General features: G+C 48.6%; 1 protein-coding gene across 1 annotated transcript; it reads right to left on the bottom strand.

Annotated features, from left to right (window-relative positions):
* Nucleotides 1–2,210: 2,210 nt before the first annotated feature.
* IQSEC3 (IQ motif and Sec7 domain ArfGEF 3) lies at nt 2,211–31,179 on the bottom strand. Its single transcript, XM_077807511.1, has 12 exons — nt 30,424–31,179; nt 30,092–30,351; nt 25,414–25,575; nt 11,898–12,020; nt 10,612–10,778; nt 9,406–9,545; nt 8,405–8,530; nt 6,711–6,810; nt 3,858–4,019; nt 3,055–3,147; nt 2,369–2,412; nt 2,211–2,285 (listed from the first exon to the last, which is right to left on the bottom strand). Exons 1-12 carry the CDS (start codon nt 31,177–31,179, stop codon nt 2,211–2,213), a joined length of 2,208 nt encoding a protein of 735 aa, XP_077663637.1.
* Between the last annotated feature and the right edge of the window lie 40,373 nt (nt 31,180–71,552).

Below are 71,552 nucleotides of genomic sequence, written 5' to 3' on the forward strand. Positions count from 1 at the left end.
AGCCTCTCCTGTGGCATGTTAGGACGCGTGCTGGCCTGCGTTCCACTCTCGGGCCCCAGGATGGAGTTGTGCTGGTACGTTTGAAGCCTGTTGTGAATTGACACCTAGTTTAGAAACAGTCAAAGAAGCATTAAATGTTACAAGACATTTTCCCAGCTGCTACTACTGGCTGCCCTGAGCCCCACAATCTCTCATGCGCATCAACCATAACCCACCCAAAGCATGATCCCCAGCCACAGCTCCCTCTCCCCGCACAATAGCTATCTCCCCTCCCATGCCCGAGCTAGAACTAAGGTGCCCTCTTGTTGCCATCCCATTAAAGGCAGGAGCAGCCTTTCCAAATGCAATGCAGACGTTGATTATCCGAACCTCCCGGGGCATGTGAATGAGTTCTGATAGTGGCGGTATCTGAGAATTCTCATTGTAATGAATTGCCCTTGGAGGCTGTGCCCTGGCTCCAGGCAGCAGGGCAGGTGGGTTGGTGAGCCGGGTTTCAGATAATCAAGGTTGTACAGTTCTGCAAAGTGACACTGGCTGAGGCTCAGAGCGAGACTCGCGCCCGCCCCAGCTCCCTGAGCAGGAAGGTGCACAACATGATTTGCTAAGCTGTTTACAAAGGAAAAAAAGCAGAAATCTGACATATTCCAGCAAACTGCAGCTCCCGCCGATCCGTTTGATGGTTTGTAAGTGAAAGGAAATGAGTTAAAAGAAATTACCCATCTAGCTGGTACAATGATAAAAGAAAGGCATGATGAAATGGCAGCAGATTAGATAATCTCAGAGAAAATGGAGATGCTCTTCTGCTGATGCGAATTACTGGGTGATCAGAAGGAAGAGGGGAAAGGAAGAGAGGCTTCAGGGGTCTCCATGGACCTGAAGAGAGTCCCCCACGTATGGGCACCCACTGATTCCAGAGTGAAAATGGGGAGGAAGCTCAAATGTAATGGAACTCCCCGGGAAACAGGGGTCGGTAGGGCAAGAGCCAGCTCCCAGAAGTGGGTGGCTGCAGGACAATGAAGCGAGTGGGGCTCTCCTGGGAAGACTGGCTGATGGCAGAGTTCTCCCTGCCCATGGGTGTCTGCCAGGTGGTGGAGATCCCCGGGCCGGGGGAGGGAGGCTGGCTGGCCCCAGGGAGGAAGGCAGGATGGACTGGGGGGCAGGGAGGACACAAGACTCCCTCAGGGGGACTGGGTGATAGCACAGCTCCCCCTGCCAATGGATGACTCCCCCTGGGGGGATGGGTGGTGGCTGGGCTTTCCCGGGGCACTGACTGGCTGTGAGGAAGGGAAGCTGCCTCCAGAACTGGGTCACTCTGAGGGGAACAGAAGTCTGACATGGGAAAAAGTATCTGCAGGTTGCTGGTGCTTCCCCACAAGAGTAAGTGCATGGGGGACAGTGGCAGAATGTACATCTGCCGGCAGATGGCACGACCCACTGGGAACTGGTGCCTATGAGGAATGGAGCTCTCCGGGGAAGCTGCAGGGTAACTGAGCTTCCCTCAGGAATGGGTATCTTTGAGGTGATGGAGCCTCCGCTAGGAAAGAGTGGCTGCAGGGCCTGAAGTGCTCGCAGCACCCCAACTCACTGAGGCAATAAGCTGCAGGCAAACATCAGTCCCAGTGGAAACTGGAAGCTGAGGACTGAAAGCACCTATGTCAGGAAATGGGTGTCTGCAGGGAAATGCAGCTTCCTCTTCCCCCAAAGGGGACTGAGAGCCGCAGAGGGATGGAGTGCACTATGGCAAGAGGCATCTGCCGGGGGATAGAACTGCCTTGAGAAAGGCCAGGTTGAGGGCAGCTAAGACACTCAGGGGAGATCTCCTCGGTGCTACAGCTATGCTGGGAGAACGGGCAGCTGGGAGGCAATGGGGCTCTCTGCGTAGGAAAGAGTATCTGCTAGGAACCGGCGGTCCCTGCCGAAATGTGTGCAAACCGGACAGTGGAGCTCCCTGCATAGGAAAGTGAATCTCTGGGGCAAGGTTTGCAGGGAAGGTTACTGCGGGTAAGTTCGCACTGGTGGCTGCATGGCGTTAGCAATGTCAGTGGCCTGTCCAGGCAAGTTTTTAGCTGGGTTCTCAGTTTTCCCTTAGGTAGCAGCGCGGGTTAGTCTATGGCATTCGGGAGCTTGGTCCATGAGGGATGTTGCAGTTATAAAGACGGATTGAAAATGCTTTGAAGTTTAGTTTGGATTTGAAAGTTGTATTACCCGTCCTAGCAGTAACTTTTAATTGTATCTCTGGAAATTGGTAAAATTGTCAGTCTGGCTGGGGAGGCATTGATTAAAACCTGAGAAAAGAAACAACAGAGAATGTGAGAAGAGCTGAAGTGAGAGAGAATTACTTACCTCAGCTGCTCTGTGCTCTACTTACCTCCACTGTGCTATCTGAGACCTTCTCCCCCAATTCCTTCTTGCCTTTGAAATAAAACAGACCTATCAGTGAGGAAACCTATGTCTCATGACATCAGAAGGAGCATGGCTTGAGGCTGTGGCAGCTCACAGGACTGGTGAGGTGCTGTGGAGCCTCTAGGTTCAACTCCAGCTCAGACTGATGGCAACTGACTGTTGTTATCATGTGATAATCACTTGGTGGGATAGATGAAATGAGCTGCTGACCCCAGCTCAGTTTCTTGTGGACTCGTGCCCAAATCATCACTGTGTCTGGCCTTAATTGGCAGCCGTGGCAGAGAAGCCAAGCCAGGAATGAACATAAAGCCTGTGCTACCTAGACATGGCAGGTTGGTAGGAGGGTGTGAAAATAGCTTATAGTGCAATTGCCCATTCTTGGGATAAAGAAAGGACTTTGGTCTGTCGCTTTTCCCTCCAAGGGTTCGCTGTGGCTATTTTGCAGTTGGGGTGGCCCTCAAAGAGGCTTTTAAAGAATTTTCTGAGGTACCTGCTGAGCACTTATGCGCACCTCACTTCCACTATTTGCTGAGGGCCCAGCCCTTGCTCACAATGCTGAGCACTAGCGCCCACTGAAGTCAACGTGAATACTTGGGTGAGCGTCTGAGTAACAGCTGCACAGTCAGCCCCCAAAGGAGAGTGACCGCTAACCTGTCGGAGATGCTTGCTTGGACTGTGGTTCCATCTGAGCCCCGTTGGTCTTTAACGTAAGAGTCTTTGCCCCCTGCTGCTTCTCCAGCTCCCCTGAGAGTCAGAAGGATAACAGTGAATGGGGAGAGACAGGGACAAGAGTGAAAGTGAGACAAAGAAACAGAAGAGAAAGTCAGCCAGAAGAGAAGACGTACAAACAAGAAGGGAGAGACCGAGAGGCAAAGGAAGACAGGAGAGAAATAGGAATTAGAGATGCTGTGTATGCACATGCCAGTAAAGCCCCATGGAGGGCTAGACTCTGACACCCACATTCCCAGGGAGTAGCACCTTACTCCACGAGTGATACAGTTGACTCCAATGGGAATACTCATCCATTCAGAGATATTAAGGCCAGCAGGAACCCTCCTGATCTAGCCTGACCTGAAGAGCACAGGCCATAGAATTTCACCCAGCAAAACACAGATGGAGGTGCAGTGACTGGTCCAAGGTTACCAGCAAGCTGTGAACAGAACCCAGGTCTCCTAACTCCCAGTCCGGTACCCAGTCTACTGGGCCATGCTGCCTCTCATGGAGTAAAATTATGCAGCGCGATGAAGGTTATCAGAACCTGCTGCTTATACCAGTTCATATATACAGAATCTTCCCAGGTACTCACAGGTCATATCTGCATATGAACATACATAGGGACAATCACATGCATATTCCAACATACACCCGCATGGAAGGGATCTTCAACCCCCCAACACACGTGGACATACATACAGGATGACTGCATGGAGTCTGGATCACGCTGGAAGCCTTACATTCAATTCGTATCTGTTCTAGCTCCATCACCTCTGCTATTGACTCTTTTAGATCTTCCACAAATTTCTGCATTTCCTCTGAACCCAGAGCACAGAAGTGTAGTACCTGTTTCTTATCTGAGCCTGAAACTGGAGTCACCAGGGTGATGCCATGGGGGTAATCTGAAAACAAGACATGAAAACAGATTGGAAGAACGAAAAACCCAGACCTAACAGCACCAGCCCTTGCTTGAGATGTGGCTGCATCACTCCCACTACAGCACGACATTCAAGACTTTCTAGCACTGATGCACAGATGCAGTGCATCGTCGTACTATAGCGCAGGGCAGCATGTGGGAACCTGCACTGTTCAGGTCACAGAGCCTACGCTGTCCTATAGCATAAGAGCTGTGAGTGTACAAGGGTTTGTCTCATCGTGCAGCACAGGACCTGTCTCCTGCAGCGCCGAGACACAACTGCCGCACCTCCCTTGCAGTCACGACAGTACTATGTAACTGGTATTTGCCACCACTGCCATGTGATTGCATTTCCTCTGTAGATCCCAGCACGGCAAAAAAGGAACTCTGCAAAATATGGTGCAAGCACAAATACTACAGTCCAGTGCAGAGGCCAGCAACCTCCAGCACTGACATACCACTGCAGTAACCCCACTAAATACCAGCACAGCATGCAGGAAACTCCAGCACTGTGAATAATAACTGTAACGCTTCTGATATGTTCCATGTGTTCTGGGAACCCTCAGCACTGAGACATGACAGTAGGGCACTTGGTTGGAATAGGAGCAAAGGGCTTACATTCAGGCAACAAATCTTTCTCTCACCCAGCAGGAGACAGAACAAATCCTGGCACCATTGAAGTCAATTGCAAAACTCCCATTGACTCTGGTGGGGCCAGGAATTCACTCTAGGTCTCTGTCCTAGCCAGCAGGGAGCATGGCAGGGAAGGAGACATGGGTATACAAGGGTCATAGCCTGCTTTCTGTCCCAGCCAGAAAGGGCCACCACCTATACTGAGAGGCGATCCCACTGTGCAGAGAGAAGAAGTAGGACACAGGGAGACACACTCCATTCATCCAGCTTTAAAACAGACAGGCCTATTTTTCAGTGGTTTGTCCTCCAGTACTGAGACAAAACTGGATGTGGACAGTATTGGATAAGGGATGCCATTTTGAAGAGCACGCTCTGCCTCTGCTGGCATGAACTTGCACGCATGGTGTGTGCGAGGTCCTGCTGGCCAGGCCGGAGTACACCACTCCTGTCCAGTATTCAGGGAATGCGTGAGTGGCCACCCTAACCCGGATAGACTCATTTCTTTCCCACCCAATGGAAGGCATTATAGGGCATGTGGCAGGGGAGATGCAAAGGGAGCAGAAAGCGCATAGAGAGATGAGGGCCAGTGTTCTGAGAACGAAAGTGGATGCAGAAAGGAACCAGCCAGAGACTCCAGTCTCCAGCCAGTAGGGGAGCTGCAGAAGCAGCCAAAGCAGGGACCTCCAGACATTCAGAGAATTTTCTACAGTTTTAACTGGACTTTCTCTGCCCTGTGCTGAGTGGCTGTTCGCTCCACTCTGCCCCTCCTTCAAGGTCTCTTCCCCTCAGCTTCACTCTGCATCTGCCCCTCTCACCCTCTTCTCTCCCGTTCCCATCACCCTCCCTTCCTTTCTCTTTCCATTTAGCTGATCCCCCTCCTAACGAAACCCACCCAAATAAACAAACAATTGTGGCACTAACGTGCCCTTTGCCATCATCCCATTGTTCGCTCAGCTTGTGTGTTCTACCCGTTCCCCATCCCTGGGTCCGTCTTGTCTAGTGACATTGTAAGTTCTTTGGGGGCAGGGACCATCTGCTCTGTGTTTGCCCAGCCTAGCATGATGAGGCCCCATTCTTGGTTGGTCCCTAGGCACTATGGTAACTAACATGAATAAATTCTAAATTCACTGTCCCCGCTCTGACAGTGACACCCCTCTGTGACCTTGGGCCACTTAACCTCTCAGCCTCAACCACCCTACGTGTACAAGGGGGATGTAAGTCATAGAGCCCGTACCAATCTCGCAGGGGTGCTGTGAGGGTGAAATAGTGTCTGCAAAGAGCGCTGAGGATGGGCTAAGTATTATCATCATCTCCCTTCTCCACGGCATACTCCACACAGGTACCCATGAGTATCAATGAGCAACAGCAGCAGCTTGTGCAAATGCTGCCATCTCCTCCCACGCTGAACCCGGCACCATCAGTTAGGCTGAGTGTTTCTGGCACTCCTCCTCCACAGAACCAGTCTAAATAATGACAAATAATGGCTCCATTCCCAGACCATCAAGGTCAAGCCGATGAGGTTTGGCCTCGTGCCACACTTTTGTGGTTGCCGTTCCAGCAGCTGTTTTATGTCTTGGCGCCTCTGGGGTGGTGGAAGGAGGCACGGCACCTGAACAACAGTGGGGTGGAAGGTAGAGCCAGAGGCATGACACCTGTGGGGGGGACAAGCTCTGCAGCCACACTTGCGAAGAGTGCGCTCCATCTGGTACGGTCGCCATCTGGTGCTTGCTATGTGTGTGGTCCTGCCCATACCGCCAGTCCAGCCGGCTGCACCCCCCTCTGCTGCAGTGAGCCGTACCCCTCTTGTGCTCAGGGGGAGCAAGCAGACACATTCTAGCTGCCTCCTGTGCAGGTTCAATGAGAGGGATAGCGGGTAGGAGCAACTTCTCCCAGACCCACTGCTCCCATACAGCAATAATTCAGCCCTCAGTGCTCAAATCACTGCTGATGGAAGCCTTTCCAGCTGGAGGTTCCAGAAGCAGGGACCTTCCCTCCAGCTCCACCTGCCTATCCCCTCCAGGGTGCCAGCCCACAGCAGACTTACATTCATTCTCAAAGAGATGGAACTGCATCCCCAACAAGCCAACTGACTTGCAAAATGTGTAGGTCGAGGAGCTTTTCTTCTTGGGGCAAAGCTTGAGGATCTGTCAAAGAGAAACATCAGCAGCTAAGGGCACTGGGAAAGAATGAGGCACGAACAATGCAAAATGCTTCGAGTGCGCTCCAGAAAAGCTCTGCTAACGCAGCATCAGCGTGATGAATGGTAACCCATAGGCTCTTTGTCTAGTGATTTCCCTGTCATGCCACTCTGCATGCTGCACTTATGTACACAAAGCTCCAGACCTCGCTCCTTAGATGGCCTCTCTTTGACACTCTCCCATTTGCAACTTTGCGAGCAGACTTTAGTCACTCCCTCCCTTGTGGGCCAGAGCATGCCATTGAAGGCATGGGCTAGCATAGAGGGTATTATAGAGCCATCCACAACATGCCTTCCAGAGTGCCCGGGATACAGGGTAAGTGTGCATGCTGCATTGCCCCTTAGAAGACATAGCACATTCTCCCCTGCACGTCTGGCCATTGTCTTGCATCTGCTTCCTGCCCCTTTCAGTTGGCTAGTGCCCCAGGGGACACTAGTAGGGAGCAGTCCGTACCGTCAAGCTCCTGTATGGGGAGTACAATGGGGGGTGAGCATACAAGGAGCCTTTCCCCCCTTATGTACATATGCAAGGGACAGGCACAGCCTGAGCCAATATTGGAACAACCATCTTCCCAATCCACCTTCAAATCACTCCTGAAAACTCATTTCTTACCACTAGGCTTCTAGTGCTTCACTTTTCTCCCACCCTTTCTGCTCCCAGTCTTGCTCCTGATTGTTCAGTGTTTGCCTGGTGTCTGCTTAAATTAGACTGCAAGCTCTGGGGTAGGGAATGTGTTTTTAAAGTGCCATGGACATCTGTGTCACTATGTGAATAATGAATAATCTACACTGAATGCGGCAGTGGTAGACGGCAGTGGCTAGGCAGTGTTCGTCAGGAAGGATTTAGACAGAAGGGGAACTCTGCCTGCCTCGGCACTGACAGATAAAGAACTGAGCTTCACTGAGAGGAATGGAGTTACTGTGGAAAGTACTGACCTTGCTTTGATTGTTAACGGGACACAGAACCACCATGGGACATGACTTATTGAAGGGTTGAGATTCCTTTAGGTGCTATTGCCCCGTTTTACCATGGGGGATGCCATGGCATCTTCTTACAGTGGGAGGCGGGATTCTGTGGCCTCTTCTTATGTGAGGTTGGGGGTTGCCATGGCCTAGTTTTGCCAGCAGCCTGTCCCCCTTCCTGTTGTACCATTTTGACAGTGTTTCCCAAAGAATTCAGAAGCTCCTTTGACATAAGAATGGCCATGCTGGGTCAGACCAATGGTCCATCTAGTCCAGTATCCTTTCTCCCAATAGTGGCCAGTGCCAGATACTTCAAGAGGGAATAAACAGAACAGGACAATTACTGAGTGATCCATCCCCTGCTATCCAGTCCCAGCTTCTGGCAGTTAGAGGTTTAGGGACACCCAGAGCATGGGGTTGCGTGGTCCCTGACTATCGTGGCTAATCACCCTTGATGGGCCTATCATCCATCAACTTATCTAGTTCTTTTTTGAACCCAGTTATACTTTTGACTTTCACAACATCTCCAGCTCCTCCTTTGGCACACTCTCCTGCCTAACATCCCAGAGCATGCTCACCACCAGTAGGTCGTTGAAGAGGAACACCTCCCTCTGGTGAGCAGCCTGCTTCTGCATTTTATTCACGTCCGTCACCTCGTAAAGTCGGCTGCAGCAGACCAGCCGGCGATGGGGCACAGACAGAACCTGCAAGGCCCAAGAGAGAAGTTAAGTGGGAAATGTTCTCACTGCCCTCCCAACCCAAACGATTCAGTGTCATTTCTAGCTACTCAAACCTTCGTGCAGTGGCATGGGCCAGCTCTGCCCACCTGCATCCTTCTCCTCACCATCACTTTCCCCATGTGCCACAGCAAGAACTGGCCTGCACCCTTTGACTCTGAGGAACCCGATGGAGTGGTGGGGCAGGCAGTCACTGGAAGCCCTCTTATTATTGAATCAGATCACCACGTCTGGCTTACAGAGATCATGGGTGGTTGCTTACCCTCTTCAGCATCCTGCCATCACCCCAGCTGTGGGTTTGTAACTTTCTGGCCCTTCTGGAGATTATTTCACACAGTTGAGGTCAATGGTGTGTTTTTGCATTACTTATTAGTCCTGGCTAAGGAAACCATTGGTGTTCTCCTAACCCTTGCACTCCTCAAGGAGCTCCTGGGAGAGCTGGCTGAGATCGCTTTCTATCAGACTTTTCCTTTCCTTTCCTATGTCCTCACAAAACCTGAAAGAGAGTCTGAAGCACTGCGGTGTATCTCTGAGGTGTCAGCAGGCAGGGCCCGTGATAAGACTCTTGGCTAGAGGATGAGTGCATCAGCTAAGACAAATTCTGGCTAAGGGAGCTCCAGAACCATTAAGAAAGAATGAGATTGCAAGAAAGAAGGGAATCCAAGAAAAGGGAGCAAATGTTAAAGGACAGAAGGGAGTGGAAAGAGAGAAAGAAAGGACTATAGAAAAACAGGTGAATGGAGAAGGAAGGCTGCAGCTGCAACAGAAGGCAGGACAGAGGAGGAGATGAGAGGAGTGAGGAAGTAGAGGTGAGAAGAATAGAGCAGAGGTTAAGAACTCACTGTTTTCATCCCTACTATGGATTTCTCCACCTTGGTGACATAGGTCACATGATCCTCATTGGATTTGAGCTCTTTCTGTTGGATCCTCTCATAGATCCCCACAACCAGCTCCCGGGGAATGTCAGCGCCGTCGTCCACCCCTGCAAAGCACAGAGAATGTAGAGCAGGCTAGGCAGAGAGCAAGGAAAGAGCTGACAGTCCTCAGCATGCACCGACTGCCTTCTTTACACAGTGTGTCTAGGCAGTGTGGGGGAGATGGGGAGGAAGCAATAATCTCTTGGTATAATATACTGCCTTCTCTGCTGATATAATGATATAATCAGGAGAATGCAAAGGATTTCGTTATTCCACTGCTTTGCATGCTGGCTTCTTTCCACATGTTCCCTGCCATTTTATAGTCACACTTTCATATTTATAGATCTTGGGCCACTCAGCAATAAAACCAGGCATTGATTTCATATAACCATCAACTTTAGAGATGGAAGAGGCCTATTAGGAGATCCAGCCCATTCCCCTGCCAATGCAGGATTGCGGCTCAGTTGTACCTTTACTAGTTGCTTGGTCTGGTCTAGTTGTAAGTGTCCCCAGTAGTGGGGCTTCAACCACTTCCCTTCAAGATTAAGAGGTGATGTGTATGTCGATCGTGGTTAGATGACAACTACAGTGAGACCCAAGATAAGAGAAGGCAGGTGTGGATAGCAAGGAGGAGAGCACTCTGGATAGACAGTTAGAGGAATAGCATGGAATTAAGGAAGGGGAGATTTAGGCTATCCAGAAATCCTGTCCAAATATTTGAAGCACCAAGATGGGAAAGGAGGTGTTCCGGGAGATCCAACAGGATGTAACTAGGATGAAATCAAGCAAAGGAAAATTTCAATATCAGAGAAAACTTCTGAACTGTGATATCTATTAAATTGTGTAAATATCTCTCAAGAAAAGTGGTGGAAACCCCACCCCTTGAGGCTTTTAAAAGTGGCTGGACATATTGCTGGAGAATATACTGTAGAGGACAATTCTGCACTGATCCACTGGGTGATGGACTAGCTAGGACCCAACAGGTCTTTTCCATCACAAGCTTCTGCCACTATGATTCACAGAGAGCAGCAGCCCTGGTTACAGAAGCTTCAGTTTGTCTTTGGCTTCAGCTCTAGCGCACACAGAATCTGGAGCAGCAGGAGTTATGCCTACCTGGTGCAGCACCCTCACCTCTCAGGTTCCGGATGAAGTCCTCCAGCATCATCTTCCTGTCGGGTTTGATGTTGGGGCTGTACATGTCTGTGTTGAGGAGGATGATCGCGAAGGCCAGGATGAAAATGGTGTCCGGGTTATGGAACTGCTGGACCACGTCCGGGTTACACATACAGTACCGCTGGCTGTAGTGGGAGGGATGCCCAGACATACCATGGAGACCCCAGAGTGGAAATCAAAGGCCAGTCTACCCCAGATGTGCACTTAGCGAGGCCCAGACCGCTCCCCCTCAACTAGACCTCAGCACGAAGGAGCAAGAAGCAAATCACTCCTTTACAACCACACTTGCCTTCATCTCACACAAACTGGGAGTATCTGGCTGTTCTCCCAAGGCACAACTTATCCAGCAAGGGCAAATTGTGCCATCTAAGGATCAGCTCTACTGACTCACAGGGAGCTCAGGGAGCAACTGTGTCCCAGCGGGGCTCCGCAGGCTGGTGTACCCTGCTCCCCTACACGTGGCCTGGGTCCACCTCCTACTTCCCTCTTTTGGGGCACAGTACCCACAGGTAAGTGCTGAAAGAGCAGTGTCATTATGGCTGATCCTTGTGTGGGTCTTGCACACAGAGGTGGGGAGGTTCCTTGTGTGCTCTCCACCCTGCACAGCCATGTAAGGGACCATCTGACTCTGGCCCCAGGATGCTGTGCAGTCCTAGAAACCTGTAACTGCCTCAGGCCCCCAAGGGATTTCCCACTCTGCACCATGGATACCACTGAGTTCCTGCGAGACAGACATCTCTGTGCCAGCAGGACAGATGGGATTTTACCTGTTAGCCTGCCTCAGGATTTACCCTTCCTTCAAAGAGAGGTTTAGCTCTGTCACTCTCTCTCCTTTGTCCTACAGCTGCAGAAATGTTAGCCACCCACTTCACCTTGAATGGTCTCTTGCAACACGTGTTAACTCCTTATGCTAAACAATCTTTCCACCTTGTATTTAGCTGTGACACGCTGCATACCTTTCCCAGACCTGAAGAAGAGCTCTGTGTAGATCAGTAGCTTGGTCTCTCTCACCAACAGAAGCTGGTCCAATAGAAGATATTCCCGCACCCACCTTGTCTCTCTAGTATCCTGGGACCAGCAAGGCTACAACAACACTGCAAACAACACTCTCGCTCCAGTCACTCCTTTACTTTGCCTACTTCCTGCCACCCCCACGTCCCAGCTCTTATTTTCCTCAGTGTAAACAGTCGGTGTCTCACAGCCAGCAGGGCTGCGCGGGTGCACTGCAGTGACGGCTCTCCTACCTGAAGGCCTCAATTAGCCGTTCCACCTTCTGAGCCTCTCCCTGCACACGAATGTGGGCTTGGAATTTCCGCAAAGCTTCATCCAGCTCCATGCCCGAGAAGTCCATCTCGTCCACCACACAGCTAAGGGGCGAGAAACACAAATTCCTTCAGCACCAAGCCTACAATAACACTCTCTCTGAAGTGACACAGGGTGGGCTCATTAAGCAACCTACCAAGGCAGACAGTGACACCAGCAGAGCTTCCTATGGATTCTGCAGCATGTGAGTAATTCCTATGAACAGCCGTGTATTTATTTCTTCATCTATTTCCTGTCGTCTGTCCATTGCTCACACACTGACCCGTGCAGTGACCCAGTACATTCACTCACTGCCACTCCTCCTCCTACTCACCCCCTCCAATCCATCCCTAACCTGTCCACTCATCCATCCCTCTCTTATACACCAGCAATTCATCCCGTTGGCTCTGCATGCACATCTATCACCATTCATTCATGCATCCATTCCCCTTACCATCCGTATCTTCCTCACACCTCCTCATTCAGGCCCTGAGCGGGAGAAGTTTTTCTCTGGTTAATCATTAGCAGGTTCATGGTAGCAGCCCCTCTGCAAATGTAACATTTAAAAATAAAAAGCTCTTCCAGTGCATTGTTTCCTTGCACTAAGCCCAGTGCTTAATTTGCAATGAAAGAGGTTCCGGGGCTCAAGCAATTTTTTTACTTTCATAACTGATGCAGCAAGCCCAGAGGTGCCGACGCTATGAACTGCCAAGCCCAGAGGTGCCAGGGCTATGAACTGCCAAGCCGAGAGGTGCCGGGGCTCAGCCCTTGCACAAATTAAGCACTGACTGAGCCCCAGTGATAACTCTTGTTGCCTGCGTCTAGGATGCTGTGGAAAGAAACACCCCTCTCTGCCTACTTCCTCTATACTTTGGCTCCAAACTAGTGAAAGCTGAGCTCCCCTTCAGGCAAGTGAGACCAACTGCAGCCCCCCTCCCCGCAACTCTGCCATGTTGGGGTTAAAGTCTGCACATCATAATTGTACGTCTCTTCTCCCTACTGGCTATTTCTTCACACCCCTTCTCCACACACTTTGCGAAAGGCTGCTTTACACACTTCAGCATGACAGGTTTCAGAGTAGCAGCCGTACTAGTCTGTATCCGCAAAAAAAAGAGGAGTACTTGTGGCACCTTAGAGACGAACAAATTTATTTGAGCATAAGCTTTCGTGAACTACAGCTCACTTCATCGGATGCATGCAGTGGAAAATACAGTGGGGAGATTTTATATACACAGAGAACATGAAACAATGGGTGTTACCATACACACTGTAATGAGAGTGATCAGGTAAGGTGAGCTATTACCAGCAGGAGAGAAAAAAAAACAAAAACTTTTTTGTAGTGATAATCAAGGTGGGCCATTTCCAGCAGTTGACAAGAACGTGTGAGGAACAGTAGGGGGGTAAATAAACATGGGGAAATATTTTTACTTTGTGTAATGACACATCCACTCCCAGTCTTTATTCAAGCCTAATGTAATGGTGTCCAGTTTGAAAATTAATGCCAATTCAGCAGTCTCTCGTTGGAGTCTGTTTCTGAAGTTTTTTTGTTGAAGAATTGCGACTTTTAGGTCTGTAATCGAGTGACCAGGGAGACTGAAGTGTTCTCTGACTGGTTTTTGACTGCTATAATTCTTGATGTCTGATATGTGTCCATTTATTCTTTTACATAGAGACTGTCCAGTTTGGCCAATGTACATGGCAGAGAGGCATTGCTGGCACATGATGGCATGTATCACATTGGTAGCTGTGCAGGTGAACAAGCCTCTGATAGTGTGACTGATGTGATTAGGCCCTATGATGGTGTCCCCTGAATAGATATGTGGACACAGTTGGCAACGGGCTTTGTTGCAAGGATAGGTTCCTGGGTTAGTGGTTTTGTTGTGTGGTGTGTGGTTGCTGGTGAATATTTGCTTCAGGTTGGGGGGGCTGTCTGTAAGCAAGGACTGGCTTGTCTCCCAAGATCTGTGAGAGTAATGGGTCGTCCTTCAGGATAGGTTATAGATCCTTGATGATGCGCTGGAGAGGTTTTAGTTGGGGGCTGAAGGTGATGGCTAGTAGCATTCTGTTATTTTCTTTGTTGGGCCTGTCCTGTAGTAGGTAACTTCTGGGTACTCTTCTGGCTTTGTCAATCTGTTTCTTCACTTCAGCAGGTGGGTACTGTAGTTGTAAGAACGCTTGACAGAGATCTTGTAGGTATTTGTCTCTGACTGAGGGGTTGGAGCAAATGCGGTTATATCGTAGAGCTTGGCTGTAGACAATGGATTGTGTGGTGTGGTCTGGATGAAAGCTGGAGGCATGTAGTGGACTGGTCCAGGCTGAGGTTGATGGTGGGATGAAAACTGTTGAAATCATGGTGGAATTCCTCAAGGGCTTCTTTTCCATAGGTCCAGATGATGAAGATGTCATCAATGTAGCACAAGTAGAGTAGGGGCATTAGGGGACGAGAGCTGCGGAAGCGTTGTTCTAAGTTAGCCATAAAAATGTTGGCATACTGTGGGGCCATGCGAGTACCCATAGCAGTGCTGCTGATTTGAAGGTATACATTGTCCCCAAATATGAAATAGTTTATGGGTGAGGACAAAGTCACAAAGTTCAGTCACCGGGTTTGCTGTGACATTATCGGGGATACTGTTCCTGACGGCTTGTAGTCAATCTTTGTATGGAATGTTGGTGTAGAGGGCTTCTACATCCATAGTGGCTAGGATGCTGTTTTCGGGAAGATCACCAACGGATTGTAGTTTCCTCAGGAAGTCAGTGGTGTCTCGAAGATAGCTGGGAGTGCTGGTAGCGTAGGGCCTGAGGAGGGAGTCTACATAGCCAGACAATCCTGCTGTCAGGGTGCCAACGCCTGAGATGATGGGGCATCCAGGATTTCCAGGTTTATGGACCTTGGGTAGCAGATAGAATACCCCTGGTTGGGGTTCTAGGGTTGTGTCTGTGTGGATTTGTTCTTGTGCTTTTTCAGGGAGTTTCTTGAGCAGATGGTGTAGTTTCTTTTGGTAACTCTCAGTGGGATCAGAGGGTAATGGCTTGTAGAAAGTGGTGTTGGAGAGCTGCCGAGCAGCCTGTTGTTCATATTCCGACCTATTCATGATGACGACAGCACCTCCTTTGTCAGCCTTTTTGATTATGATGTCAGAGTTGTTTCTGAGGCTGTGGATGGCATTGTGTTCTGCACGGCTGAGGTTATGGGGCAAGTGATGCTGCTTTTCCACAATTTCAGCCCGTGCACGTTGGCGGAAGCACTCTATGTAGAAGTCCAGTCTGTTGTTTTGACCTTCAGGAGGAGTCCACCCAGAATCCTTCTTTTTGTAGTGTTGGTAGGAAGGTCTCTGTGCGTTAGTATGTTGTTCAGAGGTGCGTTGGAAATATTCCTTGAGTTGGGGACGTCGAAAATAGGATTCTAGGTCACCACAGAACTGTATCATGTTCGTGGGGGTGGAGGGGCAGAAGGAGAGGCCCCGAAATAGGACAGATTCTTCTGCTCTGCTAAGAGTATAGCTGGACAGATTAACAATATTGCTGGGCGCGTTAAGGGAACCACTGCTGTGGCCCCTTGGGGCATGTAGTAGTTTAGATAGTTTAGTGTCCTTTTTCTTTTGTAGAGAAGCAAAGTGTGTGTTGTAAATGGCTTGTCTAGTTTTTGTAAAGTCCAGCCACGAGGAAGTTTGTGTGGAAGGTTGTTTTTTTATGAGAGTATCCAGTTTTGAGAGCTCATTCTTAATCTTTCCCTGTTCGCTGTATAGGATGTTGATCAGGTGGTTCCGCAGTTTCTTTGAGAGTGTGTGGCACAATCTGTCAGCATAGTCTGTGTGAGATTGTAATGGATTTTTCACCTTCAATCCTTTTGGTATGATGTCCATCTGTTTGCATTTGGAAAGGAAGATGATGTCTGTCTGTATCTGTATGAGTTTTTTCAAGAAGTTAATGGATTTCCACTCCATAAGGCTAAATTCAGTGCCTTGCATAATGACAGGTTTCAGAGTAGCAGCCGTGCTAGTCTGTATCCGCAAAATGAAAAGGAGGACTTGTGGCATCTTAGAGACTAACAAATTTATTTGAGCATAAGCTTTCGTGAGCTACAGCTCACTTCATCGGATGCATGCAGTGGAAAATACAGCGGGGAGATTTTATATACACAGAGAACGTGAAACAATGGGTGTTACCGTACACACTGTAACGAGAGTGATCAGGAAAGGTGAGCTGCATGTGACACTTCCTCTCCTTTCTTACACGCATTCCTTGTTTTGAAGGTTTTCTTCACAGATGTAACAGCTGCAGACTTGCTTTTTTCTCCATAAAATCAAAGCTGCCCCCGTATAGTCATTTGTCCCACGCCCAGAGGAGCATGCCCCACATGTTGGGAAATGTGGAGCTAGTAGAAATGGCAAAGGAATGAGGAAATCTGGTTTAGCCATTTCCGCTGGGCTTGCACTCCATTTGTCTGGCAGATTTCTTTAGGTGCCAGCAGGATTTTAAAGGTTCTCTACGATCTTTATAAGGTACAAACTGTAACAATTGTTCACTGACACTCAACTCTATAGTACTTCTCAGAGGACTCCAGGAAGGAGGGTCACTTCTTTCCAAAAGAGGCAGGGATTGTGGAAGCTGAGCTTGGCCAGCGGATCTGTAGCCACAAGCTCTGTAAGAGTGACAGAATCTCCTCAGCCTCCAGGGCCTTGGTGCAAAGGCAGCTTAGCCTCCAGCTCAATGAAACTGCCTCACCCCAGAGCTGGCTGCACTAACAGAAGTAAGACGGGGGGAGGATCTCTGAGAGTGGGTTCCTGCATCCATGTCAAGGATCACACAGCTCTTCCATGTGCCATAACTGAAGAAGGCCTGCTCATTGTTGCATGTAAGCACCACTGTGCCGCAGATGGCTACGACCATGCAATCAGATGGACTGAGAGGCAGGGAAGCAGAGGGCAGTGTAACTGTCTGAGCAGGTCCCTTCCAGATTCCTGACCAGCCAGCACTGTGGGGCAAGTGACGAAAGACTGTTCTCAGAGTCCATCCAGCTCTGCAGTGAGCCCAGCACACACTGGGACAGGACTTTGGGAGTCAGGTCACTACTGAGCATTTAAGTTGATAGCTGCGTCCCTCAAAAATGAGGACTGGTATTTTGATTCAAGGCGCTCCCAACAACCTGGGACAACAGAGAGCTCAAAACGCAGGCACTTAGCATCCCCTGGGGATCCGAGTCCAGATGCCTAGCATTCCTTGGGGATGGGATCTGGGCCTGGCACCCAATGGGATCATTTTTCACTGTTAGAACATTCCCAGCTGCATCTCCTTGGGCTTCATGCCCACAGGTAGTATGCCCAGAGGCACGTCGCCCACTGATAGCGAAACGTGTGTTGAGGCATCATGCCAGCGATGATTGTGCCGCGAGGCATTTAGCACAGGACTAATCGTGGTGATGGAGACTCGTGGTGAAAGAGTTCTGAGAAGGCAAGAAGCAGCTGTACCGTGTGGGGCTCGCATCAGCTCAGCCAAGCACAATGACCTATTTTAAAGCTTTTCTGCTCAGGTGACAACACAGCGGGAGCTGGGCTGTAACTAAAAGCGTCGGTAATGAACTCACAGCCCAGGCTCAGGGAGGGAGGTGAGGAGAGGCAGCCAGGTGGAAACTCTTAAAACCACAAGACTCAAAGATATTAATAAATAACATTCCTCTCCCCCCAAAAAAGAAAGAGAACTTCAGGCCCAACTGGAAGAGAAGAGCTCAACTCACATGAGGCCAGCTGCACTGCGCATGCCAGCGGCTCCACACGGGAACATGGCGCCGTGCGCATGGCTCTCCTTGCACAAGGGCAGCTGTGCCATGCACGCTAGCCCTCCCAGGGCTCAAGTGGCTGCAGTGTGCATGCCAACTCACTTGGTAGGGAGACACTGCTTCATACACACCGGCCCTCCTAGTATGAGAAGTGCATGGCACAGCCTGCCAGCTGTTCTACCTTACTGCCCATTTCCCAAAGGAGAAGCTGCACTGTGTATACAGTCCTTTTTGCATAGAACAGACTCCCCAGTGCAGACCGCTCTCCTCACACAAGGGGGGCTGCAAATACATGCACGGCTCTGCTTACTTGAGGGGTGCTCTGCCAGGCCTATAGACCTCGTGACATGAGCGTGTCTGTGCTGCGTACAAGGTTGCTGCACAATCTTCCTACCCTGGGCGCCTTAGCAGGAGCAGAAGCTGGGCTGTGCACAAGTACATGTCACATGTGATCTGCATTGTGTACATGTCTCCTCCCCCTCCCGAAGGTGTACTGCACACCTGGCTCTCCTTGCACGAGGGAGGCAGTGGCATGCACAGCTCCCTCCTGCATAACTCAGATCTTACTGGGGATATTGCACACGGTTGGCAGCACTAGGCAAACGTCTCTCCCCATCCCCTCGTTATCAATCTGTAGCTGAACTAAATCCATGGTCTCACCTCTGGTGTAGAAGCTTTTGCACAGCCCCTGCTCAAATTCTCTTGTAATGCAAATCTCCTGGGGCCCCTCAACGGGGGATGCTAACTCCTTGATGAGTGCGGTTGTTTTGGGAGTAGCCAGGAAGCCTCCTGTGTCAATCCAAGGACAGTTTAATGGGTGAAATAGCAAACTGGCTTCCTTCACTGAGAGCTGCCTCCTCATGCTTCTGGTTGTGAATTTCCATCTCTCAAGAGGAGCTCCTCTCTGCCTCGCTGCCCATTAGAGAAAGGGAAGGCAACATGTGTCTGACAGCGAGAACAGCAGCACGCCCGCAAGGAGAATGCGTCAGAACAAACCCAGCGGTTGCATTCTAACGGTGACCTGCCCTTATTCACCGCAACGTCTCCTACGTTCCTCCTTTGGAAACAAATGAATCAGGACAGCCGCTCTGACCTTCCCAGGATCCTGTGATCCAAAGTGCGAGCAATCCAGCCCCAGCAGCGCTGCCAGCTTCATTCATGGCACGGGTCACAAGAACTGGCTCATGAACGAACCAGGAATGTATGAAATTCCTGAGACAAAAACAGGGGGAAGGAAGAAAGAGGGCATGAAAGAATGAATGAAGGCAAACAAAAAGACAGCATGAAAGGATGAATGTCAGCAAAAAGAGAGAGAGAGCATGAAAGAATGGATAAAGGAATGAGAACAGCAGCAAGCAAGCATCAAACTAAGAAAGCACAGAAGAAAGAATGGCTGGAGAAAGAGATGAAGGCAAGAATGAGAACATTGCGCAATGTTGTGAATGCTGATGTTTTTTACTGGGTCCCCTTCCCACACAGCTATGTGATCTGTCTGATAGCATGTGTGGAATATGTGATATGCAGACATCCTAAAAACCGCTTAGGAATCAGATCAGCGGTCTAGTGGCCACGCAGGCTGGGACTGTCGCTCAATCCTCATACTTTGGGCTGGCTCTGTGCAGTCCATGAGGGTGGCAGAGAATGGGTCACATCTGGCTGTCTACTGAGTCTGCTTGGCTGACTGTAGGAGCCGTGGGAATAGGATCCAGTGGGAGATGTGCTGGCCAGAGGGTGGGGTTCTTGCACTGGAAGGTCTTATTGGGTGAACAGGGAATGAAGAAATAGGATGGGATTTTCAAAAGTGCACAAGATGATGGTAAACTCCCCTGTATAGATAAGCCCTTAGGAGCACAGTCCTAGTGACTTTCAAAGGAACTTGTGCTCTTCTGTCATTAGGCACTTTTGACAATACAACCCATAATGTGTTCAAATACCACAGAGTACCCAGCTACCATGCTGATGATTGTAGATTTCATTGGGTGAGATGAAATTAGATGGGGGGGAGTGGGAAGTATTATTCAAGGATAGCACGGGCTTGGAAGTCCTGATTTGGGGGTAGTGGGGAATAATTTACCAAACTGGCCAAATCTTGTGCTAAAGATCTTTACATCCCTGGATATTTAACACACTTTGTGATCTACACAGTACATTCCTCTTGTCTGCATCCACATTCACTCACTAAGCATGAATTAAAGAGGTCACATTTTTAAAGGACGGTGCAAAAATATTGGTGCAATTATTAATTCTGTTAAATGACAAAAGAAACAGATGGCAGGTCACTTGCCCATCTGCCTGAGCGGCGGCCTTTAATGGCCCAAAGTGTCCTTGGAATCCAACAGGAGTCTCCTGAGTAAAGATACCAATGCTGAGCCAGTAGTTTGTGACCTGGGCCGCGCTGCTCAGCACTTGAGTGCACGAGGGAGGCTGGAGACTTTCACAGCTGTTTTAAAGGCTGTCCTATTATTTATTAATCTGGTTTGGTTAATTGAACTGGGCTGTGATAAGAAGAAAGCTTACAGCTCACATTTCCAACATGAGTTTTGAGTTGCTTTTCATATTAAACTACAGCTGAATTAACACAGTAAATCTCATAAATAATTGAAATGACTTTGCAAGAACGGAGGGCGGGATTCTCAGACTCACGTCTGTAATCTGCATGCGCAGCTGTCACCCCCGTGCTCTCAGTTGTGCTCACTGCATGGGTCTATCGCCCATCCGGATATGCTCTGTCAGGGGTACACAGTGCTGCCACCCAAGCACTTGTGATAATGTGGCTACTTGTGCAGCTGAGAGAAGGAGGGAGAGCGCCAGTCCTGCTGGCAGCACTGGGCACCGCAGACAGAGCATATCTGGGTAGGGTGACCAGATGTCTCGATTTTATAGGGACAGTCCCGATTTTGGGGTCTTTTTCTTATATAGGGTCCTATTACCTCCCCACCCCCATCCCGACTTTTCACACTTGCTGTCTGGTCAGCCTGTACTTGGGCAGGCTGTAGACATTAAACACACCACTCAATGCACATAGGCTGATACACTAACATACGAGGACACTGCTCGGCTGATGGGACTAGACACACTGGCGCTCTGATGTTGTGTTAATACACTAAGTGTGGATAGGGCAGGGGACTAAGACATCGGAGAGGGGTTCTGCCATAGATTCAGTGGGCCAATTCTTCTCTAATTCATGCCAGTGTAACTATTAACTTGAAAGGAAATGCTTCCGATTTACACTGGTGAAGGGGCAATCAGGCCTGAGTGATCTTGGGCAAGTGTGACAGGGTGCACTTGCCCCACACTGGCCAAGAAGGGGTTAAACACACACTCTGGGCAGAGGAAACCCCGCCCCTCACCCTTGCTGGACATACTCCAACTGGAGCAAGACTATAAAAGGGAGCAACTCAGCTCAGTCAGGGCTGACCACTGAGGAGGGAGGATGCACTTTACAGGCTCCAGCCTGGGAGCTGCTGAAGCCCCAGACTGCAGAAGCCAGAGGCACCAAGACCCAAGCGGATACCCAGGTACCCAAGGATGCCCCAAAGGGGTTAGAGTCACACAGGCCAAGAAACCTGGACATCCCAGAGATGCCCAGACCATGGTATCAGGGACAGGGTAGGAAGTAGCCAAGGGGGACTAGTTGTTGTTGGGGACGTCAGTGTGTTGCGGTTGGATCCCCGCTGACTCAGTGGCAAGAACACTTGCCACTGTCAGGGCACTGGGCTGGGACCCGGTGGAGTAGGAAGGGCTCAGGTTACACTACCCCAGACACCACTCACCCCTGGGTGGCGGCCCACTCCCCTGACCAGCCACTAGGCCGCACAGCCCTGCGGAGGACAGCAGCCTTATTTACTCTGGCCATTGGGCCAGATCACCCTGAGGGAGAGGGAAGCCTCAGTGACTCTGGCCGCTAGGTCACATGGCCCTGTGAAGAAGGGCGACTGTAGAGACTTTGGCCATTAGGTCTTACTGCCCTGAGGATAAGGGTAGCTGGGTGGACTTCACTGTGGGGCCACAATGCCATTACCCCACCCCAAAGGGGAACGGGGTGCATTTGCCCTGTGATAGCAAGTCACAGAACTTCTGTCCATCTGTAAAATGGACCCAATGATACTCCTTCACCTTTGTTAAATGCTTTGAGACCTATGGCTGAAAGATTCTTTGGAGGTGCCGTGTGTGGTGAGGATGGTGCTCAGGTACATTAACACTCCAGAATGCACATGCACTCACAGCTCTACTGACATGCGCAGTAATAACGACTGGGATGCACGGCACAGGCTCTGTTGTAGGAACCTTTCTCACTGAATGCTAGCACATCATTTGTTTACCCAAGAGACAGATAAGAACATTGTCAGTGGGGGCTGATGCACAACCTAGGGGTAGCAGGAATTATCCGCCTTCTACTATCGCAACAACCCCTCTCTCTGCACTGAAGATGGGCTTGGATTTAAAGAGGCTCTGTCTGGAGATGCAGCCCACACATTGCCTGATGGAGAAAAAGGCAATTACTTTTAATTGTGGCACTCAGCATGAAATGATTTGAGAGACCACGTGCCCCAATTACGGCTGGATCAATACACACACAGTATATGAGACAGAGAGGCAGGATCCATGGCCAAGCACCTGTGGCAATAAAATAATCCTGATATATAGCATGGCCTTTATGGCAGTGATAAGCCTTGAAATTTGGACCCAAGTTTGGCTCCTGATTTGACATCTCTTCCTTCCCCAAAGTTATGGGGGGGAAGGGAATTTGGGTTTCCAGTTCAGCTCTGTTCATCACAGGCCCTAACTGTGGAATTTGAGAGTCTCACATTCGGGAGAATGGGGGAGGGGGTGCATTCCAGGTTCAGGCCCACCTCTGATTTATAACAAGATATTTAGTACAAACCTTCTGTCCCGATGGAAAGAAAGATCTAGCTGAGAGCTATGACATGCACTGACGGATATATGGCTTAGGGCCCATGCTGAGTTTCTCTGGATAGTCAGTGCTGAGTGATCTTGTCTCCCACTGACTTCAGAGACGACCTCACAGGATCAGGCTCCGAGAGAGCAGAAAGTCGCTCCTGTACTCCTGGAGGTGGCTGTTGCTGAGGAGCAGGGCTGAGCAGACACACTGGCTCAAACCCTTCCTGCTCTCGCTGCCTTGATTCTCAGGAGAGTTTGGCTCTGGCTCTGTCCCTGGCAGTGTTGTTTGTCGTGGTCCAAGAGAGGTGCTGAGCCAGCATGTCAGCAGCGGCTATTCTACTTCTTCTACTGGTGGAGAGGCCTCTACAGGGCGCCCTCCTCTACATGAGTGACCTGGAGGGGAATAGATCCTTCAGAGCTGGGCAGTAAAGGAAGCCCAGGGAGGGAGACCAGCACACAGCCTGGGACCCACAGAGAAGCCAGTCTTGGAGGAAAGCCTGCCCTCTCAGACAGGGGCCAGAAGACCAGGTAAGACTCCTCCTGTCCCCATTCCCCATCCCAAAGTCAGGAAGCAGCAGGTGAGCGATGGCCCTGCAGACAGAGGTGAAAGTCAGCCGGTACGCCCCGGTACGGCGTACTGGTAAGAGCCGGTGTGCCATACCAGGACCGGCTTTCAGAGAGGGCAATTTAAAGCCCTGGGGTAGCGGCAGCGGGGCTGCGGTGGGGATTTAAAGGGCTGCGGAGCTCCAGCCGCCGCTACTGGCCCGGGGCCCTTTAAATCCCTGCCTGAGCCCTGCTGCCTGAGCCCTGGGGTAGCAGCAGTGGCGGGGCTCTGGCAGGGATTTAAAGGGCCCCGGAGCTCTCGCCCCTGCTACCCTCCCAGGGCCCTTCAAATCCCCGCCAGAACCCTGCTGCCAAAGCCCTGGGGTAGCAGCGGTGGGGCTCCGGAGGGGATTTAAAGGGCCGGGGCGGTAGCGGCGGCTGGAGCCCCAAGCCCTTTCCCCACTTGAGCCCTACTGCCTGAGCCCTGGGGTAGCAGTGGCCGGGCTGCAAGGGGGATTTAAAGGGCTCCGGAGCTCTCGCCCCCGCTACCCTCCTGGAGCCCTTTAAATCCCCGCCAGAGCCCCGCTGCCAAAGCCCTGGGGTAGTGGCGGTGGGGCTCCAGCGGGCATTTAGAGGGCTGGGGCAGTAGCGGCGGCTGGAGCCCGGGGCCCTTTAAATCCCCGTTGCAGCCCAGCCACTGCTACCCCAGGGCTCGGGCAGCAGGGCTCAGGCGGGGATTTAAAGGGCTCAGGGCTCCGGTAGCTGCTACCACAGCGGAGCTCCAGGCCCTTTAAAGCTCTGCTAGAGCCCAGAGCCCTGGGGTAGCAGTGGCAGCCAGGAGCCCCCAGGGCTCCTCAGTTATTTAAAGGCCCTGGGGCTCTGCTGCAGTAGCAGCAGCTGGAGCCCTGGGCCCTTTAAATCGCCCCCGAGCCCCGGGGCTCCCAGCTGCCTCTGCAGCTAGTAGCTCGGGGTGATTTAAAGGGCCCCGGGCTCCCAGCCTCCACTACCGCAGCTGGAGCCCTGGCCCTTTAAATCAAGATTAAAAGGGCCTGGGGATTTAAGGCCCTGCCTCTTCCGGTTGAGGCCACGCCCCTGCTCAGGACTCCAGCATACCGGTAAGTCCTCTAACTTACTTTCACCCCTCCCTGTAGACCATGATGGGGAGAAGGGCAGGACTGGCTGGAAGCAGGTGCTGGGGAAGTACGTATGGGCCTCAAAAAGCCATTAGCAAGCTCCAGCCTGAAATGCAGGGCTGATGGAAGGGGCTCTGACTTGCAGGACCAGGAGAGAATCAGGGCCAGTGAAGCCTAGCAGAAACACCCACCAAGGGCAGCAGCTGAACAGGAGCAGAAGGGGGCCTGAGACAGGCTGAGCAGGCTGGGGAACCCAACAGAAATGGCGCTGGAGGCCGCTGTGTGGAGAGCGAACGTCAGCCCATGGAAGCGGATGACATGGCACTGTTGGCCAGCCCTTGGGGATTGCAAAGGTAGTAACAACCCATTACTTAAGTGTCTTCTAGGCAAGGGTCTCCGAGCCCTTCCCCCACCCCCACCCCACAGCTTTGACCCCCGTATTTATTATCCCCATTTTACGGTTGGACACAGGTCAGTGACAGAGCCAGGAATGGAACCAGCTCTCCCAACTCCCCAATCTGTCCCATAAGCACAAGACAGTGCCTCTCCTCCCCTTGTTACCCCAATCACCTTCCACAGAGTGCCACAGGATCTTTAACACCCGAGGAAGCCGTGGGGCCTGGTCTCCCTCTTGCTCACCCCAGTTTTATACGCCTATAAATGCAGTGACTCCGGTGGTTCTGGCTGCTGATTCACACCAGTCTGAACTCTGTCAGGCCGGGGGCTATTACGTTAGTTCTAGCTGGCTGAAGGAGCTCTGGGGAAAGAGATGCTGAAAGGCCAGGACAGCGGCTGCAGGAGCACCAAAGAAAGCAGAGCTGCAGCAGCCCCTCATGATGCAGAAAAGTATGTGTAGGGGGACAGGACAAGGAGAAGGTGGAGCACACTCACCGGCAGGGGTACAGCTGGGGGGAAGGTGGGGAGTGGGAGGGGCAGGTACGCTCACTCAGAGTGGGGGGGCAGGGACACTCCTAGAAGAGGCAGAGGAGGACAGAGACGGAGTGGAGAGCACACTTACTGAAAGGGAGTTAGGAAGGGGGCAGCGCACGCTCACTCAGAAGGGGACGGCAGTTGGGGGGAGAGGGGAGGGGTCTCTGCACTTACTCCAGGACGTCCCTGTTGAATTGTTTCTTGCTGTTGCCCAGGAACTCCCCGATCATCTGGCGGCTGAGGCCCTTGCGCTGGAGCAGGAAATGTGCCACCCCGATGGGCGTGTCCGGGATGAAACCCCGAGAGATCAGGAACTGGATCCCTTTGTCTGGATTTCTGGAAGAGGAGGACAGGGACGGTGAGCTGGACACTCCCTTCGGGGAACCATTGCCTCTGGAAGGAGTCCCCTTGGGGAGTCCTCCCCCACATTCCTCCCATTAATGTGCATGCTAGTGACTGGCCTGGTTGTGGGGCAGGGGCAAGGCCAGCAGCGGATCCATCCAGCCTGCAGGGGGGGAGCCTCACCCGGCCCCTGCCATGTCACGGGTTAAGGGGGTAAAAATGGTTCTGATTACAAGGACAGAAGCATCCATGGTACCTGTCCAGCTGGTATGTCACTCCGTGGGGCAGCCTTGACTACTCAGACTGGGGCCTCTACAGAGACTGTGAATGCACTGAGAACCTAGTTATGAGGACACAGCCTAAACAGGCCATAACCTTCCCTGCAGCCCCCAGCCCAGAGCAGCTGTGTGTGTTGTGTCAGTAAGTTTGTGTCTCTGTCTGCTTATGGGGCTCTCTGAGAGTTGCACGTGTGTGACTCTGCAAGTGCTTGTGCCTGAGTGTGTGGTGTTTGTGTGCGCCTCTGCATGTGTCTTCGTATGCATGAGCATCTCTGAGATCACGTGTGTTTCTGTGCGCAAATATACACGATGTGTGTGTCACCCATGTGTGTTTGTGTGTGTGTGTGCCTCTGGGTGTAGGTGTTTCTATGTGGCCCTTTGTGCGTGTGAGCGTGTCTGTGTGAGTATGCATGGCACACAGGGGTGTACTGAAGGTTTGCATGTATCTCTTTTGTCCCTACTCCCCTGCCCCTCTGGCAGGCTGTCACCTGTGATGCGCTCTAGCAAACCGCGCTCTGGCTGTCAGTCCTATGCACAAGGGAATCAGCGAACGCTGAGATGATTTCCAAATTCCTCCTGGTTCTCCAATCCAGGATGGTTGGTGCTTCCTCGTGAAGAAGGCAAGAATGTCCCATTTCTATCGTTAGCCCACCGGGGAATTTTGCAAAGGCTTAATGAATGAATTTGCACAAGCAGCTTCCTGAGAGAAACAGCACAGTACACAGTAGCACATGAGTGCTTGATTCCTCCGTGACTTCCACTGCTCAGATCTACCGGGTGATTAGGGACTGTGCAAACAACTCATCCGTACCCAGGATGGAACAGCATGCCAGAGAGTGCATTGTCCCTTGTAGGAGTGCCCCATGGGGCATACAAAAGTGCACGTACCAGAAATATACCACGGAATTACATGAACAGAATGAGCTGAAAATTGATGAAGTGATAATCCTAATGGAAAAACAGCAACTCAGCCCATGCAGTATGCACGTGGGAGTTCAGTCAAATACCCCAGCGAAAAACCCAGGCTCACTTACCCTATTAAGCGCTACTTAACACATCATGTACATCGGGCAAAATGCACTTGCCGTGCTACCCCACAAGGCTCGTATGTCACCTCTGAAGAGTCAGTGTAAAGAACACTACCAAACACAAGCATCACAAGGGGTTGTGTGTGTATGTAGAATTCAAATTCAGAAGTGAAAGGGTTTGGAAAGTGCACCCGCAAATGTACCTCTGGGGCATCTCAGCAGATGCCCAAATGCCAGGGGCTGATCTCAGCTACAGGTGCAAATTCAGAGTAATTCCACTGAAGCCAGTGGGTTTACTCTGGATTTACCTCAGTGTACCTGAGAGCTGAATGTGGCCTGCGAATGGAACTGTCATACCATGGGGATGGATGCACAGGTTGGGGGGTGGGGGGAAGGATGATGCAGGAAAAGTAATAAACAGGAAGATGTAAAATAAAGTACCCCCTCCACTCCTTGTCTCCCTTTAGTTTACATTTCACCATTTCCACACTCCCTTGGCTGCAACTAGAAGATAATATGATGTACACACTCAAAACTCCCATTAACTAAAAAGGAGCTTTCCCCCTGCTTTTGCCAGGGGCAGAATTTGTTCCCCATAAAATACAAATAGGTGTGATGCACTCTCAACTAGCACAGTGACTGAATGCCACACAACTGAATACTGTGCTCTGTGCCCCTTACCTTCATTTATTTTATCCACGTTATGTATCTTACATCTACACTTACATCACTTCTGACGTTGGCCCCTGGCATTCTCCTCTGTCCCTGAGAAGCTAAGCATAGCCAGTATGTGTTGTGGGATTCCTACAGTCCTGCTGGCTTTCCCTCCACCTATGCAGCTAGCTGCCCACATGCAAACACAGTTTTTAGAGCAACACTGCATCATAAGGTACTCTCCGGTCCAGGAATTCCACCCCTTCGCTGTGGAGTGTGCCACAGGATAAATGCAATCACTACGTTCCCAGGGGCCAGCTCCAATCCACAATATCACTTGCTGAAAACTCAGATGGGGACTAAAGAGCACAGCGAGATTGCTAATAGACAGTCGAGACTTTCACTTTTCAGTCAGGCTAGTGGTGACCAAACATCAATACTGTTCAATGGCACTCTATGAAATGGGTTTGCTGCGCTCAGTCTAGTTTCTAGTGGGCAGTGCCCACATCACTATAAATACCAATCAAGTGGTCTCTTTGCTGGAAGTCTCAGAAGGGAGGCTACGGACTGCATGGGCTATATGAACTGAACTGCCTTCTCAGCCCCAGAGACAGACCCCTTTGGGGCTCACTGGTGTGTCTCTGCAGAAGAAGCTTGTCCTACTGCTGCTCTTTCTGCACAAGTCCTGGGGATAAACAGAAGACTTCACTCTCCCAGACTGACAAGCTGGCACCTTTCCTCTCCCCAGTTAAATGTCTTTCCGAAAAAACTGACTCTAACAGGTGACAGGCATGAGACTGGTCACAAGAGGGTGGAAGGCGTGGCCAGGAGAATGTGGTTCTGAATGATGCGTATTTGACATGACTCCAGTCACACAGAGACCAAAGAGATGTGGTGAGTCTGGGTCAGCAAGTGGAAGAAGATCAAAGCAGTCAACAAGCTGCTGATTCATTATGTGTGCATCAGCCAACCTGACTGCAGGAGTCACAGGGAAAAAACATTCACGCCCCTGCGTTACCATCAGCTCAGTGCTCATGTCAGCTACATACACAATTCGAGCCAGATGAAGACAGATTGGTGCAGGCACAGTTGCCAGGCTTGTCTACGAATATTTAAACATTTAGCTTGCAAAAAGCTGAGCACTGAGTCTATCTTCAATAAAACACCCGTTCAGACCCAAACAGGTCTGAGGCCTGTCTCTGTAAAACAACTGGGCAGACCTGAGCCTGTCTCCTGTGTAACCAGATCTGTGTGCCACAAACCCACCTCCGGTGTTCGTCCTCTCTGTGCTCCGGTCTCCACACGACTGCCAGCCAGACCTGAGGACACCCCAAGCCTCTTTCTGATAGAACATGTTCAGACTTGTTCATGTTCCATTCCCATCTCAGGTAAAATGTCCACCCACATCTGTGTGTGCCCCCAAATCTGTCTCAGGGTACAATGCCCATCCAGAACCAGGCCCAAGCCTATCTGGTAAACACTCAAAAGATGTGGGTGTGCTCTGAGACCATCTCTATAAAGCACCTATCCAGACCCCTTTGTCCTCAAATCACTGACTGCATAATTCACATATCCAATCCACGTGCATCACTCACTCGTCTCCTATCCAGGCTTACGTGTACCCCGTAAAAAGGCCCATCTTAATTTGTGTGTGCAAAATTTCCCCCTAGTATGCAGCCTGGGCTTGCCTCAGAAATCATTCTGCTAACGTCATCATCCAGGGACTGGAATGAATACCAAAGTGAAGAGTGACATGATCAAACTGTGAAAGGGCAAAGAACTGTATTTCCCAGGGTTCGTTGCAGTCAAGAGAGTCTCACCTAGAGGCAATGAGCAAACCCAAAGTTCCTCATAGAGCCTCAGTCACCTTCCGCAAATCCAAAGTACATGACCTTCCACGTTACCTCTTCTGACTCAAATTTCTAGGCTGCTCTGCCTTTGCTTTCACACCGACAGCTTTTTTCACAGGGCATCATTCTGAGCTGTGCGATAGATTGTGATGACTAAATTGGATCTGTCAGGTGAAAAATTCTCCCCAAAATACTGAAGGAAAACAGCAGCTGGAGCACCCACCCTGAGCTAGTTAAGCTCTCGGTACTCTAAACACAAGGCCTGGGTTCAGTTCTCATTCAGAAAAGCCTCAGAGTGAGTAACCAGGGCTTGGGGACAACCCCAACCCAAGAGTGCCCTGTTGTCACTAATGAGAGGGGGCCTGTGTCCCATCCCCAGCTGGACAATCCCTTCATCTGGCCAATGGCCAGGGTTCAATCTTCAGCACTCTGGACAGTAACCATGGGGTTTTAGGTTCACTCCCCAGCTATGGTGGAGTATCAGTACAGCAACCAGAGAACCTATGTTCACTACTCGCAGGGCAAAGCCCTTGCACTGTAGACTGGGGACCTGAGTTTAGTCCCCAGGAGGTTGCACCCTGGAACATAAATGAGTTACAACTAGGGATGAATCTAGCCCAATACCATTTTATAGCTTCTTATTGTCATTAATGGAGAAAGCTATGTGAGATTAAAGGATTTAGTCCCATTAGCCACTTACATGTTAAAGAGGTTCAGCCCAATGCGGTAGAGCCGCTTCCTCATGGTGTCTGTGGAAAGTGTGGGAGATTTGCAGCTGGCTGGATTCTCACAGTGGTATCGCGGGAGGCTCAGAATCATGGCCTGCAGCGCTTCCTTAGAAGATACCTCCGATGCCGACTTGGCTGACGTGGAGGTGCTGCTGCTGCTCAGCTGCTCTGAGTTGTCTGCATTTTCAGACTCAGATCCCTTGCCCTGCCCGGTCTCATTGTTCGAGTCAAACTGGAGTTTCTGTACCACCATTTGTCCTTGCTCCATCACCCCTCCCCCCAAACCATTGGTGTTAACGTTCACCTCGGTGAAGGTGTGACTGTTCTGGAGGACCCTGGAGTCCGGCAGCCCTTCCAGGGCAGCCTGGGACTTTTTGTCTTCCTTTTCCCCATCCCCTGGGCTTTCTTCAATTCTGGCAGCTTGAGAGAGCCCGGCCTGGGCACTGCTGCCAAGACAGTTTGCCATGGACACAGAGGTAGAAGATGAGACTGAGATATTCTTGTTGTCAATCTGGACCGTGACATCCCGGAAGGCCATCATGAGGGTGCTGCTGCTCTTGGGCAAAGTATCTGGCAGCAGTCCCTCCTCCTTCTCTTGCTCTTTCAGTTCAGCTTCCAAGTCCTGGTTTGGCTGCACTGAGCTGGCGCTGAAGGTCTCTCTGATCTGGTATGAGCTGCCATCTTGAAGGGAACACATGGTCTTCAGGCTCCATGTACTGAGGGCGTCATCAATAGACTTGGCCAGGGACTGAACCTGCTCTGTGAAAGAGTCCTCCAATTCAGTCAGGGCCCCGCTGATGGTGACTGGCAAAGATGGGGACCTCACCAAGGGGATGCCCACAAAGTTGTACCCTTCCATCAGGGCTTTATCAGCAGAGAAGCTTTCAGAGTTCTGGACCCGGACTTTTCTTAGTGAGATTCGGCGGGGCATGCGGCTCTCCAGCAGGGAGTTCCGGATCTTCTCAAAGTTTTTGCTGAGTTGGTATTGGCGGAAGGCAGTCTGGATGGTGCAGGCTGCCCTGCGAGAGACCAGGTGCCCTCCGTATTTGTGCTCTAGCATTTCGATCTGAAACACACACACAAACAAGATTTTTTAATTGACTTTTGAAGGCTGTCCACGACCCCAATTTATACACTGATTAGTTGGAGGTCCCACTGAGTGTCACTGCTAATACTCCATTAGCCTTTTTCCACACTGCGTTGCCCTGGGGATGTCTGCTGGGATTGGAACAGAAGGGGGTCCATCACAGCAGTGTCCTGGCTATGCCGGCTGGAGCAATGACAGTGTGGGCTTCCTCAAAGCTGTGCTTTGGGAATGCCAGCTGGGGTGTCCGCAGTGTGAGCTTCCTCACCACTGTGTCCTGGCAAAACATCAGCAGTATGAGCTTCCTCGTGGCCACGGCCTGGGAAAGCCAGCTGAGACACTGGCACTGTGAACTGTGTACAATGCTGCCCCTAGAACAGGACACCAGCCTCTGAAATTCTTTGGAGTTGAGTCTTGTCAATGCAAGTACAGCACTCCAGCAGTGCGACCCTCCCAAAGCTCCATTAACACTTCTACATCCCTCAGCTACCTCAGCAAAGTGCCTCTAGAGAAAGGGCAAATCACTGAGAACAAGAAAAAAACTAAGGAATTTTAACTGTTAAACTAGGGCTCAGATTAAAACCTATGGACCCAAACCTGTGAACGACTGTCCTCAACTTCCACAGAAGTCAATGGGCGTTGAGGTTGCTCAGCATGTGACAAGAAGTGCTCTGCATCTCTCAGGGTCACACCCCTATCTAAGCTCCACTCTTTGGCCTGGTGCACTTTGTGTTTTTCAGGTACCAACCAACCAAATGAAAACAACTCAGGGAGAAAAAGAAAACTGGTCTGAAAGCTGAGAAACTTTCATTTTAAAGGACGAGAAAAGCTATTAAGAATAAATGGCAGGAGACTCTAGACTATGCAATACCTCCTGAGCTGCTAAACACGCTCTCTCTCTCTCTCTCTCTCTCACACACACACACACACACACACACACACACACACACAGAGAGAGAGCTCGGAGACATGACAACATTAGTCAGAGCAAACCAGCCACTAGGCCTACACTGGGCACTTCATTATGGTTGTTTCTGTGCCACAGTCTGGCCAATTTCCCACATGAACCCAAATGCTGTTTCCTTTTCCCAGTCCTCACTTCGTTTTTGCTCTGCAAGTGAAGCCCAAGACGTGTACCACAGGAGGATGCTGTCTGTCTGCTTCATACATCACCCCAGCCTCAGTCCCAGTGAGTGATCAACAGAGGACAATGTAGGAGGGATGAAGATGAGGGATGATGATGCTGAGGGAAGCAGAAAGGACAAACCCTAATTATCCCCATTGAGATGTGACTAAACTGCTGAGCCTGGCAGGTCCCCTCCCATGTTTGATAAAGGACTTTATTCTGCACAGCCCACGTACAGAGTGGGGTGTGTGTGTGAAAGAGTGAGAATGCCAGGTAGAAATGAGGCACAGGACAGGGAGCACAGGCAGGCTCAATCCTGCATTAACAAGTGAGCTGTTGCATGACCACCAAGTTATTTCTGCCTATTAACAGGATCAAGACAAAGAGGGGAGCACATGGTTAATTGCCTTATATGCAGAGGACAGGCCCTTTCTCAGACACACCGTGTCCGCCTGCACTGCATTCCTTTCTGGTCCCATGGTTTCAAGAGTAGGTGTGCAAAGACCATGAGGTTTATTACATGCTCACTGTGGACAGGACCAGATTCAAGCATAGGCAGACTATGCCAGTATCTAGGGTTCCAACTCCTGGAGTCATGTGATTGCATCAGAATCTCAGCTTTCTTTTCTTTTTGGTAGATTTCTGGACCTCACAGCTGCAAAGCTAACCTTCAGAAAGCGAACCAAGTGCCTGCCTGCGTCTGCAGAGAGCCTGGGACACCAGCTTTAAGAATTGCCCCATGTACGTCAGTAAGCTATTAACTCCAAGATCCACTGTTGTGAGAGTGAGAGGGGCTTTTGCAGATGCCGCCTCTGGAGATGACTCTGTGCGTGGCAGGTGGAGAATGCTACGGGCTTAGCCCTCCATCCCTACAGATACACCCCAGCTTCTGGGTGAAGTACTAAGGTACCGATTACTGCCACGCCTCACCTTTCTAGGGGGGAGAGAGCATACGGCCCCTGCTGGACGCCAGGGGAGGGCCCTGCTGCTGCTCCTGGACAGGAGAAGGGAGCCCATGCCATTCCAAATGGGAGGTGGGGTCACAGTGCCGGGGCACAGCCTGAATTGTAGTGTGCCTAGGGCCCTGGATTGTCTTATGCAGAGCTTAATGCAGAGAATGATGCCTAGTGCCCGCCCATAGGGGCAGATTCTCCATTACCTTGGGCAGTCATTTATACCAGTGCAATGTGGGTGCCAAATCCTGCCCGATCAGAATAGGAACCATTTGCACTTGCTTAGCACCAGTATAAATAACGGCCCCAGCTAAAGTGCAGTGACAGACCTAGCCCTGAGCCCTTGCTCAGACTTGTCCTGGAACACAACAGCTTTGCACATCCTGCTGCTCGCCATGTAAGTAAGCACCTGCCGAATCAAGGTCAAAGTACCTTCAGACCATTTATCCCGATAAAGAGATTGTGGAGCCAGCTCTAATGACAATAGGACTTGTCAATAATCTTAGCAGATGAACTAGGCCTCTGTTTGCCCCTGGGGTATTTTGGGCTGGCCCCGGGGTGCAGGGAAAAGCAGAGGGTTGGGGGCAAGGAGGAGATGCTCTCCAAGACTTATCACACCCTGAGCTCACCCGCCCTGCCCCCACCAAACTTAAATTTCAGCATACGGTCAGGGCTTTGCCTTTCCACATCTTCAAAGCACGAGAAGGGATGCGGGACAGTCTCCTTTTACAGCTCTCCCACCTCTGTGAGCAATTAGGACCTATCCCTTCCCCATCTTTCTCTGTAAGCAAGGCTCATTTAAATATATGCCCATTAAACCCTCACTTGTGCAGACACAGCCCAACCAGCAGGGATTGGGAACTGACTGAGAGTCCTAGGTACCACAGCCTGGCATAACAACAAGGAGGCTAGTCCTGTTGTGGGGGAGGGGAGTGGGGGAAGCAGCTATTTGAGAGAAGGGATAATAATAAAGTACAAAACCCAGCAGAACCAGGGGAAGCAGCAGCCTGGAAGTTATCCAAGGTTTCCAAGGAGGTGACAGCCATTTGGGAAGTGTAAATCTCATATCCTCCGTCCTTATTAGAGGCCAGGATGAGATGTAATTGCTGATCTGAAATAAAAGGCAGATTCCTGCCAAGCAGAGGCCAGTTTCTGAATAGCAGAGTTTGATGGCATTGGTTCTCAGTGGGAGAGGCGGGAGCTGTCTAAGAGTTCAAAAGCATGGGCCACTGGCACCCCAGTTACTGCAATGCCTGGCACTCTATAAACCCCTACAAGCTGTTAGGGAAATTAACGGTAAAGGGTATTCCCAATCTACGCTGCTTCCTAAAGGCCCTGCGAAGAGCTCTCAAATGCAGGCCAAGCTATCAGAATACTGAGCACTTTCACAGAACTTTCTACCCAAGGAGCCCAAAGGGCTCTACAAAGGAGGATCAGTATCATGAGCCCCATTTTGCAGATGGGGAAATTGAGACACGGAGACTTACACACGGTCATATGAGTTGCGTAGCAAAACCAGGAATATACCCCAAGTCTCCTGACTCCCAGTTCTGCACCTTGCCCACTGGGCTGTGCTGCCACTCCACTTCAACTGGACTAAATCTCTCTCTCTCTCTCTCCCTCCCTCCCTACCCCCCCCGCCCCCCACTTCAGGAGCTTGCAGTTCAGTGATTTCCTGAAGTCTGCAGTATTCACATTTGCCACTGGACCGATTTAAGGATTTGACACAGCCAGGGGCCCATTCCCCTCCTCTAGCAAGGGGGAAAGGGCATCCATTAGCACTCCACAGCAGCAGGAGCTTATGGAGATGTATGTCTGGCTTGTTGGAGGAACCTTCTCTTTCCACTTGGGAGGTGAGAAAGGGCAGACATGATTGGCTTTCTCTCACTTCTCATAAGCCCTGTGAATCACAAGTAATTGCCTTCTTAGAACTATTCTTCTCTGGGGAGTGATCCTGCAGCCAGTGCCAAAGGAATTGAAAAGCAGGAGGGAGGAATTAAAAAGAATAATTAGCTTAATACATTTCTGGCCCTCAAGGCAAGCACCCAGTCCTGATTCAGGCCCTGTGGCTAAATCAGAAACACCTGGGAAATCTCTCTAGCCAGGAGGGATTGTGCAGAGATGGGAGTTTTTACAAGCCCAGCCCCAGGCAAACCCCAGTGCCCGGCCTGGATGGCAATGTATTTGAGATACAACCCCTGCGGCAGCGTTGCCTACAGCATGTTCAGGCAAACACAAATACACCACCTCTCCAGAAGCAATGGGCCTGATGTTGATATCACTTATAGCAGTTTTCCCCGCTGGTGTCCAAGGAGTTACTCCCTATTTTACAACAGTGGTAGTGAAAGGAGAATCAGGCCCAGTGACTGCATTTTAGCTGCCCAGGGCAGGATAATATATCTGATGTAAAAAAAAGAAAAGAAAGCTGGGAACCCCTAAAGTGCCTTTCTTACTAGTGTTCTGCCTGCATCCCCCACTCCCAGACCCTTTTCTACTAAGCACCAGCAGCCCCTCACAATGAATGGACAACATTGTATTAAGGGGCCCTGTGGTGATGGGGTGTTGTTCTTCATACACAGGGCATGCTCCATCTCCCATCGCTTGGTGTGGCATTAGAGGGGGTGATGTGCTAGCGGAGATGCTGCCCTTCATACTTTGGACATGCTCCATTTCCCAGCCCAGTGCAAAGTCAGCTGATGACATACCATGCTTCAGCACCTGAGCTAACTACATCATCCCACATCCCATTGTGGTCTTAAGGGGCTTGCTGCTGCCCCAAATAACCCAACATGCTCCATCTCATGGTATAGAGAGCTGTGCCCTCAGAGGCAGGCAGCCAGCCTTCATTGCTGGGCATGATCCATTCATCAACATGCCAGCATGGCATCAGGAGGCACGGTGCTGCTGCAGGTGCTCTGCTTTATATCCTGGACAGGCACCACCTCCTACTTCTCCAACTTGGGGCATTATGCTGCCAATAGGTATTTTCCTTTGTAGCGTACATGCAATCATCTCCCGAAAGCTAAACAGGGCTTGAGGTACTGTGAGGCGCCCTCTTCCATCATTTTGAAATAAGTAACAAAACTAAAGTAGAGCATGAAGATGCTATGATTAGGTGGATTGTTGTGGCAGTGTGAGAAAATCAACCTCTGAGGGCCCAGTTCTGCCATCTTGCACTGAGTAGTGCCTTACCAGACAGGAAGTCTCATTGAAATCAGTGGGATGACTCATGGAGTAAGGCACTACTCAGGGTGAGTAAGAGTGGCCGAATCTGGCCTGAATTGATATCTTCCTTATTCCAGGAAAAGCGCCTCCTCCAGGACAGGAGTAGGGACCACTAAGGAAAGCCAAGAACAGAATGAACATGGATCCTGCAATCTCCCTCACCATGGGGAAAGGTGTCTCTGCCTATGGCAGGCCTAAGGTCCATGGAAGGTCAGTGCTGAGAGGAACCAGACTTGAATGAATATGGGGATAGGCTCTCCCTCTGTCTCAGATCCCTCCAGGGCTGGTTTCGGCTATGCTCGAAAAGCAGTGTTTGGGAGCCCATGGTTAAATGGATTTAGAATTAAGAGATCATGGGCCAGATGCTCAACTGGTATAAATCAATGAAGTTTCATGACTTGCACAGGGCTATGCCAATCTACACAAGCGGAGGACCACCACAAGTATATGCCATGTTTGTTGGTGAAGCTTGTTGGTTATCATCTGTCTTTCCCTTGCCCACTGTGAAACACAGCTAGAGTTGTAAATATACTCTCCATAAAGACCCAGAGACCCAAGTCCTTTTTGCTGCTCGGTATTTGGGTGGGTCATTAATTGGACCTTTCTGCTTGGGGGCTCAAGAAGCATCTTGTGTGAATTGGAAGGAAGTACTCCCTGCAGCCACTCCTTGGGTGTGAACCTGGTTAGAGTCGACTTTCATTTTCTAAACGGCTCCTGGGAGAGGAGGGAGAAAGCTCCCTCTGCAACTGCTTCTGAAGCTGAAACAATTTGCCCATCACTGCTTAAAAATCATCCTTCAACTGCTGAGCATAATCCAGGCAGAGTGTGTCACTGCCGCTTGTTCAGCCTCCTGGTCTGCAGGGCCTGTGCACGAAGCAGCCTCCAGTTGAGCTGCATCCCATGAAAAGGACAGAAACGGTCCTCTTAGAGTGGGGTTTTTCTAATAGCGAATCTGCCGTGTTTTAATTGGCAGTGACACAGTGCGTATGAGGGGCGACGTTTCTTCTCACTGGCTACAAGGTGGGACCCCAGCATCCCCTGCTGAGAGGAAGATGTGGAGATGCAGCTAGATGTGACTGGGCTGAACTCTGGAGCTAGGCTAGAGCCATGGGCGTAGACAAAAAGGCTGCTGATTTGTGAGAGTCGTCTTCTCTCAGTCTGGTAAGTCTGCCTATCGCAAGAGCATCCATCACCATCCTGCTGCTGCTGCTGCTAGTGATACACTGACAATGTGCTTGTCGCTGTACAGGACCCAAATAAAGACAGTCCCTGCCCCAAAGAACTGACAGTCCAAAGGCTCTGTGTGAAGGCAGAACAGAGCTGTGGAAACGCCTCTGGATAAAAGGTACCCCCCTGCTCTCAGAACTCCCCAGGGCGTGCTTCTCCCCCTGAACAAGGAGAGACCCTGATCTTCTGGGCTGCCTTTAGCAGCATGTGCTCACAACATTTCCTGGGGGGCTCTGCAGCCCTCCACTGCCTGCAAGCCCTCTCTAAAGCTAAAGTCAGGTTTGAGTAGCTGGGTCCATTCTGAACTGTGGAATGTGGAGGGGGAAGGGGGGCAGCAGAGCCCAAGGGGTTTAGGTGAGGTGATGTCCTGGCCAGGCAGGAGGAAGCTAGATGAGGCCCTCACATGTTCCTTCCTCTATAGTCCCTGCACAATGTAGGGGCTAGGCCTGGTCTGTGGAGAGGGCACAGTATGGTCACAGAAACTAGGCTAGCACATTCACAGAGAAATGGCCCCCCGTGGCGTGAATGTGGCCCCACCCTCCCCATCCCCCTCTCCCGTAGCCTGAGGAGGAAGCCGCTGTACCTGTTTATTCTTTAGGTCAAGAGAGAGCTCATAATCGGAGGCAGCTGCATGGGAACACGTGGCCGTCCCTTTGCTGCGCTGCACTCTCACTGGGGAACCCGTGTGATGGAGGCTGGGCTTCTGCACCAGAGGGGAGCACCCCGCTGCCTGCTCCTCCTGCCGCTCTGCATGCTGGGCTTTTAGCGTCAGGGTGTCGGACCTGCCTTCCTGGCCACTGTGTCTGCCGGCCTCCTTCGGATCCTCCGTTTCACACCGGGGTTTCTTGCTGGTGGAACCGCAGGAATCGTCACTGTGAACAAAACGCAACGTTTCTCTTTTTTTATTTGGTTTTTGGATTCTCTACCCTCATTAACTGATCTTCATGTCAAATGTCCAGGGAGCCTGGGCCGCAGGGTGGGAGCAGGGAGTGGATCAACACCGTACTTTGACCCAGCAAAAACACTGGCCCCTCCCACCCAGAGAGCCAGTAGGGTGCGCCACACACACCAGCCAAGCCAGAATCATGTGACTCCAGCTGCAGCCTGTCTGCCTTCCCAGGTCATGCTGGGATATAACTTCAGGGGCTGAGGAGCGTGTCCTGGGAGAAGGATGCATCGCCTCTTTCCTGGATCTTGTCCTAGCTACAGGCGGTTATCCAACAGACATCACTTTTGTGCCTACCGCTTACTAACTGACTGACTGCTATGTTTGGGGTCACATTTGATTTTGGAGACTGGATCCCAAGGATCCAAGGAACTTGCGTTAACTTCCCTCTGGAGATTTTAAGGGCACAAAGAAATGAAACACAGGTGGCTGAATCTCATGGAGAAGCCATTGGCTTCACGACCAGAGCCATAGACCATAAGGAGGCACCAAGGCAATCTGGCAGCCCTGGGATCCAGAAACACTAAAATAAACCTATAGAACAAAACATTAGCAAGTGACCTCCAGGGCTTCCAAAAAGGAAACCGTCCCATCCTGGCCCACAGAGAAGACTCCTGCACTGATGGTTCCCAATGGCGAGAGGATCACACCCTTCTTCCCTCACAGCTACATCTTCTGGGCAAAGGGATAATGGTATAAAACCAGTGCCCATTAACAGTGCATTCTAAGGCAGCTGAAAGGTGCTGTTGGACAGTGTGGGGTCTGTGTGTATCTGGTCCTCTGGAGATGTTCAGTTGCTAACCTTGCTTGCTAAGTGTTTTCTGAAATCAAACAGAGACTTTCATCCTCAGGGGAACTTTCTGAATTACTGAATCTGATTCTCCTCTTCAGTACTACACCAGTGTCATTCCACTGACCACATGGAGTTACTCGTGATTTACATGAATGTACAGACCAACCTGATCACATTCTGATCTCTGTTGCACTGATGTCAATATGTTGTAACTCCATTGACTGCAATGGAATTATTCTGATTTAATTGAGATCCGAATCTGGTCCGGGAATGCCATTTTCTCAACGCTCATAGATATGCATGTGAAGTATATTCTATTATTTGACTTGATTCTTGAGTACCTCTGGTATTTGAATCCTTATATAGGCCCAGGGTATCTTTAATGTCAGACTTGTTCTATCTTAACTTCTCTTCCCTTCTGGTGTATATTTTAATAATTGTATCAGCATCCATGTACTATCCATTTTCTTTTGATCCAGCAGTGTAGCCTTTTTCACTGTACAGTTCTAGGGATGACCAAGTGACCATCGGTTTAATTTCCCATTTACTTCAATGGGAGCAGGACTGGGTCACTGGGTCACAAAGCTCACTTAGCTGTGCAACTAGGCACCGATTCAGCAGGTCATTTAAGCACTGACCTAAGCGCTTTGCTGAATCAAGGTCACTGAGGTTCAGACTTCCTCTACTGCAGTTCAGAGCCCGGACAGTTGACTAGAACACTGACTTCCCGGAGAGCATAGCAGGCCTCTGGGTGCCAGAAAATATTCATTATGGCCCTGATCCTGCAAACACTAAGCATGTGCTACCCTTTACTACCACAGCAGCCCCACTGATTTCAACACGGCTATCCATGGTAGTAAAGTTAAGCACGTGTGTAAGTGTCTGCAGGATCAGGGCCCATTACTCTATGGGGTTATACTTAATCTGTAGTATGTTGCATAAATTTGGTTTATGGGACACTTTTCAAATGAGTGGCTCTCGCGGCCTCTGTTTGTCTGGCGGAGACTGGAATCTGTGTGAGAGAGCAACACGCAGTGCTACCAAGGCGCCATGTTTCGCTGAGCTATTATTTGTTAGGGGGCTGGTTGAGGGAGTAGGACATTATAAATCTTTTTTTAAAAGTCAAAATTTCATGGAGAGGCGCTTGTTCATATAAATCTAAATAAAAATATTAACTATGTTACAAACGGGCAGAGTTAAGACCGTGTGTGTGACTTGAACTGACTTGGAATGCTTACCCAAACAACTTGAACATCGTTGGTCTGGTAATGTAACTTACTTGGTGGAATTTCCTAGAGGTGTTTTTTGTTTGTTGGTTGGTTAAAAGACAACGAAGAGGGGCAAACACAGGGAGCATCGCTTTCCAGGCCTTTGCAGCTCTGCGGGCATGCAACTAATTGGCAACAGTGGCTGGACACCAGAACACTCTGTCCTTCACCCATAGGAGGGCCGGAGGAGAGAGTTCTCTCCTGGAGCTGCACACAGGCTACAATGCATCAGGTCTGAGGTTCCCACTTGCCAAGCTTACAAAGGACCTGATCTCAAACTCAATGGAAGGATTCCTGCTGAGCAAGTGAGTGTTGAATCAGACCCAAAATGTTCAGCAGCCCTCTTAAACTTCATTGTACTTTCAGTACACTTCTCACTGCATAATTAAGGGCCTACGCCTGCAAAAACTCATGCACATGCTTAACGTGACGTATGTGAGAAATACCATTGATTTCAATGGGTGCTACTTACTATGTGTAAAGTCAAGCACATGCTACGTCTTTGCAGGATCAGGGCCTCACCTAGCCGCACCTGCCCCTGCAATATTGCCTTTAGTGGCACACTTTCTGAGCTCAGTGAAAACTCCCATACATGATGTAAAGTGCCTGTGCAGCACGAAATTTTCTAAGGGTCGTAACTCGGTCAAATAAAAACCACAGTTCAGTGGAGCACTCAAAGGCATTTCTCAGTGAGAGCTAATTCCATGCTAAATATAAACTTTGCAACCCCCTACTGTGCCTGGCTATCGAGTTGTTCAGAAAATGGTTGCAAACATCCCTTCTACGGGGAGGGGGTCTTATCTTTTTCTACATTCCTTTTATGGGGAAAAGGCTGAACTGTTTTTGCTCAGATGTAAAAAACAAACCAAAAAACAGACTCCACCTTCAGGCAAGAGACCAAGGCTGGGGAATTTCAGCTCACTATGTCAGCTTCAGAGGGGTGGGAGCAATAGAAAATGGGGCTGGAATGGCACTTGTGATGCAACCTCACCTGCAGCATTTCAGTCGCAGCTGCTCCTGCTACTATGTTCTTTTCTTTCAGTTTCCTCCCATGCAAGAGTCCCTTGTAAAGTAATTACATGAGGGTGGGGGGCTATTCCCAGTCCTTTCTCGGTGGAAACGGATTAAGTCCCCACATGGGAAACCTAACTTCTTATGATTCAAACAGATATTGAAATCAAAAACAAACTACCACTTTTCTATGTTGTTTCTGATCCTTAGCTCCTATCCTGGAGATCTGACTGGGTGCAAACTGGAGTTTCACCTGGAAAGTGTATGAAACCTGTGAAAAAGAAAAGTGCTTTCCAGAGAGCTTTAGGGTGGCCTCACCTACAGGCACACTATCTCAAGGTGTGATCTTCTATCTTCCTAAACTAAACTGAGCTAGGGCCAGACAGTACTACATGGGAGACCTCTAGACCTGCTGCAGGAAGTGGTGTTCTTATTAGACGATTCAGTTCATGGCCCTGCTCCCAAAGTCAGTATGGAACCAGTGTCTGTGGTGCTACAGGGTACAGAGCTCTTGAATGTGCTGCTTCTTGGATGAGACGAAAATACAATTTTTCTAACTGCTTGTAATCATAAAAAATTCCATGTAGAGGCTAAGTGCGAACCCCAGTGCCCTGGCCAAATTCCAACTATGTTAATTACGTTCTGCATCCCTAAATTACCCCTATCATTTCAATTGTCATCCGAATTCTTTACTTGCTGTTTTAAAGTGCTGGGTAAAATTGTTATGTACTATTAATGAAATCTGTATTTCACCCCATGCTATTCTTGCATGATGGGCAGAGGGATTATATGTGGCTTGTACAATACGTTAGGAAAACTTTGTAAAGTGCTTTGGGATCCATTTGGTAGATGCATGATCACTTGCATCCAGATATAAAACTGAGTCAACCAATTCAGCTGTTTCGTTATTTCTGGATGCTCCTATGTGACTTTTATGATCTAAAAACACTAGCTCTGTTGGTTACTACTAATAGAATTTGGTTGTTGTAGAGAAGACACCTGCTTAATGTTTCAGATAGTTCCTGCCTGCTATTATGCTGCTAACCATGTATCCACTCTTGTAGACAGAAGTCAGTTGCTAAAATGTCCTAAAATTAAGATTGCTGATGAAGTTGATGGATATAGAAAACAGGACTCTGGTCATTTAGATTAAATACTATTGCTGGTCTAGCATGACACACGTCGCGAAGCAGGAACATCAGTGTTCTAGAATTGAATGTGGGTGTCTCCTTGGAGAGGGGAGGATGGTGCTACAACCTCATTTGGATCTACCCCTTTGATGCACTAATAAACTTTCTTGTCAGTGTGCTGCATAAACAAATGAGGTCTCCAAACTTTAGCTTCTGTATGTGGAGAAATACCTGTGCTTTTTTGGGTGTTTCCTTGAAGTTCTTCTGAATTTCTGTGAAGGGGAAAAACAGAGGGAAGACTGGAGGGAGGTGACAAAGGAAAAGGAGGACTGCTCAGGTATTTTTTTTTTAAGGCTTCCTTTTCTCTCTTGCTACTAGCAGTCTCCGAATTGCGAAATGATAAATGAAGGTTAGCGACTCCCAAACCCTTCAAATGGAAATGAGTACCAGACACATCACAGGTGGTTCTTGCCTTTCAGGTTTGTATGGAACTGCCATGCCAATGTTCTGGAGTGCACTGTGTTGTCTGTGTGCTGGAACAACCGCCATTTCTCTTTAGTTCTCAGATCATCAAAATGGCACGTTGCCTCGGGGTCCTCTGGCACTCCTCACTGATACTAGAGGCCCAAATAGCCATTGCTGATAGAAATATCTTCTTCCATTTGCAGCTGGGCATGAGACTGTGCCTAATACTGACAGATTTACTGATATAGACCTGGCCTTGGTGATCCATGTTTTCAAGACCACCAGATATGAGCACTGTGGTGCTCTATTACTGGGGAAGGAACAGGCAACCCCTGAAATATATTCAAATGCAGATAATCTACACCAGTAAGTGGGAGCACATCCCCTGGGCACTCCAGATACTACACTGGCTCCTTGTTGAAAACCAGATCCTGTTCAAGGTAATGGTGCTAATCTTCAAAGCTCTCAAAGAATTGATTATGAGGTACATGGTGACCACCACTGCTCCAGGGCCAGGACTTTTCCATGAGACCTACCCAACTCTGGAACAATGCAGCTCTCCACAAGAGTAAGGCTTGTTAGAGTTGGCTTCCTCAACCACCATACCATGGCTACATAACTCACTGCAGGTCAAAATGCAAGACCCATCTCTTTGCCTTAGCTTTCCTACAATAAATTATAGCAAACAAATGGCTAAGACCAGAGAGAGTGGTAGGGATGGATACACACTACATAGTTGGGTGGGGAGGATGGAGTGCTGGAGAGAAACAATTGGAACTCTCTTCTTTTTGTGGTTTCATGTCACCCCACTAATGACTCCGGATGACTGTTATGGGTGTGTGACTTACAAACCTTCCTTCAAGGTATTAAAGCTCAGTAACTTAGGTTTATGCTCTGTGCTCAGGCAAAGACTAGTCAAGAGAATAAGGCTGCTTGACTGACCATGCTCCTCCTTGAACCTATCTCACAAAGCTGTTAAGAGGATCCATTAGTTACTGTTTATACAAAGCTTTGACATACTGTAAGTATTCAGTATTATTATGGTCTGAGGTGTGGGTAAGATTTCAAAGCCTTCGAAGGCTACAGAATCAAAACCCTTAGGGCCATATGCAGAACTATAAAAAATGTTGCTAGCAAGAGCCAGGAGCAGGGAACATGGACTCTATGTCTGCAAGAATCTATCTTCTCTCTCAAGACACGTCAGCACTTTCCCCTGCCTCCTCTTTCCTCCCTGAAAACAACTGCTGAGTTGAGCACAGTCCAAAATGCTTTTTCAGTTTCCTCCATCTCAGTCTTCCCTGAGGACATCCCTGGCATATGGTGAATTTGTTGATCAAAACACAGTGAAAAATGGCTCAGGCAGGATTGGCAACATATTATGAGATTTTTTTTCAGGGTTTGTAGACTCTTGATGTGCTGAGATGGAGTATTGGGTGTCTGAGCTCAGCAGAATTACTGCTAAGGAGTTTGTAAGCTGGGGTTCGGGGGTGACTCCGCAGCACAATTCTCCCAGAGCATATTGACAATGATATAGAACAAAGCACCAGCTAGTTACGCAAGGACTTGTCCTCTTGGTGGGTATTTCCCATGCCAACAGATTTTTAGCTTTCTTAGATATTATCCTCCAACAGAGACAAAAATAGAAGCCAAATTCTGATCTCATTTACATCTATATAACCCTCTTCAAGTCAATAGAGTCTGATTCTCTTCTCACACTAGTTTTACACCAGTGGCATCACTCCTGGTTTAGAGCAAGGTAACTGAGATCAGAACCTCTCCTTACTTGTGTTATATGTTTTAACAAAATCTACAGCACATACCTGTAAAATATATTTAACAATACAGCAAATATATTTGAAATTAATTACATTTCACATCCTTTCCAATAGATTGAACTTGACAGCATCACTTAAACATTATCAGAAGGGGTCTTTGTGATATAGCTAGAGAATATCATAACTTTATGTGGTGCCTCTCATCCCGTGGGATCCCTGTTTGCCCAAGTTAGAGCACTCAGGTTCCATAGTTTGGTATTGAAATTGGTCTTAAACAGGACACCATGTACTATGCGATTCTGAGGCTGTCACATAATCCAGCCCATTGCCACGGAATGGTGCTCCAGAATCTAAGCTCTTATTATTTTTAAAGCAAGTTTCTAGTCCTTATGGTTGCAAAGATAATCTTCCAAATGTGAACCTATGCTAATTGCCTGACTGAGCGCCCAGATGCTAAATTAGATACCCTTCCTTATATGCTTCAGTGCTAACACCAGGATCTCCATAGAGTATGTCAGAATCACTTGTCAATCCAAAATACAGCCACCAGTGAGGTGGAACACAGCCGCTGCCACTCTGCTTTGGAAACATTACACAGCAGCTTTTAGTAGAGGCTCCAGACCTAATTCTCTATTGCCCTGCACGAGGTGCAGGGATTTACACCATTTCAAAGTAGGTGTAAAATGCTCCTTGGTCAGAATGGTAATGATTCGCACCCATTTTTCACTAGTGTAAATGACATGAAAGGCAGTGGAGAATCAGGCCTCCAAGCAACAACATTTGTCTATGGATCCAGTTTCATAGCATAGGGTGACCATACGTCCTGTTTTGGCCAAGACAGACCCCTTTTTAAACCCTGTCCCGAATGTCCTGACTCTTTTGGCAAAACTGGGCATGATCAGTTAAATTTAGTCCAGTATCAGTCTGTTGTAGAGTCCACTCACTTGTGCCAGCCTAAGTTCTCTGCATTTCTTCTCTCCCATATACAGGACACACGCTTTCCTTTTTTCAAAAAGAATGGAATTGCCCATGAAAAATGACATGTAAAAAGTTCACAGCTGAGGCTAGATTTATAAACCCAATGAACAGTTCAAAAGATTTGCAAAACCACCGGCCTCGGAGAGGTGGCTCTCCCCTAGTAAGTAAAGGGATGGTGGGAGTAGGTCACATGTGTATCTGAATGTTAGCATGTGGGAATATGTCACACGTGGGTGGCAATATGTCACATGTGTCGTTACTCAGGAATTTTCATTGAGGTTCTTATGTCTGTTCGGTGGTATTTCTGGATCCCAGCTGTATAGTTTCTCTCTCCTCTTTCTTTCTTCCATCAGTGACTCCTACTTCACCCTCCTCTGGAACATGGGGCTCAGCCTATGGAACTGCAGCATCTCTTTCAGCCGCCCACTGTGTTTATGCCCTGGATGCCATAGTCTCTGCATTTCCGCCCTGTCTTTGTGGGTTAGATGAAGGAGGAGATCCTGCAGCTTGTCACTGCAGAGTAGATTATGCGTGGCTACATCTCGCACGCCACCTGCACATACCAATGAGGTGTGAAAAACGCCAAGTGAACATTGAGGAGGAGGGAGTCTCATTCTCTTCAGGGTTTAATTACTTTTACTTTAACCCCAGACCCCTCTTGCCTCTGCAATGTTTGGTAAACATGACCTTTTAGAGGAGGAAAAAACAGATGGCAGCCTGCATTAGTGTAACTGGCCGCTCAGCGCCCCAGGAAAAGGAAACTTGGCTTCTCAGAAGCAGTCTTTCTGCCACTTCAACTCAGATCTCTTGGCTCCTTGTCCCTAAGGCAGGTTTGAACATCACTGAATTTGCTGACAAAAGCCTGCCTATGCAATCAAGCAGAAGATAGAATTTCACTGTTAAGATCAGATGAGTTCAGGGCTGGGAGCCAGCAGGACCTGTGTGGAGAAGGAACACCTGAGTTCCCCCAAATTTCATCTACCCACAAACTGTATCAGAAGGACTTGCATGACTCGTGGATTTTGTGGAGCTGGTCACTGCCAGGTGCATGGTACAGCACAGTAGGAGTAGTCTTTTGGACTGTACCCTTTTCACCCTGTTGGGCTAAGCTCTGATATTGACTATGGGCTCCCAGAGACTATGGTATCCCTCTTAGAAAACACCCACAAGTTAGCACTGAAAGCAATGAATGAACCTGCCTCACAGAACGCCTCAAGTTTCAGAGATAGTAAGACACGTTGGCTTTGTTTCTGGCCTCACATATTTCCTGTCCATGCAGTTCTGACAGCAATCCCCAATGACTAACTGTCCTTTGTGTTAACCTCAGGAGAAAGAAGCTCAAATACCCTCAACAGCAGGAGCAATGTGGTCTCCCCAACAAATGTATCCCAGTTACCAGCAACCTGCCTGAGAGATGAAGTTCAGATCCAGAGTAGGATTTACCCAAAGTTCCAGAGAAGTCAGATCCAGCATTTTGGTTTGGCCCGTTGTACAAAGAGATCAGGATAGAAGCTTTCAGATTAGAACTTCCCCACCTCAACTTCTCCATCACTGTCACCATCACTAGCCTGGGCAGCAGGAGCAATGCCCTATTCCCCTTCCTCACAGTTATGTGTGTCACGGCCACCTCCAACCCAGCCTCACCATCTTTGCCTTCTACACACTTTTATCCTTTCTAGGTCACTGCCCTTCACTGAGTCTTTATCCCCTCTTCTAGCTCTCTTCACTAGAATGGTGGACAAGGTGGCTCAGTAGCCTATGCCTCTAGTTTGTCATATCTAGACATGTAGGGCCTTCAGATTCAATGTAACCTCAGTCTTTCATCTTTCTGAGGCAGATAAATCAATTCCATTCTGTAGTTTGTTGTACAGGGACCTTGCAGGTGGGATCATAAAAAGACAGGATTTTATATTGACAGCAAAGATCTAGAGGCACTTCTATACTAAGGATCAGTGTAAATTGGCATCGCTCACTGGAGATTTGCTGATTCTCACCAGGGGAGGATCTGGCCCTGTAAGTACCACTCTGTTTTTGAAACCAGCTCATAACATGCTCATCCAATCCTGTTGAGCGGTGTCCCCATACCAGCATTTTTCTCAATAATGTGCCAACCATTTTTGGGCACACTGTGATATTAGTGCCTTCTGAGAAATTCCGGGCATCTGCCCCATATGGCTACAGTGCCCAAAGGACCTGTACACAAAGCAGAACCAGCAACGCATGGGGCAATGCTCTCCAGGGTGTCCAACCCTACAGAGAGATGTGAGGGAAGAGGACCAGTCACACAGGCAGGCACACTTGTGGGGGTGCCATCCACCAGCAAAATGAACTCATAACATCAGCATGTTCACCGGAAGATCACAGTGTGCCATCCTAGGCCACCGGCAAGGGTGACACATGGCTGCTGCCACAGTGACTAACACAGCTGTCCATGTGGCATGTGGATACAATCCTTACTTATAGACAACCACGTCGCTAGCTGGAGTCAAGATCAGTGAAAAGTTACCAGCAAGCATTTTCCAAGGTGGTGCCCAGTGTAAGTACCAAAGTAAATGTGGCCATATGTGCAGAAGTGCAGACCAACTCTAGGACCCACAGACTTCAGTGAGACTTGTAGGCACTCTCCATTTCTGAAAATCGGGGCCATTTTTTATTTAGGTGCCGAAATGTGGATGTAGTAGCCTAATTTTATACCTCCAGGTTTGAAAAATTTGGTCATAGGGTAGAAGGGGCCTAAGAATCTACCCCCGTATCTGAGCTAAACGTCCCCTCGCTCTTGTGCAGCAAACATGCTACTGGCTCTTGTGCACCACACCAGAGGGAGCTGCATTTCAGTATTATTACATGCATCTATAGGCTGGTTTGTAAAGTGCTTTGGGATGAAACGTGCTACATAAATGTAAAATATTATCTCATTGGCCTCCATTTAAACACCATCTCCTCCACCCCCTCTCATTATCCCCACTACAAACCTCATCAGTTTCATTTTTACCTATGGTCTTGGTATCTCCAGTCATCCCCAGCTTGATCAAAATTACCCCAGTCCTTCTCCTCTTCATCACCTCTGTGCCACTGGCATTTAAAATTTCCACAACATTCTCTCCAAGCAGCATAATGCAAAGTAAACGTGTACGGTGCCAGGAAAGAGCGGAGGAGTGGCAAGAATGTGTAAAGCTTATATGCTCTTAGATTCCAATGAGTGTGCTGACTGGAGCTGAGAAGGCGCCCCAGCAGCATGTGCTCCTCTCATCTTGTCATGGTCATTGCCTGTGAGATCTCTATCCTCCTCCTTTCCACGCTGCCCACAAGACCCTGCTCACTGCCACCTTTATCCCATCATCACCAGCTCCCTCCACTCCAGCAGCAGGTTTCATAGTGAGGATCGTTTTGCCACTATGGCTGGGACTTTTCAAAGGGAGTTGGGTGCCGAAATCCCACTGAATTTGAACTCCCGTTTGTGCCTTTGCAAATCTCCCCTGGTCAGAGTGTTCATTGCCAGAGAGAAGGGAGTGGCTCCATGCTCACCTGCTGCTCACAGACTGACATGGTGGCAGACAGACAGTTCTGACGGGCAAAGCCTCCCACTCTTTGCTGGCTGTTTAAAGAGATCGACGAGACAGCTCTTAGTTGCCCTATGATGTGCTCCCCTGTTAGTCTGTCAGGCCTGAGCTTTTTATCTCTTCCTACAGGATCTGAGAGCCTGTGAGGGCCACTTGCTGGGTAGAAAAAGGAATGGGGGAAGGGGCTTCGGCGCACAGCTGCGCTCTTTCAAGACAGCTTATTTCAATTTGAACACAGGGTATGCTTCACAGGGGGATGAGTAGAAATATGGACCCACAGATACACCCTCTTCTGCTGGTGAGGAAAGCATGCACTGCTACACGGGGAAGGATAAAGGGCCATTCAGGTGCTTGTGCTGATATTTTACTGCATGCAAATCTGCTAATAAAAGCTCAGACATTCACTGCTGTTATTCCAGATTTACACCAGTATAAATAGGAATATCCTGGCCCAAAGGTCCTATTCCGTTCTCTCTCAAATATGCTTTCTCTCTCGCTCTCGCTCTCATTCTCTTTCTGATTCCTTTTCTCTTTCATGCCATTCTTTCTTTCTGTTCCTCTCTGCCTCCTTGCCCTCTCTATCAGTACCACTTTTTGCGCTCAAGAGAATCAGCTGCATACAACGAAGTAGAACACCAAGATCACCCCCAAACCAGGACTGAGCTTCCCAGCATCCTCTTCCAGTGTTATAACCATGAACCTGTAGCCTGTGGAGGTTACATCAAACTGGGGATCAGCTGTGACTGATCCTCTCCCAATGTCATTGCCACCATCATGAACATAACAAACAGCCTACTCTGTTCCATGTGGGAAGAGATTATCAGGGTGCTCCCCACCCCATGTCTCGGTTTCCCTATGGCAGGACCTGAATATGCAACGGAGTAAACATAGAAATAGAAGAGCAGGAAAGATTAACTCTGGTGAAATGCCGAGCCGTGGAGTTGTTTGTGACTCTCCCAGCCTCAGTTCTCAGAGCGAGCTGACCACAAAATGCAGGCTCTGTCTGATGTGTATTTTTCAGAATCTACAGTGTGAGGCTTAGGTTTGGTTTCCTTTGGACCCTGTCTCCTGCCTTCTTCCCACTGGAAGGAGTGGATGGAGGGCAAACCTTCGGGAGGATGCTCAAATGCTCAGCAGTTCTGCAGTTCCTTCCCCTCACCTGAAGGTTGGGAGCAGATTCCTGAGGCAAGCTGGAGGGAAATGGCTGCTGCGCCTGCTGCTGGGAGGCAGGAACAGGAAGCTGCCCACTTACGGCCTTTAGTCAACGGTTCAGTCCCACCAAATCCCCATTAACAAACAGAGCTACTGTGGTTTTGTGCTTAGAGCACCCCTGCTGTTTCTGCTGCTGCCTTCAAAGTGAGCAGCTCCTATTTTCAGAATAATTTCCTAATGAATAACAATCATCCCCTATAAGAAACCCCAAAGAGCGGCTGGTGTCTGGTGGAAAATGACATTTAAAAATTCTTCTTTATATAAATAATTCCTCCTATGTTTGATAATCCCATATGTTTCCATGTGTGCCTTGAATCTCCACTTCTTCCCTCTCCCCTCCTTTATCTTTGGGCCTGAATCTGTGAGCTACAGAATGCCCGTCACTCCCATTGACCTCAATGGGCATTACAGATGCTCAGCAGCTACCTGGTTTAAGCCCTTTGTTATTAAGAACATCAGTATTAAAGCAGAGTCTCTGTTCCTTAGGAGTTTACCTGCTCCTGCTGCCTTTCACCCTCTATGGTATAATCATTATCATCCTGTGTTTGTAGAGATGGGCCAAAATCCTAGGTTAGAGCAAGCCTAAAGTTTTGGAATGGTCCAGATCTGGATCCTGATATGCTCAGAATATTATGGCCAACTTCTGTCTCTATCACTGCTAAGCAATTTCAGAAACCAGTATCTGAACACATCTAAATTCTGGGTGACTTCAAAGCTGGAACCAAACATCACACCTGGCCTATATTTCTGCAATGGGCTGAAACCAAATCCCAGGCATCACTGAGTCGGGGGGATGTTTTGCTTGATAGCTGAATTCTGCAGCCCCATCCCTCTCTGTTTGTGGCATCCCCATAGCAGCAATTGCTATGCCTCAAACAGAAGATTATTAGGTCTACAGGGAGGAAAAAATAAGAAATAGATGAGCTGCTCAGAAACAAAAATCCTCTCTTCATGCGGGTGACCTCAATAAGGGAAAGAAATGAGAAGAAAAGAGTGCAAACAAGACGTGCTAGTGAAGCAGAATTGTTGCTGAAACTTCTCTCATTTCTGTTTTAAAATAATGTTGTGTATACATTTAGTTGGGGAGAAATGAGCCAGATTAAAAGCCTCAGATGCTGAAGTTCCCAGTCCTCAGGACTGGTATAACATGGACAGTGGAAGTGCAAGCTGTCTCCACGCCGCTTCCACCCTGACCTGGAGGAGCCAAACTCTACAAATTAGGTGGATAGTCAGTCTCCATAATCTATGCAATCTCGGAGCTCCCTGTTTAACACGGTTAGCAAGGGGGCCAATTAGTGACAGCTGTGATGCTGATTTGTGGAAGGGCAATAGAGCCCCTAGATTACAGACTGGAACTACCATCGCGTGGGCTAGAGAACAGCCACCAGAGGATAACAGCCATCGTTCACAGCAAACCCAAGCTGGGTGGAATCAGTGACCTCAAGGTGCAAGGCTCCATACCCTATTATCAATCCCATCAGCCAAAAAGCTGGCAGAATTCTTTCTACATACGATACTGTTACAGTGTTTTCTGTAAGGCATTAGCCAGCCTTTCACAACTATAAACATAATGGACCAAAATCAACCCTCATGTAACTCAGTGGAGTTACATCTGGGATGGATTTGGGCCCATTAAAAACATATTCAGAATCTTCATCATTCCCTTCCTGGCTCCAAGTCTTGTAGAAAGGTGTCTCCGTGAGGCATAGAGTGGAGGATGCCTGGACCAGGGAATGATTCAATTCCCATTTACTTCAGTGGCTCCAGCCTTAGAGAGCATCACACATCCAGTCCAAACTAGAGGTGCTGCTAGAGTCTTGTGGAATTCTGGGAGGCAATTTCGAGTGACTGGGGCAAAACCTAAGTTGGCTCGGGGCAAAGTGGTGGGTGCATTTTACGAAGCAAAGTATGATGGAATAATGAGAGGGCCTCTGGGATACAATAGTGTGATCACAGGTAGGGGGCATGCCACTGAGACAACAGTGAGCATGTGAGTATTTACAGTTCTCTTGTGTTAATGCCTTTCAAAGTTTACAGAGGTCTTTTTCTTCCTGTGAAGAGAAGTAATACAAGCACGACAGAAATAGGTCGGGTGAAGACACAGAAAGAGGTGATGGCAAATAACCTTCCAAGATAAAGGGGGATCAGAATTAAGGAACCACCCTCTTCCCACTGCTGCCCAAGACACCTGCTCATTGCCACATCTGCTCAGGCTGCCTGGAGGAGTGCATTGCTGCATGAGAGGCCATGTTTCTGCTGGCCAGAGGCCTGAGACCTTGAGGTATTTGTCCAACATCCACTTGTTACTCCTCTGCACATGGCCACAGGGTGCCATGCACATGGGATCGCTTCCATCTTCCATTAATGTATGTTAAACTCTTAGCAGTTCAGAGACATGGCAAGAGGGAATTTCACAATGGCTGCAGGAGAGGCTGACCTGGAGATGAGACCAAAGGCTCATTTCCTCACTGGTAATTGGTGCTGAGATTCCAAGCAGCAGCCAGGCTGTGGCAGTGACTAATCCAGCAGGCACTTTAGGAATGAGTATGTAGCTGTTTGAAGTCTCAACTGTATTGAGTTAGGATTTAATTGCTCTGTAATTGTGAAGTTGCTCTGCTCACATTTCAACCCTGCTCTAAGCAGCACGTTATAGAGGGAAAATTAAATCTCAGAAGGAAACTAGTACATGCAGATCCCATAGGCACAGCTCCCCTACCCTTCCCACAGACAGTTCAGTTCCCAGCCCCTTCCTATCCCACCAGAGACAGTGCTCATCCTACTGCCTTTCTCCCTTCCAAAACCAACTCAGATCCCATCCCCTCTCCCCCCATCCCCACAGACAGCTGAAAGTTGCCTCCCTTGCCCATAAACCCAGCTGGGATCCAATCCCCTCCCGCCCACATAAAGATACGTGGGATCCCATCCATTCTGCTTAGGAACTGGACAGGGTTGTGCCTATCTCCAGTACAAACCCAAAGTTCATTGCTACAGCAATTCCACCTGAGCTTCTTAACATATTTTGTAGAACTCTTCCCATCACTGGTACAGTTGATTTTTCTCCTTATTTGCTCTGCAGCTCTGCGGGGGGAGCCTGAGGCAGCCTCCAAAAAGCCCGGGAAAGGCAAGTGAATGAACACGCTGTTCCCTCCAATTGTGATTCCAGCATTTCCTCTCATTACTCTAATAGAAACAAATCTTTCTCATCTTAGTCCCATTACCTCTCACAAAAGCAAATGGTGTGTAATCCCATTAGAGATGGGTTGCTGCTGGACACATTTTAAGGTCATTGTTCTGGGATGCCAGACTCCACTGTGTGAGACTGGGATAAGCGGGGATGCAATTACTGGGCTATTCAAATCCCGAGAATGAAACTCTGCTGTTAACAGCAGAAGCCAGCACGAGAAGAGCAGTCGCCTCATGAAATTATAGGGTTTGGTCAAATCAGAGTCTAAGCAGCACTCAGGAAAAGAGCAGGGCAGGTTGTCAGTGCCTACTCCGTGAAGTCTCCTGTGCTCTGGGGCTGACCTAGGCTAGCCCTGGATCTGCATATCTCCCCCATGAAGTTTCCTTTAACATCATCATTATTTATTATTTGCTTTGCAATAGTGCTTAGCAGCCCCAGGCATGGACTAGGACCCCTTTGTGCTAGACGCTGCACAGACACAGAACAAAAGATGGTTCCTGCCCTATAATCTCAGCTACAATCTAATCCTTTCCACTGTAACCTGTATCTGGGTATCCTTAGCACAGCCCCACAGTGTGAGACTGGCTGCTGGTGCCACTCTCCTGACTCTGATTCTACACACTGGACCTGGGTATCCCAGACACAACTCAGAGTACAGATCTGTCTGCCAATGCCACCTCTGTGAGAGCTTCTTTAGTCTTCAAAGCTGATCCTGGTGATCCCTAGCACAGCCCCCCGTCAGAAAGCAAGGTGAGCTGTTGCATCTAGAAGTGCTGGGAGCCATAGCCCTCCAGAGACTCCATTTTGCTTGTGGCTGACAGTGCTCTGAATCAGATGAGGAAGAGCAGGAGCAACTAAAAGTGCCTCGTTCAGTTGGTCTCTGTTGAGGAGTTAGACACTGACCTTCTCTCAATCAGTTCCCACCCACCGGCATTTCAAAGCCTTTCCTGATGGATGGGCAACAAAGAGAGAGTCAGCTTTGCAGAGAAGAGGAGAGGGGAAACCACACCATGACAACAGATAACAAACATCACCACAAAACACACAGAGACAGCTGCTTCTACTGCCAAGTGTTGCCCTCCTGCTGTTTTGTCCCAGTGCTTATTGCCCAGTGTTACTCTCTTGCCACCCTCCACCTGTTCTGGGGTCCCAAAGTTACCCTCCAACTGCCCCATCCCTGCACTGAATGCTTGCTGGTACCCTCCTGCCACCCTGTCTCTGCTCTGATGGCTTGTTGCCATGCCTCCCTTTGTTCTAGGTGCCGGGTCTTACCTTCATCTCCTTTGCTCACTGACTAGGGTTGCCCTCCCACTGCCCCATTCCCAGCCACCCATCTGGTATTTCCTTTCTACTGTCCCAGGAGAGCAGGACAGTTTCTGCAGCCCCCACGGGCTGGTGATGCCTTTGGCTTGTAACCCTTCCCACTGCAATAAGAACCTTGCCACTTCTGTAGGTCCTGCCATGTGGTAGTTAGGACTGAGCCCAGGTTCCCTACAGGAGAGAAGTCAGTGGCCCAACCACCACTGGAGTCTCCAAAGTCCCTTGAAGAGACAAGAGTCACTGCCCTGTTTATGCTCGTTATTAGTCCCTGTTCTCTTTAATCGGCTTAGACTGATGAGCCGAGGCAGCAGCAGGGATCAGCCGGGCTGTTTAATTAAAGGATTTCAGCTCAGGCCTGCAGTTTGGGAGCTTGTGTAAATGAGCTGCAAGTACATTATTTAATCTGCTGCGCAGAGAGGAGTCAAAGCATTAATGAAGCAAACTCTAATTAAAACTAGACGGCTGATGGTTATTAGCAGCATCAGTTCTGACAGGATTGATCTCATTTAGGGAAATGTCTGATCTTGGACAAAAAGGGGGAAAAAAACCAACCTGGGTTATCTAATAGACAACAGCACCACACTGTTGGGACCACACTGTCACGTGATACAGACACTGAGACACAGCCTACATTTAAGGATTGCTAATTGAAAAGCGGACAAGTCTGTATCTGTTTCTGGCCTCTATAAAGCTGGAGAGGTTCAAACCATCTTTATTCTCCATGCACAAGCTTCTCTCATGGAGGGACAGGTGTGGGGGCTATGCGTTATTAGGCAGGGAAGAGGGGTCCCTATAAGATCCCCCCACCTATTTTCCTTTCCATTTACTTCCTTTCCATCATCCCCAAGGTTCTGAGTCATGGAAACCCACCTTCCTTCTAGCCATGGAGCTCTGGAGCCCATCAGTACTGCTCTGGGGATCAGCTATGGGAGGAGAGCCCTTGATGACAGTGACATGAGGTGCTTTCTTATCCTCATGGACTGGATGGACATATTGCATCAACGTTGCTGGCAGCCTGAAGGCAGGTGCTGGGGAGGGGTAAGACACTGAGCTCAGGACCCAAACTTGGATTGCCCATAGAGGAGAGTCATTCCTCACACCCGGCTGGCCTTTGTGTCACTGGCTAAGCAATGCCACAGTATGCCTGGGAACTTTTCAGAACTTCATCATCTTTCTAGGGAATATACTTCCTCAGCATGATGGCCAAGCCATGAGGAAGCTGCAGTGGGTTGTAGCACCCAGAGCTGAGAGGGAGACTGGCTCTCTGAGAAGGAAGGAGGGAGACTGAGTACCAGGTAGACCATGATAAGCTAAGACAGGCAGGGTCAATGGCATGATACAGGCAGAAAACTGTATAAAAGGGCTTAATCAGGAGCACAGACTGTGAAGTTCGTTGGGGAAGTTTGGACGCTGACCTAGATCCAAGCTCCATGGGTTGAGCTCAAGTGCAGACTTCAACATGACAAATGCTGAGACACTTTCAAACAAATGATTACGGAATAATTTCTTCTGCCTACATTCACCTGGCAGATCTGGAGGCAGGACTTCTGTGTTTACCCAGCATTACTACAAACAGCAAGAGAGTCCAAGGCATTCTGGGTGTCATGGCTTGTGATGTCTTTGCCTGCATTGTAGGGAGTTGATGGGTTAATGAGAAGGGCTGTGGGGTTAGGCACACAGCAAGTAACCATAGAGTTTAAGACCTCCTGGGAGTGACTAAGCCATGTAGGCCAGGGAGACAGGGTCTACCCTGCAATAAAAGACCCACAGCTGGCCTGAGTCAGCTGAGTCAGGTTCACGGGGCCTGGGCTGTGGGGCTATAATGTTGCAGTGTAGATATTCGGGCTCAGACTGGAGCCCAGGTTCTGAGACCCTGTGAGGTGGGAAGGTCCCACAGCCTGGGCTCCAGCCCAAGCCCAAACATCTACATGGCAAATTAATAACCCCACAGCCAGAGCCTGAGTCAGCTGACTTGGGCCAGCTGTGGGTCTTTTTTGCAGCGTAGACATAACCACAAATGACTAAAAACTAAGCCAAAAAAAGCCACAAACACATTAGAAATGAGGTAGAGTGGGGAGGGGGAGGGGCCCAAAGTCCAGGGTCATGAACACTGAAAACCCAGACTAAAAGGGGTCTCAATCTGGCCAAACAAGGCACATGACCCATAGTTTTATCTTTCCAAAGCTGCAGGTGAGAGGCCAAACTGTCTCTAGCACAGCAATCTCCACAGACTTAACTTCCTCGTAGGGCTTGCATCCCTCTATCACACTCATTGAAGTTTGGCTCTAGACTACACTCAAGGCTTAGACCACCCTCCCCAAGCTCATACCCTCAGCACTGAAGTCCAGTTCAGCACAGAGGATTATCCCTGCCTTCCTTCCACATTTAGTCTTGGCTACTAAAGAGCAGGAGCGAGCCCACTCTCCCTGCCCCTCCCTGAGTACAGCAGGACCCAATACATCCCCCGAATGCACGTGCCCATTTGTTCTCTTCACAGTGGTCAGTTCTCAAACTTTTCACTGCATGGTGATCAGGACTCAGAGGCTGTTCCAGTGAGCAGGACAAATCAAGAAAAACAGCATTTTGCAGACCACCGCCCTGAGGCGCCTCTACAACTCACCTGCCCCACACCGCCTGGAGCCATTCCCAGGAATGCTGGCTTCCGATGTTAATGTCAAAGGTCAGATGAAAGACTCTATCAATGGGACATAAATCTCTAAAAACAAACCCCCTAGCTGCCAAAAGCAGGCGTATGAGAGGGTGAGAGAAGAAGGAGCATGTGTCCATGCGAGACAGAGAAGGATGGGACGGAGTGGGTGAGAGGGAGCTGGGAGAGGGTTAGGATGAGAGAGAACATGGAGAGTGGAGGCCACGTCTATATCGGCATCTTGTCTATCCCAAGTATTTTTGATACTCCTGTCAGCATGGTATCTAAGTGCTGGGAGAGCAAGGCTTAAAGTGGACTGGTACACCCAGACTTTCAGACTCAGCTAAAAAGGTCAGCCATCTCTCAGGTGGATCCTGACAAAGGAGAGAGTGAAGCAGTCATGTCAAAAGCTGCTCTTTCCAGTGGCAAACTGGGAATGCTGCATTGACCAGCCCCAGGTTTGGGCAGTTCCTAGCACACTGCCTACTGTTTTCAGGACATGACGTTCCTAGCTATGGAAATGTAGCAAGTAGCCCAGGCATGGGGGGCAGGTTCTATTTGTGCATTGCTAACTGGAAATGGCTCTCCCGGGTTGTTTTTGATTTGCCTTCTCATTTTTGGACTTTTGGTTTCGGTTCTGATGCCCGCTGCCGGTCAGAGAGGGTTGCATCACTCTCAGTTGTGTGGTCAATGTGGGCCCATGCCATGCTAACTTGTACACAGGTTAGTACCATTACAATTACCCTTCTCTGGAAAATTCAGCCCATTTCACCTGGCAACCTACACTGCAATAGCTTAAATAGTATTTAAACAAGCTGTACCACTATAATATGAAATTCCATTGCACTTCTGTAAGATCAGCCCTAAACCCTGGTGGAAGGTGTGTGTACGTGTGTGTGAGAGAGAGAGAGACCGAGGGGGTGTGTGTGTGGAGGCTGAGGGGTGTATGTGTGTGTGTGATTAAAACATACTGGGTGGCATACCTGGGAGAGAAGAGCGAGGGGTGTGTGAGGAAGAGCAGTGGTGGGGACACGTTTATAGGAGGGATGGGGGTGAATGACAGCAGGGTATGGGGTGTGTATTTGGGGCAGGGAGGAGAGTGATGGGGTAGTGAGAGGAGGAGAGGGATGGAAAGGAGAAGCCCATGGTGACAGCAGTCTCCCACCTTGGTGAGGAGTCCAGAGATGAAGGCTTCTGCTCTGCATCAGCTGCTGGGCAGCAGAATTGGTGTAAAACCGTTTCATTCCTGTAAGAGAAGACAAACAGTGGCAGGTAAGAGTTCATCTCAGTCTTTGGCAAGCTCATAGGACACTGTCCTGTCCAAATCTATTCCTGGGCATTGCAGCTGTTCAGTGATGGTGGCTCTTTACAGCTGAGGAGAAATCAGATTATAACATGAATCCTTTGGACCAGGAGGTGGGGAACAAAGCATGGTAGGAGGGAGCAGTCATCTCCCCTCCCTCCCTCACATGCCTTGCCACTAGCATCATGCAGCGTAGAGTGAGGCAAAATGTTTCAAATCAAATGTTTTCTTTGTTAAAAAAATAAAAGGCCTTTTATATAAAAAAAAAAAGTGTAATGAAATACAGTTGACTTTTTTTTTTTTCATTTCAGTTTTGCTGAATGTGGAGCAAATGCTTTCTTTGCCTGGGTGCTGTTTCAACACTCATTTAATAAGTAAAAAGTCAAGAATTTTTGGAGGGAATTTTTTTCTGAATCCTGCAAAATGGAAACAACACTGAAATCCTCCCTCCCCCACACATGTTGTTTTCTATTTCAACCAGCTTAGTGCAGGACTGTCATCTCACTGGCACCTGCAGAGAGCGTCCCTCTAACTTGCTTCTGCCTCCCGCTCTCCTTCCAAAACATCCTCACAGCCTGCTTTGGGGAAGCAGCTTCCCTGCATCAGAGCCCAACTTGAGCAGACTGGAGTGGAGGAGGAAAGGAGAGAGGGGAATGGAGGAGAGGAAGAGAATGAAACAAAGAAGATAAAAGCAGAGACCAAATCCAAAAAGAAAAACAGCTTGAAATAAGAGTGAAGTATTCAGAGACAGATTTAAAATATGGAAATGAAGGAAGAATTTGTCTGCGGGGAGAAAAAATGGGTCCTGATTTTCAAAAGTGGCCACTGATTTTGGGTGCTTCTATTTTCTGGGCCCCATCTGGAGGCATTTTCAAGGGTCTGGTTCTCTGAAGAGTTGAACACTCACAAAATCCCATCTGAATGCAGTAGGAACTGCAGCCATCCAACACCTCTGAAAACCAGACCTCTTTCAGATGACTCAAGATTGACCTCCAAGAAAACAGGGGCACTCAAAATCCTTGGCCACGTTTGAAATTTTTGCCCAAAGGCACCAAAAAAGTGAACAAAAGACAAATTGAGAGAGAGAGGGAAAAAAAGTGGAGAAGAGAAAAAGAAAATGGAAAGAAAGGGTCAGAAAACAAGGGAGATAGAGTGATCCAAATACTTAGCTGATGTAAATAGTCCTAGCTCCAAGTCAGTGGAGCTACATCGATTTGTACCAGCCGAGAATCTGTTGACTCTGTGATTTAATGGCATTTTGCCTGATTCTAGCCCAGCAACAACAACAAAACTGAAAAGATTCTTGGCTTTGGATGGGGAGTGGGTGTGAAATGTTCTCCTCAGGCCCTGCCTCACCATTCCTCCCTGTGAGGGAAGACAAGTTCACCCGCCTTTTCTCTGTGAAAAGTTTGAGAGATGCAGCCATGAGGATAGCCAATCCAATCCACAGAGACAGCAACAGTCCTACATCCTGTTCCCCATTTAGGGTGACCAGATGCCCCTATTTTATAGGGACAGTCACAATATTTGGGCCTTTTTCTTATATAGGCGCCTATCACCTGCCACCCCCATCCCGATCTGGTCACCCTATCCCCATTACCCATCACCAGGCCTGCACAGCTAGCTTTATGTAACAAGCCCTTTCAGCTCTGTTGCTTCCTTTATTTACTTCTGATGTTAATTCTCAAAATGGTCTTAGAAGCGATGGCTGTTTAAAAACAAGATACCCAGGAGAGAGATGGGGAAAGAGAGAGTTTGCATTACCTCACTGAACTCTCCCCATATCCTCTGTCCCAGCTCTGTCCCCACATCATAACATACTCACTGTAAAAGGAGTTAACATGATGTGTTTTTGTGCCACATCAAATTTATCTCCCAACACTCCATTGCGGTAACACCCACCCCTCTGATTCCATTTCCTCTGCAACCCTTATTTATTGTTGGTCCTTGCAGGGCTGTCTCTAATTTAAGCTTTTCAGGTGGCAGGTACCTGTCAGTCTGGCCTATCTGTAAAATACTTGTGCCATCTTTTGAAGGGCGCAGGTGAGCAGTCTCAAGATTATACTGGATTCTAGATTCAAGCAAACTCACATAAATGTCAGAGCTCCTCCATCTTGTCACTCTCACCTTGACTCTTTCCCTAAATTTCTTCTAGTATTAGAGTGACCATATGTCCCATTTTGGCTGGGACAGACCCCTTTTTAAGCCCTGTCCTGGACATCCTGACTTTTTTTTTGGCAAAACTGGGCATTTGTTCCATTTGCTCTTGCCAACTGATGATGATCAGTTGGCAAGAGCAAACGGGACAAATGCCAAGTTTTCAAACTGGGGGATGAGGAGGAACATTTGTGGGGGCAAGTGGTGACATTTGCGCAGGGGACATCTCCACACCCCCCTATGGGCAACCCAAGGCCTGTGGCCCATCCCACACCGGGAGGCTGCACAGGTGCTGTGCTTGAAGCCCTGCAGGAGCCTGGCTGATGTGGCTCCCCTACCCTCTTCCCCTCCAGTCAGGGAGCGATGGGGTTTCTATATGCTCACTCTGTAGCCCAATCAGAGGGCAGCGCTGTCAGGACCCTCATACAAACTCTTCTTTAGTCTGTGCCTCATCTTGTGTATCACCCGGTTTCCATGGAGACAGCAGGGCCCTGAGCCCTACTGGGCAACCCAGTGCCCGATGTCTCTCACAGCATCCATTTGTGCAGCATATCCTCCCTCCGCAGCAGCTCCTACCTCTGCCTCCTGCCCCCTGCCCCCAAGCAGTCCCTGGAGGCCCCACCCTGGCCTAGTGAACTACCCCCCATCCTTTGGAGCTGGTCCCCAGAGCCCTCTCCCTTCCCCACCCACCCACCCCAACCAGCCTCTTTTCCTCCCCAGTTCTCCTCCAGTCACCTGCTTCTGCCACATCCCAGCCTTCCCCCCCACCCAGGGCTGCTATCTGGAGCCTCCTCCCTGCCCCTCTGCTATCCCAGCCCCCAAAGGGGCACTGAGCGGCTAGCTGGATCATAGTCCAGTAGCTTCACCTCCTGGCTCTGAGCCCAAAAGTACCCATACACTCTCACACACTCACACCCTCCTTTGCTGCCCAGATCCCAGTCTATACCCATTCCTCTCCCCCCTGCCCCTATCTCTGCTACTTGGCTCAATTGGTACAGAGGGACTTTCAGGGGGGCAAGCGATGATGCCAGGCAGCTCTGGCCAGCCCTGCGCATCCGGTTTTCAGTTTGGGGAAATATGGACACCCTACCTAGTGTACTCTAATGTGTGCTGCACCTACTCCAACATTAGACGTACCGTTCAAATAATATTAATTATTAATAATGAAGAGAAGAAAAGGAGAAACCAAAAAGTGAGCTGTAGCGCTAAGGGGAAGAGAGGAAGGAAACAAGATAGTCAAAAAGGCACCCAGAGAGAATCATACGTATTTATAAGACTGCTATGGCCGTGTTATCTAAGCACCAAGAAAGGAAAGTGTGAGGAGAAGCACAGAGAAAAGAGGAGATGAGGCACAGACATGGGAGGAAAATAGAACAGTGGATAATCACTGCAGCTGAGACCTCAGTCTGCTGTGAATATAGCAAGGAGCAAGAAATACCCCGGAAATGAACCTGTGTGCCCGGGGACCAGCAGCCACAAAGTGACCACAGATTTTGGGTGCCACATCTTTGTGTGCCCAACATGAGCCACCCAAAATCAATGTCCACTTTTGAACCTCTTGTCCTAGAGCTCTGAACAGCGGAGGCCCTTGGGGACAGTCGAGCACAGCTCTAGCCCCTCCGCAACCACAATCTGCTGTTGCCCCTCATACAGCAACAAGCAGGTATAGCCCATACCTATGGCCAGAAATCTTACCCCAGCAGTGCTTGGGAATCCTTGAGTCCAACGGCCTCAAGTGGCAGGGGGCGAAGGCAAAGTGGGGATGGGAAGGAGAGATTGGTGTACATTAGGAGGAATGTTTTCAATGGGCAGGTTTTGGTAAGGGGTTATTTCAGAATTGTGTGTTAGGGTCTCAACCTAAATTTGTGCTTGGGGGCCTATATGAATCTTGATACACCTCTGAACTCCTTAAATACCATGAAGCAGCTAGGGTCCTCAGTCCAATTAAATATTTCCATTAATAAATATTTCTATTATATATTTTGCCTCAACCCAGGCTTATGCCAGGGGAAATGGAATCACTATTGGAAAGCGATTGTTATTCTCATTTATGTAACCCCATCCGTGTGACTGGTGCTTTCCAAACATATGCAAAGAAAAGGTCCCTGCCTGAAGGGCTTTGTGGCGGGGTGTACATAGCCCTCACTGGACAAAGGAGTTAATGTCCTGCAGGGCAAGCCAGGAAATGGGCTTGCAGAACTTGTGTTACCTGCCATTTGGGGCAAGGAAGCTTTGGCTTAGGTCTAAGAGGGTGAGTATTTGAACAGGAAGTGGAGGATGGTAAAGGCTTTCTTTCCTCTATTCCCAGCCTATGGTGGAGCAGATCTGAGAGACAGCTAGAACCAGGAAACCCTGAGGAATGAACTGTCTCTTGACTGATTGGAGCCAGCTGGTAAACCTGCCTACTGCCTTGTTTGGTTTCCTTGTTGTAAAGATGGAGAGGAGCCTGTCAGGTTGTGGTAGGGGACTTGCAGCAATGATCAAGGGCTGAAGGCCACCTGGCCCTTTCCCCCTCAGTGTTGCTAACTTCTTTGTTGTGAGTTTTGTGACATCTTGTGTCTGTCTCAAAGTTCCAGCTCCTGAAGTTTTGTGAAAATCAAAACTTTCCTCTCTTTCTCTCTCTCTCTCTCTCTCTCTCCTCTCAAAAAAAAGTTTTTGTAGCCCTCATACTTATGGAGAAAAGCTGGGAAATGTGAACCATACAAGTTTAAAAATCAGAAGGAAAGAAAAAGTCCTTACCTCTTCCCATCCCTATCTCCTCGAAAAAAATAAACCTCAGGACTCTGAAGCTAATCTCATGACACAGGGGCCTGACTCACAATTTTTAAATATTTGGGGTTGACGATAGTGCAATAGTGCTATCTTAAAGGGATGGGGGTTTAGCTTTCCTTTAAATCTGTGGCTTTTTTGTTTTTAATTCCTCCTTATTCTGAAACCTGAAGTTGGCTTTGCACAGGCTTACAATCTAAGATAGAGAGCACCTGAGTAAAACCAAAGGGGAGTAGGGAAGGACAGAAGAGAGCCCAGACAACGGGGAAGGGAGATGTGAACTCTGTTTTCTTATCAGTGTGTTCCTACTGTTGAATTGTCCTATTTCAAATGTTTGATTTGTTTGTTTTGTTTTAAATACACAGGCTTCCTGGCCAGCACCCCGGTGCAAGTAGCAAAGGAGCTCAAGCCAGAAGGAAATGAGTTCTGAGTGGATTTAAAGGAGGGCAGGTAGTGTATACATTAGGAGAGAGGCTGCTCCAGGCATAGGGGCTGTGTGCTAAAGCTGGCAGGGAGTCAAAGAGACTATCAAGGCATGTACAGGTAGCAGAGTGACAGGCATGGGGGGGTGGGAGGGGGAACAGTAGAAGACAAGGGCAGGCAAACAGGCAAGAGCAGATTCTGGAGAACCAGAAACAGTCAGGGTCTATCAGAATATGGGCAATACCACTCCCTGCCCAGCCAGGGCACATGCTCTGGGGACTGACACCTTCCAGAGGCAAGGATTTGCCAGTCTGGGCTCATCTAAGGCTAAGTCTACGCTTGGAGCTGGGAGTGTGATTCCCAGCTCGCGGAGATGTACCTGTGCTAGCTTGCGCAGTGTAGCTAGGGTAGCACTGGCGGAAGCTTGGGGTCCTGAGTATGGACCCACCCGGACCCCCCTAGCTACGTAAGTGGGGCTCAAGCTAATGTGGGTACATCTATGTGAGCTGAAAATGACACCCCTAGCTCCAAGCATAGACGTGGACTTGTGTGAGGGGCAAGCCATATTCTGCCCAGCCACAATGTACAGGTCACTACAACAAATCAGAATCTCGTTTCTCTTTAAGGAACTGACTTCAGACGGAATGACTTTAGTTTCTCTTCTCACAAGAATGAAGCATCCACCAAGCATCCCTGGCAGCCTTGCTAATGGAATCTGTAAATGAACTGTCCAGCCATAAGCAAATCCCTCCTGATCAGTACAAGCTTCTTTAAATCCCCACAGTCTCTTTTGGCCAGGATGAAACTGTTTAGCCAGCTTGGGAGCTGGCCAGTAAGGCCCTCGCCCCTTTTCAGCTTTCTAGAATCATGGAAGATTGGGCTGGGTTGCAAAAGGCCTTCGGGAGCCACTAGCCCAATCTTACATCAAAGAGAGTGGCCTTACGCGACACTTCCCAAACAAATTAATTTCTCATTTTCTAATTTAGTGTTGGTAGAAGGTGCCTGAGATAGCCCTGGAAACTGAAAGCCTCTGTACAGCACTCCATGGGCAGTGTCAACACGTGGTTTCCCAATGCTGCGCTCACCCATAGTGGGGGAGCTGCTATTTTATCCCCTCCATCTCCCACCCTCATCACTGTCCTCTGCACCCCTCTCAGCCTCCCTCCTGCCCTCACTTCACCCTGCACCTCATTCCTCTGCAACCCCTAAATCTGTCACCCTCCCCCGGTGCCTGCTCCCCCTCCATCTTTCAGCATCTTTGCTGCTCCTCACAATCCCTATGTTATGTCTAGCCTCCTGGTCCATTAAGTGGCAGTCATCTTCCCTGTGGGCAGGGCTTCAATCTTGCTGAAAATAGTAGGAGGTGCAGATTTTGGAAGGGATACAAAATATCATTGTTCAGGATTGAAAACCATCTCTGTCTCTGAGGGCTTAAGGTAAAACCCACAAAGGGGTCAGATTATCCCACATCTCCCTATTAGGGGGGTTTCTTGCTTCTTCCTCTGAAACATCTCATGTTAACCACTCACTGTTAGGGGATGCAATACTAGACTAGATGACCCATAAGAACAGTCATACTGAGTCAGACCAATGGTCCATCTAGCTCAGTATGCTGTCTTCTGACAGTGGCCATGCCAGGTGCTTCAGAAGAAATGAACAGAACAGGGCAATTATCGAATGATCCATCCCCTGTCATCAAGTCCCAGCCTCTGGCAGTGAGAGACTTAGGAACACCTGGAGCATGGGGTTGCATCCCTGACTATCTTGGCTAGTAGCAATTGATGGATCTATCCTCCATCAACTTATCTAATTCTTTTTTGAACCCAGTTATATTTTTGACCTTCACAGCATCCCCTGGCAACGAGTTCAGCAGGTTGACTGTGCATTGTGTGAAGAAATACTTCCTTATGTTTCTTTTAAACTTGCTGCCTATTAATTTCTTTGGTTGTTCCCCGATTCTTATATTATATGAAGAGGTAAATAACACTTTCTCCACACCACTCGTGATTTTATAGACCTCTATCATATCCCCCCTTCGTTGTCTCTTTTCCAAGCTGACCAGTCTCAGTCTTTTTAATCTTTCCTCAGATGGGAGCTGTTCCATATCCCTCATCATTTTTGTTGCCCTTCTCTGTACCTTTTCCATTTCTGATATATCTTTTTTGAGATGGGGCCCCCAGAACGGCACACAGTATTCAAGGTGTGGGCATACCAGGGATTTATATAGAGGCATTATTATATTTACTGTCTTACGATCTAGCCCTTTCCTAACGGTGCCCAACATTCTGTTTAGCTTTTTTGGCTGATGCTGCACGTTGTGCAGACATTTTCAGAGAACTAACCACAATGACTCCAAGATCTCTTTTTTGAGTGGGATCAGATAATTTAGACACCATCATTTTGTATGTATAGTTGGGATTATGTTTCCAATGTGCATTACTTTGCAGTTATTGACATTGAATTTCATCTACCATTTTGTTTCCCAGTCATCCAGTTTTGTGAGGTCCTTTTTGTAACTCTTTGCAGTCTGCTTTGGACTTAACCATGTTGAGTCATTTTAAATCATCTGCAAACTTTGCTATCTCACTGTTTACCCCTTTTTCCAGAACATTTATGAATATGTTGAACAGCACTGGTTCCAGTACGGATTCCTGGGGGAGCCCACTATTAACCTCCCTTCACTATGAAAACTAATGATTTATTTCTACCCTTTGTTTCCTGTCTTTTAACCAGTTACTGATCCATGAGGGGACCTTTCCTTTTATCCCATGACAGCTTATTTTGCTTAAGAGCCTTTGGTGAGGGACCTTGTTAAAGGCTTTCTGAAAATCCAAGTACACTATATCCATTGGATCCCCCTTGTCCACGCTTGATGACTCCCTCAAAGAATTCTAAGAGATTGGTGAGACACGATTTCCATTTACAAAAGCCATGTTGTCTCTTCCCCAACAAATCATGTTCTCTATGTGTCTCACAATTCTGTTCTTTACTATAGTTTCAACCAGTTTTTCTGGTATTGAAGTGCAGATTACTGCCCTGTAATTGCCAGGATTGCCTCTGGAGCCTTTTTAAAAAAATCGGTGTTACATTAACTGTCCTCCTGTCATCTGGTGCAGAGGCTGATTTAAGCAATAGGTTACATACCACAGTTCTTCAATTTCATATTTTAGTTCCTTCAGAACTCTTGGGTGAATATCATCTTGTCCTGGTGACTTATTACTGTTTAATTTATCAATTTGTTCTAAAACCTCCTCTAATGACACTTCAGTGTGGGACAATTCCTCAGATTTATCACCTAAATAAATGGCTCAGGTGTGGGAATCTCCCTCACATTCTCTGCAGTGAAGACTGATGCAAAGAATCCATTTAGCTTCTCCGCAACAGCCTTGTCTTCCTTGAGTGCACCCTGAGCACCTCAATTGTCCATTGATTGTTTAGCAAGCTTTCTGCTTCTGAGATACTTACATTTTTTTGCTATTTAGTTTTTGTGTCTTTTGCTAGTTGCTCTTCAAATTCTTTATTGGCCTGCCTAATTATACTTTTATCTTTGATTTGCCAGAGTTATGCTCCTTTCTATTTTCCTCAGTAGGATTTGACTTCCAACTTTTAAAGGAGGCCTTGTTGACTCTAACCACCTCTTGTACTCTGTTGTTGGATCTGATACAGAATGGCAATTACTATGAGGAAGGTGTCAAGAGAGGAAACATGGTTTGGTGGTAAACTCACTGAAGTGGAACTTCTGGCATTGATGAAGATGTCTTATGTGATCCTGGGTAAATTGCTTGACCCTTCTCTGCCTCTGTAGAATGGGGATAATACTTCCCTACATCAAAAGGTGGTTGTGTGGATATCTCCATAAATACCTTGGAGGTGCTTGGTACTATGGAAAGGGTCACTCTACTTCGAGGTAGGTACCCACTGGGAGTTGGAGTGGGCAGGAAAGTAGTGGACCATTCTAGAAGGAGCAGGGGAGAGACTCTCACAAGGGTGGTAGTCTGGAGAGAAAGCTGCAGGGAGACCGATCTAGCGAAGAAATAGGCCGTACCTAGCAGTGCACTGACTCCTCCCCAAATAAATCAACTGAAGACACTGTCTCTTCCCCCTTATTGTTATTTTCCAAGTGATTTGGAGGAATTGGAGGCAAGGAACCCCTTGAGGGATTCAGTCTGGAAAGTGGGAAGGAGAGAACTTCTTAAAAGTTGGGAGGAGCAGGGTCCTCAAGCTCCACCAGAATTTCTGGAGAGAGTGAAATTCTCCTATCACTGAAAATTTCTCTTAAGTAAATTCCAAAGTGAAACACTGGGACAGATCCTCCATTAAATCTAATGGAATGTTGCTGATTTACACCAGCTGAGGATCTGTGTCTTCCTTAGGATGTCATGCAGGTTATAATTGTCTGTCAACTACTTAAAAGGCAAAACCCTAAATAGAACATTGTAGGTTCCTAAAGCTGGAAATTCTAGAACACCTGGAATTCAAAGATTAACGCACTTGTCATAAATATAAAGGGAAGGGTAAACCCCTTTAAAATCCCTCCTGGCCAGAGGAAAAATCCTCTCACCTGTAAAGGGTTAAGAAGCTAAAGGTAACCTCGCTGGCACCTGACCAAAATGACTAATGAGGAGACAAGATACTTTCAAAAGCTGGGAGGAGGGAGAAGAACAAAGGGTCTGTGTCTGTCTGTATGATGCTTTTGCTGGGGACAGAACAGGAATGGAGTCTTAGAACTTAGTAAGTAATCTAGCTAGGTATGTGTTAGATTATGATTTCTTTAAATAGCTGAGAAAATAGCTGTGCTGAATAGAATGAATATTCCTGTCTGTATGTCTTTTTTGTAACTTAAGGTTTTGCCTAGAGGGATTCTCTATGTTTTGAATCTAATTACCCTGTAAGGTATCTACCATCCTGATTTTACAGAGGTGATTCCTTTACTTCTATTAAAAGTCTTCTTGTATTAAAAGTGTTCTAAGATCCAAGGGTTTGGGTCTGTGGTCACCTATGCAAACTGGTGAGGATTTTCACCAAACCTTCCCCAGGAAGTGGGGTGCAAGGGTTGGGAGGATTTTGGGGGGAAAGACGTGTCCAAACTACGTTTTTTCAGGAACCCAGATAAAGTTTGGTGGTGGCAGTTGAAATCCAAGGGCAAAGGGTAAAATTAATTTGTACCTTGGGGAAGTTTTAACCTAAGCTGGTAAAAGTAAGCTTAGGAGGTTTTCATGCAGGCCCCCACATCTGTACCCTAGAGTTCAGAATGGGGAAGGAACCTTGACAGCACTTAATAAGGACAGGAAAATGCACAACTAAGGTCACCCAAATGACCTTAAACTCTGCCCATGAATCATCCCCCATAGAACCACCTAAAACCAGAAGACAGTTCTATCCTCAAGACATATTCATCACATCATTGACTATGAATACTGAGATGCTCTGACTGGGTCACCTCATTCTCTGTGCACTAGTGTAGCATTTAAATTGTTCGAAGCATCTTGTATTGCTACTGAAAACTTCTTCTGCTGACACATTCTTGCTAGGAAAAGACAGGCTTTGACCTGTGGTCAAGTTACCATATTCAGGAAAATTCCCAAAGGTAGATAACTTTTCAAAGGTAAAAGTGCTGTTACGGGGGAGACTCAGCATAGGCAGTGCTATCATATCTGTGGTTATGAACTTAAGCCATGGAACAAAAAAATCATGTACTCAAAGTTCTTGACTCCTCAGACAAGCTATGTGAATGGAGTGGATTTAAATTGTCATCGGCACAGGCTACAAACCTCTTAGCCTTTATCAAAACCTTCATCAAAATGTTTCCATCTTGCACACCAGATGGCAGGTATGGAAGGGCAGCAGGGGCAGAGTTTTGGTTATTTGAGTTGCCGTAACTACGCATTTCTGGACTCTTTTTAAATCTTTGAGTTTTTTTAATGCAATCTTAACTTTGTGTCTCCAGATTTATGCAATGAAGCGTTACTGTGAAAGCTACTTACATTGGTGAAAAGCTGCACTGAGCACCTTGGAGACAAAAATCCTCTCTCTAACCACAATGACTGCTTCCTCTGTGCTGCCCTGCCATGTTCCTCATCCGTGACTGAGAGGGGCCACCTCCATGAGTAAGAAAGCAGTTCAGTCTCCAGGGTCCATTCAGTCTTTCGCCTCTCTTTCAATAAGGGAGCAAATTAGTGCCAGTTGGGGTGGTACTTGAGCTACATTAGCAGAACAAGGTGGGAGAAACTGGAGCTGCTGCTTGTGTTGTACCTGTTTCTGTGGATAGAGGGCTCCCATCTCTGGGGTAGTCTGTGCACAGAAGCAGGTAACAGGTACTGAGAAAGGAAGAAAGTCCTCTTCAGAGGACCAGCAGAAGGCCTATGACCATCTATGTCCCACTTAGTCCTTCAAAACAGGAGGTGAAGAGAACTTACATGGTACTTACACTGGCCCTCTCTGCAGGAGTGAATATCATCAGTGTGCGAGTGCAGAATAAACCCCCTTAGGGAGAAGGGAATGAATGTGTAGAATAGACTCTCAAAATCAGCAGTAGAAATAGGAGCCTCTGTATCAGATGAAACAAATAGCCCAGATAATCTAGTACTCTGCCAATACTTGCCGAAGAAAGATGCCTCCATCCCCATGATGCACCTAACTATAATACTATAATGGAGGAGAATTCCTTCCTGACCCCAGCTGATGATCAGCTTATGCCTTGAAGCATAAGGATTTAGAATCATTGTCACTGCTGGTGTAACACTGACAGACCCCAATCGTCAATGGACGGGATTGAACCTGGGATCTCAGGAGCTAAATGCATGAGCCTCTACTGTATGAGCTAAAAGCTACATGGCTGTTAGTTAAGGCTGTAGCAGACTCATTCATCTCTAAGTGG

This window comes from Eretmochelys imbricata, chromosome 1, assembly GCF_965152235.1.
Source record: "Eretmochelys imbricata isolate rEreImb1 chromosome 1, rEreImb1.hap1, whole genome shotgun sequence".
Taxonomy (NCBI): Eukaryota; Metazoa; Chordata; order Testudines; family Cheloniidae; genus Eretmochelys; species Eretmochelys imbricata.

Coding starts and splice junctions, on each gene's coding strand:
- IQSEC3 (XM_077807511.1), bottom strand. CDS start 31,179: ATGCTAGAGCACAAATACGGAGGGCACCTGGTCTCTCGCAGGGCAGCC. Junction 6,811..8,404: donor TCTTCAACGACCTACTGGTG/GTGAGCATGCTC, acceptor TCTCTTTGACAG/ATCCTCAAGCTTTGCCCCAA. Junction 2,413..3,054: donor CAAGCAAGCATCTCCGACAG/GTTAGCGGTCAC, acceptor TTTATTTCAAAG/GCAAGAAGGAATTGGGGGAG.